Raw genomic sequence first — 71,160 nt, forward strand, 5'->3', positions numbered from 1 at the left:
ATGGCTCAGTAATGCAGACGTTGTTGCTTTAAAAATGCATCACAAACAGTGAAAGCGAAAGCTTCAGAGACTTGGTGGTGAGGAGAAGGGAATGCACGGGCTCAGTTGCCAGCTGACCGTGACAGGGAGAGACACTGCCCCCCTAGTCCAAACAGTGCCCCCACTACAGGTCCCCCCGCCAGCACCCCCCAGGTACCCTCTGCACACACACACTCCTCCGGCTGCCCCAGACACCCCTCCAGCACCCCTAAATACCCCTCCAGCACCCCCCGGGTACCTTCTCAGTACACGCACCTCTCCAGCTCCCCCACATACCCTGCTAGCACCCCCAGGTACCCTTCTCAGTACACACACACCCCTCCAGTACCCCCAAATGCCCCCTCCAGCACCCCCTTTCAGCAATATACACTCCCCTCCAGCACCCCCAAATACTCCAACAGCCCCCAGGTACCCCTCTCAGTACACAGACACCCCCACCAGCACCCCCAACTGTCCCGCCTCCCCCAACCCCACCCCCTTTTTGGGAATCTGAAATATGTCAACCCTAGGCGAGGTAGAGAGAGGTGGAACCAGAGCGATTGTGGGGTGCTGGCTAGGAAAGTGGGAGCCAGAGATGGGCTCTGGGGTGACGGGGGAAATGGAGCGTAAAGGAAGGGAGAGAGGTTCCAGGAGCCGACAGAGGAAGATCAGGGCCAGAGAGAGGCAGGATTGACTGATGCAGTTATTCCTCTATATGGATTTTAGGGTGGGGCTAACGTCAGGCTTATACCAGCGATTCACTTGCAACCTTCACTGCCGTGCACTGGCCACCACTCCATAATATCTAAACTAGTGGAGGTTTGGTAATTGCTAGCCCTTGTGGTTGCAAAGCTAATCTTACAGCCAGAACTACGTGCAAACTAGTCTGGTGTTGTCTTCAGCAGACAGCCTGAAATTACAGCTGGGAGGCTTTAACTCCCCTCCCTCCTGCGAACCATATCAGAGCGTTCAAATGTCATAGTTAAACTGTAGCATTAACATCAGCACTAATTAGTTCAGTGCTGAATTTTTGTGGCTGATGGGAAGCAGTGAAGCCGAGTTCTGAGGCTGCTTCTTTGTCAGCTCCTGTTGGCTTCAGTTTCTTTAGTCCCTGGGGTTGTCTCCCTCCAGCCTCCCACCCCAGGGATCATTATTGTTAACAATAAACCACCGCCATCTCCCTCATATTACCCTAACGTCTTCTGTAGTCAGGTTTCTTCCCTCCAGACCCCTTAGAATGATAGACTCATAGAAGATTATGTTGGAAAAGACCTCAGCAGGTCATCCAGTCCAACCCCCTGCTCAGAGAACCTGGCTTGCACAGACATTGATTGTTTCTCACATGTACATCTCTGTCTGTGTGATGCTTTTGCCAGGGACAGAACAGGAATGGAGTCTTAGAACTTAGTAAGTAATCTAGCTAGGTATGCGTTAGATTCTGATTCCTTTAAATGGCTGAGAAAAGAAGCTGTGCTGAATGGAATGGATATTCCTGTTTGTGTCTTTTTGTAACTTAAGGTTTTGCCTAGAGGGATTCTCTATGTTTTGAATCTAATTACCCTGTAGGGTATTTACCATCCTGATTTTACAGAGGTGATTCTTTTTTACTTTTTACTTCTATTAAAATTCTTCTTTTAAGAACCTGAATGCTTTTTCATTGTTCTTAAGATCCAAGGGTTTGGGTCTGTGTTCACCTATGCAAATTGGTGAGGAATTTTACCAAACCTTCCCCAGGAAGTGGGGTGCAAGCATTGGGAGGATTTTTGGGGGGAAAGACATTTCCAAACAACGCTTTCCTAATAAAATAAACCTGGATAAATGTTTGGTGGTGACAGTGGAAGTCCAAGGGCAAAAGGTAAAATAGTTTGTACCTTGGGGAAGTTTTAACCTAAGCTGGTAAAAGTAAGCTGAGGAGGTTTTCATGCAGGTCCCCACATCTGTACCCTAGAGTTCAGAGTGGGGAAGGAACCTTGACACCTCTGTAAACAGCTGGCCTGATGATTCCATAGTCTGGCACGACTCCCTCTGAAGCCTAGATTTTTAAAGCTCATGTGTGCCTGAAACACAACCTTTCCGAGACTGGTTTGTACTGCAATTTGAAAATGGATCGGCTGTGTGTGTAATGGTAACAGTGCCTCCCAGTGGACAGTCTGGTTAATTTCATATTAGATATTCCTATAGAAACAGCTCACACGTTAGACTGATGTTTTCCCTGCCACATTTTCTATACTTATCTGTAAAGAGGGAGCTGGCCTTCCCTCTGCCAAGAAGGCACACATCACTTTATCAATACCTTCCTTGCAACGGGGAGCACAAGGCAAGCTCCATGCCGCTCATGCAGGTGCCAGAATGCTGTAGAGACAAAGCAAGATATCCCTGGCTTTATTATAATCTGTTGAATTATGACAAAATCCACGTGACAGATTAGTTCTGGAGAAGGTTAAAAGAATGAAGAGACTGAACAGCAATTTAGAACTATCTTAGCATAGAGAATTCAGGACACTAAGGCCAGATTCAGTTATGAAGGACAAGATTAAGATGTAGCCATGATTTGTGAGAGTGTTCGGAGGGTGGGGAGGGGTGAGCATTACAGGAGTGCATGTCAGTTAGATAAGGAAATGGTGGTTGTGATTACAACCTAAATACATTTCATTCAGACTGTAAAAGGAAACCCTGGGCTGAATAGGAAGTGAATAAAGACCAGGAGCTGAGAACATTGAAGGATTTTTCAGTGATGGTCATTTTCCCAAGGGGAATCAAATTTGTCCTCCTGCCCTGCCCCAACACACAATCATCTGGCTAGGCTGAAAGCATGAGAGCAGTTTGGGTGCTCTAAAGCCCGTCCCATTGTCCTTTTGTACACTAAGTATTCCCTAAAATGTATCCCAAAAACCTCCAGCCCCAGACAGAACTTTGACTTAGGAAACTCACAAGGCTCTGTACTAGATGCACAAGGGAAGACTCATCAGCAGGTTGGGAAATGGGGGAGAGGGGCAGTTTCTAACACCCTTCTTGGGCTTCCTTTTTCATTCTACTAGTTCTAGAAAGAGAAGTCAAGAACAATCCCCTTGGACTAATACTAATGACCATTTACTATATGGAGCACTTTACGAATGCTTGTCACTGCCCTCCAAGGTCTTTGTTATGGTGCAAGGAGACCAGAGGCCAAGTGACCAGCTCAGCTTTACAGAGGGGGAAGCAGGGGTGTCGAGTGCGGCTGGAAGACTTGCTATTTAAAAAAACAAGAGCTGCTTTGAAAAAAATGTCTTGATATTTTATCATTAAAGAGGCACAAAATGAACCCACCAGCCCTCTACCAAGAGGATGGATGGGAATTTAGGAACTTTAATGAGATTAACTGGGAAACACACTTCTCTAGGACCTGAAAGCCCATAGTAGGCTTGAGGAATGACTGTGGGTGAGCATACACCATAGGCTGCTTAGATTAATTATGTCACGGCAGTGATGACATAGGCCTTATAGCACTGAAGTGCCTGAACTTCTTGTCTTTCCTGAGTGGCACAGACATTATGTCACACTGCTTAGTGGACACAGCATTCCGACAGCGGTCACGCCAGTGCCAAACACTGAGAGAATAGAACCCCTTTACTCCCATGTGAGAGTCCTGTTTACACATCTCTGGCATGCCAGGGTACAATCCAGGCTAATGAGCAGCTCTGTCACCCCCCAGCCCTGCAGCCTTGAGTGCCTTACAAAGTCTCGCCAAAATAATTCCCACCTGGGCCACTCACAAACAGCCTAAGAGCATGCAAGCCAGCCCTGAGTGTCAGTGTGTAACTGCAGCCTGCCAACCACACCTGGGTTACACTCTAGCTCTCACCAGCCTGGGTTATACAGCAGGGTGACCCCAATACACACCCAGTTTTAGATTTTCTCCCAGAAATCTATGTCCTGTACTGCCCAGCCCTCTCCTGGACACTACAAATTATATTAAGTCCATTATACCTGTAAGATTATTCCTGTGCACACTATTTACCACCCCAAAAGAGAGTTACCCAGATACTTCAATTCAAACACACTAGACTAGATAAAACAATAAAACAAGTTTATTAACTACAATGAGAGATTTTAAGTGAATCCAACTAATGAGGAATAAAAGTCAGAAATGGTTACAAAGAAAATAAAGATGAAACGTTTACTAGTGTCTAACTTAAATTATATCCTCTTCAAGCAAAGTTTCTCACCACATGCTTTCAGCTGCCTTCCAGATCAAACTGTGTACATCAGACCCTCTTCCTCAGCATCCAGTGAATGCTTCCTTTCTCTCTTCAGGTGTAGTGAATGCCATGGGCAGGAAAGGAGGGGTTGTCCCTCCTTTTTATAGTTTCAGTCCCACTCTTGAAAAACATTTCCAGCTGCGGACTAGGACACACAGAGTTTATGTGGAAGCTGGCTCTTCCTCACACCTTTGAGCTTCCTTTGTTTCCCTTCTTCTTGAAGACGATTTACTGATTAAATGCAAATTCAGGGAGGCACATTCCTTTCTCGAGACCACACCTGGTTGCCATCTTCTGCGTGAGCAAGGCTGTGGAGTTGGGAACACGGGTCAGTAATATCATACAGAGAAATCTTATAAAACTTTACATACAATGTTGAGACACATATCTTATCAGGACAATCAACAACTTGTGAGTTTTCGAATTATACCTCACAAGGCATACTTTGTACAAAGATTATTACAATAGTACGTAGGGTGTGAATACAGGAACGTATTTGGTCCCAGCCTCATTACTACATGTGGCAGGGAGTTCCTCAGGCTAAACCTGTGGGACAGAGACATTTATTTTTTCCTTTTCAATCAGTTTTAAAAGTGATTTCATTTCCTTGTGTGGTGTGGAAGCTTGGACAGCACAGCCCCTTTCACTCCCACAAACACACAGTATTGAGAGATTGTTTGAAGTGACCTGAGACTTCAGACAAGGCAGGCGAATGACTTTGAAAGCTTGGTTTTATTGGAAGTAACCTAGTAGCACCTCAAGGCCCCAACTGAGATCAGGGCCCCCGTTGTGCCAAGCGCAGCTCAGATGCTGGCCGAGGATGGGCCACCGTTGTGCCAAGCGTGGCTCTGATGCTGGCCAAAAGCAGGCCTCCTGCCCTAACCCACTAGACCCCACTCCCGTCCACAGCTCCTGGGATAGAATCCAGGAGTCCTGGCTCCCAGCCCTGCCAGGGATGCTCTGGGTGGGAGGTTTCAAGTTCAGCAAGGGGCATCAGGATATGGATCTGGAGCGTCCCACATAGTGTTGCCTCCTGCATGATTTTTAATTGGCCTGCCCGGTTTTTGTCCTGTCTTGCCTGTTGCCAGTGAAAAAAATTATCATATGGGGGTTTGATGTCCCTCTGCCAGACGTGAGTATGGACAGCCACCCGTGCAGTGAATTTGTATCTACCATGCAAGACATGTGGCTGGGAGTGCAGCTGGCCCTACTCAGCCTGCCGAACCACAGCAGCTCCTCTCAGCGCCAGGTAGTGAGCTTCACTCACAGCTCACCAACAGGGAGGGGTAGGTGCAGGGTGGGAGAGGCAGGATCTTCTGGGAGGGGATGCTGGGGGGAAGGCTCCCTCCCGGGCTGTAGCTCCTGTGAGGCGCCAGGTGTGGGGGCTCATGATGAGCAAGGCAAGGGCTCCCTGAGTTACGTGTCAGAAAGAACAGTTGTGGTCACAGCTGTGGGGAAAAGGGCCAGAGCCTCACCCCTGTTCACCACTGAACATCTCTTCTATTCCCCAAAGGGAAGCGCCATTCATCCTTTATGTATTTGTTAGTATCTCACCAGGGCAGGAGAATGCCACTCTGAGGATCTGTCATTCCCTAAGAGAGCATAGGAAAACCTATATAGAGGTTTGGGGGTCATTTTTGTTGCCCGCTTACTCCACGTTTTAGCTTGGGACAATGAGATTTTTAGTGATAATTGTCAGCAAATATCAGTTTTACCGCGCACCCCCCGAAACCAAGGGAAAAGGTTTCCGTCGATCACAATCAAAACATGCAGCTAGACAAAGAAAGAAAGCTGTTCCTGGAGAACTTTCTAGTGTCCCACCTTATTGTGTAGAAAATGTGTGGCCATGTGGGTGTCACTGGGGCTGCTTTCAGGATAATTACATTGTACAATTTGACATGTGATGTTGACAATTTGTGTTTTTAAATGTTATAAATAGGCTTGGCAGAATTCTTTTTTTAAAATAATTTCCATGGACAGTCCTGTTTATTTCTGAGCAAATTTTTTTAATTTTTATTCATTTAAATTTTCAGTTGTGGAAAATTACTGGGCGCGGTGGGGAATCAAACCCAAATTCTGTAAAGACAACAAATGTTGATTTTAAAAGGTCACATTTTATAACTATTCAAACACAAAATATTAACATCTTGTGACAAAATATATAGCCTTAAATCAAACCCTGATATGTTCTCAAGTGGAAATTTTTGATTATTCGTGATAGAAATATTTTGTCAGCAGTTTGCCTGTGTGTGATGAATTCAACATTTACAAATAAAAATCCAGTCCTTTCAAGCATCGATATAAAGCTTTACCTTTCTGAATCTCAACCTCTACTGACATTAAATAACAGTCTGACCATCACATATGGCCTGACTCCCGACACACACAAATTCCCACAACCGGGATAATTTAAATTGATAAAAATGGGGGTGGGAAGCTTAAACCCACAATTTTCCACATCAAAATGTAAATCAATAGAATTCTAAAAAAAATGCCTGTGAACGTATCCTCAGTGTGCTCCACTAAAATGATAAAAAGGTTTATAGAATTCTGCCCAGCCTAATTTGAGTTACAATTAGCTCGAGTTGGCACTCGGACCTCTTTTGTTGGTTGGGGATTGGCAGTGGCCGGTCTTTCTGCGTCTTGGAGGTGGCAAACATAAGGGGTTGGGGTTGGGTCTGGAGCAACCCAGAGGGAGGCAAAGCCGGGGGGGGGGGTGCTAAGATTGGCAACTCGTGCCTGTGGGGGAAGGGGGACAAGGAGGGGGGCAGAGTGAGGGTGCCCAGCTTCAGCAATTAAAATTTGGGGGTTCTGTGACCCATCTAGGGGAGCGCATGGGGGAGGGGCTATTGTTTTGGGGCATCGGAAGCAGGGGGGTTGCCAGCGGTTGCAATCTGGGTCAGGCGAGGCCCCTCGCCCTCCACAGCGTCCTCCATCATCTGCTTGTACTGGCGCTTGAAGAAGCTGAACTGGAAGGAGACAGCCGGGGGAAATGGTGAGAGCCAGACACACACAGGCCCATGGTCGAGGAGGAGGAGGGACAGGCTGTGGGAACCTCTGAAGGAAAGACCCTTGCCCCTTCTCCACCAGCTGGGAGAACCACAGGCCCCACCCCCAGGGTAATGGGCGGTGGGGGAGGGGTCCAAACCCTGCCCCCCTCACCTTGTAGAGGGCTGCGGTGATGAGAGCCAGCAGGATCAGGCCCCCCACGCTGCTGCCCACGATGATGGGCAGGTAGTTATAGACCTCGGAGCGCTCCACCAACGTCTGCACCTGGAGGAGAGTAGGTGTGAGATGGGGACCCAGGAGTCCTGGCACCATCATCCACCCCTGCTCTAAATCCCCAGACCTCACTTCCTCCCAGAGCAGGGACAGGACCCAGGAGTCCTGGCTCCCCCACTAGCCGATGCTCTCTCTATCCCGGGCGAGGTCACTCTGGTACCTGGCGCTGGACGAATCCCTCCTTCTGGGTGTATTTCTTCTCCTCGTATTCAATCCGGGCCTTGCTCACCAGACTCACTTTCTGCTGCTGAGTCTGGAACAGAGAAATTCTCCGTCCCTGACCAGAAATGGCACAAACCAGCCCGGAGCATTGTCCCAGTGGGACCCAGAGCAATTTACAGGCTGTTCACATCGGAGCAATCACTTGCCCAGCACTGAGATGCAGCCAGCTCTGGGGAGGGGCTCAGGGGCTGTTCACATGGGGGGGATCCCTCGCCTGTTGCTGAGAGGCAGAGGCAGCTCTCATACCTGGGAGACCCACTGGAAGCTGACGTTCCCTTTGATCACAAACTCCAGCGGTTGCCGCATTTCCAGGGAGGCGATTCTGCACCGGATCTTCTTACAGGTGGCCACGGAGCAGTCCTGGGGGCGGAAGGATATCACCGGGTAGGGCAGGGGGTGTGCAGGGGCTCAGCATAGCCATGCGGGTCTGGGTCTATCTATAGTACTTGCTGTCTGAGCTAGTGCAGAGGGAGAAGAGTGGCTGGGATCCGCACCGGTCCATACTCACCAGCAGGGGGCGCTCGCTCATCTGCTTCACAAAGTCCTTCGAACCCGGCATTTCAGCCTCACTGGTGCACTGAGCCAGCTCGGGCTGGGGAGGGAGACAGACACGGTGTTAATGGGGGTGGGAATGGGACATGGGGCCTTTCCCCTCTAGGGGGCACCAGCACCAATCTGGCACCAGGGCACAGGACTGGCTGGCTCAGGGGCTGGGGAAGGACCTGGGGAAGGTCGTTCTCCCCCAGGCAGCCTGTCCCAGCAGGGGACGCTGTAGGGCCGAGCAGGTGTCACTGGGCCCATCTCACACACACAAGGGCAGGGAGAGGCAGGTACCTTGGAGGGGACGACCTCAGAGGCGTCCCACACCCGGACCCCGCTCAGCTCCACGGGGAACTGGAACGTGACCGAGATGGGGACGCTTCGCTGCCGCAGGTTCTTGACCTGAAAGAAACAGACTCGCTACAGGGCACTGCAGGAAGAGAACCCAGGAGCTCTGATCCCCAGCCCCCGCTCTGACCCTCAGATCCCACTCCCCTGCCAGAGCTGGGGATAGAACCCAGGAGTCCTGGCTCCCTGCCCACCCCCACCTTCATCTCTCTGTGCTCTAAGCCACTAAATCTGACTCAGGCGGTTCCACTCCCTCCCTCTTGCCCGGTCTCCCCCCTCGCACTCTGTGCTGCCGGCCTCACCTCGTACCCATGTGTCACTGGCATACTTGTCCCTGCGTCCTCGGCGGAGAAGTTGACGTACTTGGTCGACTCCTCGAGGCTGGGGGAGGAAAAGGACGGAAAGAAGGAGAGAGACGGGAGTGTGCTGGATGGGGCTGGAGAGTGGCGGTGGGTGGGGACGCTGTGCTGCAGGGGGCGGGGATGGGGGCTCAGTAGGGGGCGCTCTCCCCTCTGTCTCTGCACGGACCTACCTGGTGAGGATGAGGAAGATGCCATACTTGACCGGCAGCTCCGCCCGGTGAATCATGCGCTCGGTGATGGGGCCGCCATTGTCACTGTGGGGAGGGGAGGGCAAAGGGGAGAGATGTGAGGAGATGGAGCCAGTTAACTGTGCAGGGAGGCTGCACCACAGGCCTCTGCATCGTCCTGCTCCATGCACGGCCCATTCCCACTGCCCCCCCACCCCACCCCTGGCCTGCACGGCCCCCTCACCTGCTGGCAGTGGCCGTGATCTGCAGCCTGTCCCCCAGGTCGGCCTCAGAGGAGACAGCGAAAGTGGCGACAAAGATGGCCTGGAAAACACACCGGGGTGGGGAGGTGAGAGAGCCAGTGGACTCAGGGCCTGGGGAACTGCCAGAGACTGCGGGGGCAGGGCAGGCACAGAGGACGGTGGGGGGCTTTTGTATGAACTTAGAACAAATGGTCCCAGAGCGGCAAATGGTGTTAACATGACCCTGTCCCTGTCCAACATTAAACAGCGTTAACCTGGTTTGGGGTCCAGAGATCTCAGCCGGCTCCATGCCATGGCAACACCCCATTCACCGTCATTTTAAGGACCCCAAATGAGGAAGGCAACAGCCCCTCCCTTTGTTTTTTTCTCCACCAGTGAAGCCTGATTTCCAGCCCCTCAAGTCTGGCCCTTGGCTTCCAGCCCCGGCAGGGCCGGACCCCAGCCCTGGAGTGATTTCAGGGCTCTATTTGCACTGATTCTCTGGGCTCCCCCGGGCACTTTCCCCAGCACATTGTTTGTCATGGGCTGGGCTGACTCCTGGGAACTGCCCCTCTCTGCTCCCAGCTGGGCTCACCCCTGGGGAGTCCACAGGCCAGGGCCCATCCCTACCTCAGCCCCGCTCCAGAAGATGGGGAGGTTGATGTGGCAGGTGCTGTTCCTTTGAGATTGTTCCTCTGAGCCCTCCGCCAAGCTGCACTTAATGGCCAGGGGCCTCCTGTTAGACTGAGCACAGGGGACCAGCCAGTGAGACAGAGGGCCACAGACCCCTGCTGAGTCCCCCATCTCCTCCCTGGAGCACAGAACCCCGTGCTGAGCCCCCTACCCGCTCCCTGCGGCACAGCGCCCCCTGCTGATGCCCTGACCACTCCCTGCAGCACAGTGCCCGCTGCTGAGCCCCCTGCCCTCTCCTTGCATCACGACACCACCTGCCAAGCCCTCACCCACTCCCTGCAGCACGACACTCCAGACTGAGTTCCCAGCCCACTCCCTCCTGCACGGTGCCCCCTGCGGAGCCCCCCACCTGCTCCCTGCAGAGCAGCATCCCCTGCCAAGTCCCCTGCCCACTCTCTGCAGCACGGCTCCCCACTGCAGAGCCTGCCCCTCATGCCTGGTGTGTTGGGGTACCTGGAGCAGCAGGACCCGGCGGTAGGACAGCGCGGCCGGGTAGAAGAACCGCACCGTGGTGCTGTAGGAATTCTCCCCGCGGTTCTCGATGGAGACGGTGATGTTGAGTTCAGGGCTAATGCCCACCACCAGGGTGCTCAAGCTAAGGGGGAGACAAAGGGGTGAGCTTCCTCAGGGCAGTGCCCTGGCTGCTCTGTGAACTTCCTCTAGCAGTGCCCAGCCAGGGACCGCAGTGCTGCGAGCTTCCTGAAACAGTGCCCAGCCAGGGACCCCAGTGCTGCAATCTTCGCCACAGCAGTGCCCCCCACCCAGGATCCATCAGCACTGGAAATCCAAACTGTGATCAAGCTGGACGGGTCCTCCCATGGCGGGTGTTTTTGTGGGGAGGATTCTGTGACTTACCCAGAGAAATTGAAGGAGACTCCTAACTGGTCATCGCAGCGGCCATCCGTGCCGCAGTCTTTCTGAAACAGGAGCTGGGGGGAGGCCAGGAGGGCAGGGGTCAATGGGGAGAGGGCTGCAGCACCATCTGCCAGAGCGACACTGCAGGGACCCAGTGGCCCTCCAGTTATCCCAGCACCTCCCAGTCCCCTGCACAGGGGACAGCTGAACCCATCATCAGCCCTGTCCTTGCTACCCACCCACTCACCCAAACCCCTCCTCCCCCTTCCCCTCCCGGCTCTGGCCAGAAAAAGTATCACAGTTCTAGGGGTGCCAGGGCAGGGGGCCTGCCTGGCTCACGGGGGGATGGGGAACAGAGCGTGGGGCCTTTCCCCTCTAAGGGGCTCTGGCCAAAATAAGTTTTGAAAAATTTTCAGCAAAAATCATGTTTTTAGCCAAAAATATTTTGGTTTTTGGACAGAAATTTTGGGAACTTTGAGGAGAAGTTGGAATGTTCCCACCCAGCGGAGACAGGTCCGTAGCCAAGGCAAACTCGGCCTCCGTCTCTGTCGCCCCCCAGTGCCTGCACTCTGGAAGGGGTTTAGGAAGCTGCTGCTGGCTCTGAACTTTGCAGTCTCTCGCTTTGGAATGCCAACGTCACTGGTTCGATCCCTGCAGCAGACCCACCGCGAGGCCCGGCTCTGGCACCTTACCAAGCCTGCAGACACCAGTGCAGAGTCCTCGCTCAGGATGGGTCTGAGGCGGCTGGCAGCAGTGATGGGATCCCCCGTCAGGGTGTAGTTGAGATGCAGGGTGATGGGGGTCAGGGTGTCCTCTGGGCAGAGCTGGGGAGACAGAGAGACATGTCGGGCCCCTGAAGGGTAATGGGGGGCTGGGCACTGGGTGGGACCCGGAGAGATTTTGTTCTCTGGGTGATTTGGGAGCGAGGGGCAGAGTTGGAGGGGCAGACACAGTGGGAGGGAAAGAAATTAGGACTCTCCCACACTCACAGGAAATGTTATCCGGTACGTCTCACATCTCGTCTCGATGCCGAGCTGCAGCTCCCTGCTCAGGACAGGGCTGGTGAAGTCGAAGGTGACTCGGATATTAGTCCTCCCGGGGTCCAGGGCCAGGCTGTACTGGATGGTGCTGGAGATCCTGTCACCTACGGGGGAGGGGAAATGAGGGACAGAGAGAGACAGAGTGGGAACCTCAAGGGGAAATGGGACACGGGGCCTTTCCCCTCTACGGGGCACTAGCTCCAGTCCAGCTCCAGGGCAGGGAACTGGCTGGCTCAGAGTGCAAGGGAATGGGGGGTGGGGGGGTATGGCCTGACCTAGGCTGTCCATGGTGCTCTTAGTGATGGTAAAGCAGACCTCCGCCTTGCTGGCCTCTGTGTTGAGCTGCTCCTGCCCCTGGCAGTCGAAGGCCGAGGTTGGGATCGTGGGGGGCTGGAAGCTGATGGAGACCCCGACTCTGAGCACCGGCCGGGACCTGCCATGGGGGGAACAGAACCATCACCCAGCTGCTCTCTGCAATGGGGCCAGGACCCCTCCCTCCCCTGAGCCTCCCACCCAGCCTGGAGGTGCTCACAGCACCCCATGGAGACAAGTTATGGATATAGAGCTCTACTAGAGGAGATGCCGGGGGGCAGAGAAGGGAGCAGCCAAGCAGGGGCAGCAGGTTTGTATAATTTTTGGTGGTGCCCAGAACAGGTCTAAGTCCTGTCCTCCCCCACCCCCACCCCGCCACACACACATACCGGCCTAAGGCTCTGGAAGGGAGTTTGGGTGCTGGGTGTGGGCTCTGGGCTGGGGCAGAGCGTATGGGTTCAGGAGGGGGTGCCAGTTCTGGGAGGGAGTTTGGGAGTAGGAGGGGGTTTGGGGTGCCACACAGCCCCCCACCACCACACTCCCTGGACACGTGATGTCCGGCACCCTCACGCACAAATCCACAGTGCCCTGAACACCACCACCCCTGCACCAGCACTCCCCTGCCCTCAGCCCCACCTCAGCCACCTCAGCCAAGAGGAGCAAGGGCGGGGGAGGAACCGGGGAGGTGTGTGGGGCCAGCGGTGGAACTCGGACCCAAACTTTGGTGGAGCCGGGCCCCCAGGCCCGGAATATTCCTGGAGCTCGAGCACCACGGGCTCATGCAACTCGCTGGCCCTGCAGCAAAGCGATCATTGTGCCTTTCTCCAGTACAGACAGACAGACAGACAGACAGACAGACACACAATGTATTGCTACTGTGTGCATCCTGGTCTACACTACAGATAACTGAGCTTAATGAAGCATGGCAGATTACTGGTTCTCATTCTCAAAATGTTGCCTCAAAGCCTCCCTGTTTCGAATAGCCCTCATTGTGCCCCTCCAGTAGCCATGGTTTCTGGCTGCTCAAAATCAGCCGCCGGGTGATCTGGCTCAGCACTCCACCCCAGGCAAGCTTTTCACCCTTAGCCCCACAGGCAGCTCTGACCATTGGAATGGTTTTCCTCACTAAGATCTAACCTTCCCTATAGGCATCGCCAGCCTGCTTTTAATGTGCCAAAGGCACATTCCACAGTCACTCTGCATCTACTCAGCCTGCTGTTGAAGAGCTCCTTGCTGCGGTCCAGGTTTCCCATTTAAAGCTCCATGAGCCATGGGAGTAAGGGATACGCTGGGTCTAGCAGGATCACGATGGGCATTTCAACATCCCCCACTGGAATCTTTTGGTCTGGAAAGAAAGTCCCTGCTTGCAGCTTTCTGTGCAGGCTGGTGCTCCTGAAGATGCGCACGTCATGCACCTTCGCAGACCACCCCATACTGATGTCAGCAAAACACTCACAGTTATCTACAAGTGCCTGAAATAACATGGAGAAGTACCCCTTTCTGTTGATGTACTCCATCACAAGATGGTCCAGGGCCAAAATTGGAATATGCATTCCATCTATTACCCTTCCGCAGTTATGGAATCCCATTTCTACAAAGCCATTCACTATTTCACGTACATTGCCAAGAGTCGTGGTCCTTCATAGCAAGATTCAATTATGGCCCTGCGTACTTGCATTAACGCAGCCCCTGCAATCGACTTCACGACTTCAAACTGATTCACAACCAACTGGTAGCAGTCCAGGGTCACCAGCTTCCACACTGCAATTGCCATGCACTTCTCCACCAAGAGGGCAGCTCTCACTTTGGTGTCCTTGCACTGCAGGGCTGGGGTGAGCTCCGTACACAGTCCCAGGAAGGTGGTTTTCTGCCTCCGAAAGTTCTGCACCCACTGCTCGTCATCTCAGAGCTGCATAACAGTGTGATCCCACCAATCAGTGCTTGTTTCCCAAGCTCAAAAGCGACAGTCCACTGTGTTCAGCTGCTCCATGAATGCCAAAAGTAATCTGTGTTGTTTCTTTCCATGGCACACAGCATGTCAGGCATCTCTAGTTCCTGTTCAGATTGGGAGCTCATGATATACTGCATGACCATCCACGATTTGTTCGCAGTAGTTATCACAACAGTACAGATCAGTGCAGGATCCATCTTTTCAGACGGAGATGGCAGGCTCACAGTAAACAAGAACCATTGAAAAATGCCACAGAATGCAGTCAAAAGCCCATAGACTGCTGTGACGGAAAGAACTGCATCATGGGACATTGATTCCATACCCATGATGCACTGTGATCCACTCCACCATCACATAACACCCAGCTGTGGAATGTGGCGAGTCGCACACTGAGATAGGTACCCGCAGTGCACTGCTCTCACTCTCAGTGCGACTGTACCAAGTGTGGATGCGCTCTGCTGACACGAGGACCGCAGTGTGGACATGGAATAGGGATGAAATTGTTACACTTTCAGATCGTTGGAATAATTTATATCAAAAATATGCTTTAGCGTAGACAAGGCCTGAGATTGTCGTTTGGAGCAGTGCAACGTTATTTACCTCAGCAGCAGGACCTGCCCTTGTGCCCCCACTGCGATGTCCGGCAGTCCATCCCCCGTCAGATCTGTCCCACCACTGACGGCCTGGCCAAAGTAGTGCAGCCTGCTGGGAAACCGTGACCCCTCGATGCGCTGTGGGGCAGAGAGAGCAATAAGGGATGCAGAAGGGGTGAGTACACTGTATAATGGGCACTAAGGGGCTGTGGGCCCCATGGTGTCCCTTCAGGGCTGTGTACTGACCCGTCCCCGCAGGAGCTGGGCTCACCTGTCTGTACTGGGGACTGAGACCTCCCTTTTCCCCATGGAAGATGTACAAGGCCCCATGATTGTCATTCTCCATGGGAGCCCCAATGGCCACATCTGTGTGTCCGTCCCCGCTGATGTCCCCGATTTCAGACATGCTGGCCCCGAAGCGCCCAGACACTTCCCCCATCTGCCCATGTAGTGTCTTGTTGCAGAACATCGTCGTCCCCTGCAGGCCCAATCCAAAAAGACACATGGAGAAAGGATCAGCACTTGCTGTCATCAGAGAGTGATCCCTAGCAAGCTCCTTTTCCTCTCTGCAGCACAGTGTGCCCTACCCCCAACTCTGGGGCACTGGGGCCAGAACTGACTGGGAGGGAAGAGTGCCCCCTACTGAGCCTCTACCCCGCTTCCTGAAGCACCATGCCCCCTACTGCAATACTAATTGTCACAGCATCACGGCAGTCCAGGCAAACAAGAACCCCAGGCCACCCATCTTCCCCAGTGCTGCGCTCCTCTTTCTTACCAGCAAGTCGATCGGGCAGATATAGACCCGTCCTCCATTCAGGGGTGTATGGTACATGGGGGCTCCAATTAGAACCAGGTCCGTGTTCCCATCTCTGTTGAGGTCCACAGTGCACAGTGTACACCCGAAATATGAGCCAATCTGGAGAGGCAGATAAGCCACCCCCTCAATTTAGTCAACTCCTGCTTCTTCTTCCACTGAAACCCTTCCCACCCTCTGGGGATAAGGATTCAGTCCCAATGTCCATTCCATCTTTAGCCTCACCCTCCCAAAGTGCAGCCGGTGGGGCTATCTCTGTAAGTGTTCTTGAACAGACAGGCAGCTAGATCTTGAAGGGATGGGGATGCTGAATGCTAACTGTGGTGCAATTCTTTTTAGAGGCTGGGCTATCACAAGTCAAGTCCCTCACTGACTGAGCCACTGTTGTAAGTTTTGTTTAGGTGGCACGAATAGGCAATTGGAGCTTAGAGAAATTCACTTTGTTAATGTAGTGTGATCTTTTTCAGACACTGTTAATATCACTAGTAATGTTATTTCCTTGCCTGAGTCTCTCTAGCCTAGATCCACAAAGGTACGTATGTGCTTAACCCCCCGGACTTAACTGCCTCTGTGAGCAGCAAAACCTCTGCCTGGCTGCTGCTGACCCCTGTCGGTGCCTAAACTGACTCGGTGCCTACGTTTTTGCAGCAGAAGCTCCTTTGTTGCTGTCCCAATGGCAGGGCTTGTGCCTTACTGTCTTACTCTAAACATGCAGTTGCCCAGTGCCCATTTCCCCCTCCCCCCGCCATCCCAGCATGGTCCACAAACTCGGGGAAGACAGGCACTCCTCCATCTAACTCCTCCTCTGGTAGGTGTCATCAGAGGAGAAGGAATTGAACAGGACCCTGCTGTTTCTCAGTTCAGTGCTCTAACCCCTAAGCTGTGGGATATTCTGATATGGACTCCCTCAGTCTCCCCTGTTAATTGAGTAATTAAGTGTCAGTTGGGCCACAGAACATATGCAAATCACAACCACCCTACAGCCTGAGAGAGGAAGCTACATGGTTAAATCCTTCTTCTTAAGAAGGCAAAGCAGGGATTTGAACCATGGGTCACCTGTGTCCTAGGTGAGGACTCTAACCCCTAGGCTGTAAGGGAATCCTCTCTTTGTCTCCTCCAGCTGGTTTGTGAATATCTTGGCAGCTCTGAGCATGCCTATTGGATGAGACTCAACATGTGGGGTAGGTGAAGAGTGCCCGTGTCTCTCTCTCCCCTCCCCCCATTCATCGATCACGGGCAGAGGCAGGTGCCTCCATGCAGCATCACAATGCCTAAGTCCCTTGGTGGGTCTGGGCCTCTGTCTGTATCCACCTTATGAGTTCCGTCTAGACTGTAAGTGAAGGTAACAGAAGTGGATTATGGGAGAGATGCTGAATGTAAGCTGTGGTGCAGTTCTCTAAACCAGTCAAGTTTACCCCTTCCTGAGGCTCTCTGACCGAATCGTTCCTGAAGGTGAAGCCAAACACAAATATTGCACCATGTCAAAAGCTTACAGGCTTCCTCCAGTGCTCTCCTTCTTTCACACCCACAATCCACATTACCTGTAACACTCCCCATACCTGCTCTCCCAACAGCTCTGATCTGGGTGTCCATTCCCCACCCCTGGTATCTTGGCTGAACAGGATGACTTTGCCAGTGCGTTGGCAGTGAGGGATCCCGACCATGTAGGTGCTCTGCCCACTGGCTGTGATGACCTGAGATGAATAACCTCAAAGGAAAAGAGAGACATGGGGAGGTGACATGGGAAACAGCCATACAACAGTTTGACGGGTTGGACCACCCCGTCTGGGATGCCACTTGATGTACTGGGTTTTCACTGAGCCTCTCCTGCTTCACCAGCCTGGATTCCGTCTCCCTGTTTTGCTGAATTAGGCTCTCCAGTCTTGTGCAGCACACACACACAAATAGGGCCACACCCAGCTGCAGACACAGACTGAAGTCAGCTCTATGTGAGAGGACTCACCTGGAACTCACGTACACACCCTTTTGGGCAATAAACTCAAAACAATACTGTCTTACACTGTACAGAGAGATCTGCACAGTGCAAGCTCCTAAAAATTCACCCTCTCCCTCAATGTGGAGAGAGATGTGCACAGCTACTTTTACCCCCACCCCTCACCCCCCGGTATGAATTGCACAAACTGGGTTATACTATAAACAAGAAATAACTTTATTCACTACAAAAGGTTAATTGTAAGTGATTATAAGGGAAAGCAAACAGAACAAAGCAGATTACTTGAATAAATAAATAAAACCTGCAAACTGATCATAACACACTAGATAGGTAGGATACAAATAAGTAGATTCTCACCCAAAGAGATAAACAGGCAGCACATTCTTAAGGCACAAGTTGCCTTGGCTTTCCCAGGTTTTCATACTCAGGCTAAAAATTCCTCTACCCTGGGACCATCACTTCCCACAGTTCAATCCTTGCCCCTCAGATATTTCCAGGTGTAATGTTGTAGGGAGAGTGATGTCCCCCATGATATCATTGTCCACTTTTTATATCTTCTTCCCACTCACTGGAAAGCTCTTTTTCTGTGACTTGGGACAAACAGTTCCCATTGTGTAGTGCTATCTCTGAGAGGTTTGTATTGTACCCAGTTCCTGGGGTAATCCATGTGCTTATGTGCATTTCCTCAATAAGCCATTAACACTCTTTGGCCTTCTTACTGTTGTACCTGAAAGGCTGCTTGTGGGTGTTGTGAACCTCGCCACATGTTTCAGTAGCACATATGTAGCCAAACTTCATAACTTCACATAGAAAGATAACACATACAATCCAATGAGATTAATCTTTAGCAGACCAAGACTTTTAGAATAATCCCTCACAAGACATACTTTGTACAAAAAATATCCTAATTACATGACAGTGGTGAATATTGGGGTGTCAGGGTGTCATAAACTGCTACACAGAGATCCCTTTCCCAGAACGAAGAGGCAGCCACCTCTGGGGTGAGGAACAGGGGCTGTTTAAATAGGTAAGGGGAAATCTTTGGGTTTGTTCTTACTGAGGGATGCATCATTCATGTCCCCAGAGGTTCTGGGTATGTTGATAAAACTCAGCTTCCCACTGCTCCCCTATAGGTATATCCCACTGTACTACTCAGAGGCTCTCACCACTCCCAGCTCTGGATTCCCAGCAGCTCCCTGTCCCACAGAATCATAGAAGATTAGAGTTGGAAGAGACCTCAGGAGGCCATCTAGTCCAACCCCCTGCTCAAAGCAGGACCAATACCAACTAAACCATCCCAGCCAGGGATTTGTCAAGCCGGGCCTTACAAACCTCTAAACATGGAGATTCCACCACCTCCCTAGGTAACCCATTCCAGTGCTTCACCTCCCTCCTAGTGAAAGAATGTTTCCTAATATCCAACCTAGACCTCCCGCACGGCAACTTGAGACCATTGCTCCTTGTTCTGTCATCTGCCAGCACTGAGAACAGCCGAGCTCCATCCTCTTTGGAACCCCCCTTCAGGTAGTTGAAGGCTGCTGTCAAATCCCTCCTCACTCATCTCTTCTGCAGACTAAATAACCCCATCCCCTCAGCCTCTGCTCGTAAGTCATGTGCCCCAGCCTCCTAACCATTTTTGTTGACCTCCGCTGGACTCTTTCCAATTTCCCCACGTCCTTTCTGTAGTGGGGGGCCCAAAACTGGACACAATACTCCAGATGTGGCCTCACAAGTGCCAAATAGAGGGGAATCATTAGTTCCTTTGATCTGCTGCCAATGCTCCTACTAATGCAACCCAATATGATGGCCATCTCGACCTTGAAAACCCATTCTAAAGCCCCAGGACCCCTGTGGCCCCTGCCCCACCTCTGTTACCTTTGCAGGTGAAGATCTTCTCCTGCAGCTGGTTCTGGATGCCCTGGAGGACATCGAAATTGTCTACCAGGAAGACATGCTCATTGGTGGGCTGAGAGGCGATCTCCTGGAGCTCCTGTTGGGCAGTATCACTGGAGAAGGCCTCACCGACCTTCATGGAGTAGAGGGAGGTACAGGGGAGACCAGGGCATTGGCATCAGCCACAGCCGAGAGCCCTGGACCAACACCCACCCGCCCCGAGCTCTGCTGGGCCCTCTAGAGGCATGGCTCAGCCAGCGCCATGTGCTCCTCCGGTGAGTGGGGGGCCGCTGGAGCCTGGAGTTATGGAGCCTGCCTCATTTCAGCACCGAGTTGTGTCAGTTGTACTAGCAGCAGGGCACAGGGGTCTCCTTGCCATGGGGATTGTCAGCTCTCTGGGGCCCAGCATGGCTCAATCTCCAGGGCGTAGTGAGGGGTGAGTTTAACGGGGGGGCTATATCTCAGAAACCCCTTGTTCAAATTTAGACCACTAATCTTAACCTGCATCGCCATGAGGCAAACCAAACTTTATGACAATCTGAGTCAGCACGTGAACCGCAGGGCAGTCAGAAAACCCAACCTTTAACTAGAAAGCTCTGCTCAACCTGAACAACAGAGGAGCTCCAGCTCTCCTATAACGTCACACGTTGACCCAATTACAACCCAGGGTCAGTTCTTCTCCCTTATCTGGTGGGAACCTAGACATGGACTCAGATCCCTACTAGTTCTCCGCGCAGCCACGGCTCACCCCGATGGCGTAGCGGATGATTCCAGCTCTCTCAGCCTCGGGGATGGCATCTGAATAAGAAAGCGGGTCGTTGTATTTCTGCCCATCTGTGATCACAATGAGAACCTTGGTGGCCTTATCCCGAGCGCCTTTCCCAGAGGTGAACAGCTCCTGCCTGGAAAAGGGGAGTGGGGAATGCATGGGAGGGTTATTGATATGTAATAAAATGTAGCGCTCGTCCACTGCTTTGGCATTACAGATCTCAAAGTCCTTTACAAGGAGGTCACCATCATGTCCCCATTTTACTGATGGGGAAACTGAGGCATAGGGCAGGGACGTGCCTTGCTTAAAGTCACAACACAACAGAGGCTCAGAGTTGGCAATCGAACCTCAAAGTCCTGGCTCCCAGCATCCCCACCCCACTTTAACCTACTAGTCCCCAGTCCCCTCCCACAGCTGGGGATAGAACCCAGGGGATATCCCTTAGCTTGCATGTCCTTGTAGCCCATTCCCTGTGGAGTCAGCACGGGGAGGAAGGCAATACCTACACGACTTTCCGGATGGCTGTGGCCATGTACGTCGTTCCATGAAGCCGCTCAATCCTCCAGACTAGGTGATCGGGGTCATGACTTCTCCTGTACTCCATGAAGTCGAAGTGCAATTGAAATTTATTGGAGTACTGCATGAGGGCGAACTGCAAGGGGAGGCAGGGGAGAAGAGAGAAAAACAACCCCGGGGTGGAGGGTAAGAAAAGCAGGAGTCGGACTCAGATAAGGGCTGAGGCAGTCGAGACGTAGTGGTTCTGTTGGAATTTTTTCCTGATTTTGGATGCAAAATCCTTTACTGCTCCCCCTGCAGCACAGCGCCCCCTAGCGCTGCACTGGGGCATTGAGGTCAGCACTGACTGTGCTGGGTACGTAGTCAGGGTTCAGCTTCTGCCCATTACCTGCGTGTCGATGCTGCGGAAACGCTTCATGATTTCAGCAAGAAAAGTCTTCATTTTTCCAAAGTCCTCAGGTACGATGCTTCCCGAACTGTCGACGAGGAGCGCTATGTCTGTGACATGTCTGGGGCACTCTGAGGGGGATAGGAATGAAGTACGTCCTGACTCAACTCCACAAACATGGGAAACCCAACAGAAAGAGCTAGACCAGACCAATGGGCGCATCTAACCGGATATCCCGCCCCCTGCTGGCTACCCCGATCAGACCCCTCAGCCCCTCTGTCACAATACCATCCTGCCCCTGCCATGGAGGGGTCCTGAGAGTAGACCATGACATGCACTGGGATGAAAAAAATACACCCCTCCCCCTCCCAGAGCTGGGACAGAACCCAGGAGTCCTGACTCCCAGCTCCTACTGACATCCTGAATCAAACCAATGGGCCCACCTAGCCTGGTATCCCAACCCATATCAGACCCTGGGCCTTTCTAGACCCATCTCCCCTCCACCTCCCCACGGCCCTTGTACCCACCCGGGAACCGAGGGTGTAAGTCCTCCCCATACACACCCCCGGGTCACCGCTTACCTGGCTGGGTGTCCAGGATGCGCTGGAGTTGCCAGAAGCTCTGCTGCAGAGGGAAGCAGCAGTGACTGATGTACATGTTCTCCCCGCAGGCCCGGTGCACCACGGGGCACGAAAAGGCAGCGGGTCAGTAGGTTCCCCTCTCAACAGAGCAGTGAGGGTGGGGAAGAGAGCCTGGGCCTGATCCCTTCCCCTCCGCCCCCGGGATATGCAGGGAAAGGCCCTGCCAGGGCAGGGACCCCCTTGGGGCAGACAGGACGTCGGGACCTAACTCCGAGAGGAGACAGAGGAGACGCACGGGGGCATCATCTGCTTACCACACTCCCTGCTATAGCAGTGTCCAGTCACTGTTGCCATGGCAATGTCAACCACTTGCCATGCTCCCTGCTATGTCCACGTACAGTCACTGTCGCCATGACAGAAACCCAGTTACAACGCTTTCTGCTACCTCAGCACACAGTCACTGTCACCATGGCAACATCAGCCAGTTGCCTCCATCCCTCATAACATCACCTCACGATCACTGTAGCCAAAGTGAGGATACCTGGCTACCACCATTCCCCACTGCATCGTTGTACCACCCCTCCAGTTACAGCAATTACCAACAGCCCTCACACAGTTATCATGTAGTCATGGGGACGTCACCCAGTTGTCACCTCTGCACCGTTGCTGCAGTCATGCTGACACCGCCCAGTTACTACCATCCATGAGTAGTGGGGTTTCGGGGGGGGGGGAACCTGTCCCCTGGAATGATGAGGGAGAAAATGTCGGACCCCACTCCCACCACCCATTTCCCCTAGGTGTGGTACCTACCAGGAACTGGGAGCCTTGGACAGCCAGAGACAAACTGAGGGACATGTTCATGGCATCCGGGGACCCTGACAGGGGAGAGATGCACACCAGGCTGAGCAAATAAACTCCATTCCTGTCCCAGAACGGAGGAAAGAACTGAGAATTCCTGACTCTCAGCTCTAACCACTAGACCCCGCCCCACATTTGGGGATAGAACCCAGGAGTCCTAGCTCCCAGCCCCCCTTATCCCCCGCTTTAACCCACTAGACCCCCCTTCCCTCTCAGAGCTGGGGACAGAACCCAGGAGTCCTGGCTCCCACCCCAATCCTATTGCTGCACCCCACAACACAGGGTGCCCCTACTCTGGATGGGGATCTCCTGGCAGCGTCCGGATCCAGGGTTGCACTTGTAGACTTTGCCGGTTTCGTTCACGTTTCCTGTCTGCAGCAGGCCCCCAACAATCAGCCTGCAGGGAAAAGGTATGGGGGGTCAGGGGATGCCCCACACACCCAGGGGACTGAGGCCCAGGGGAGGCAGCCCAGCCGGACATGCCCCTCAGTGTTGGGCACAAGTCACGTGGGGTCCCATGTCCAGCCCTTACCCCCCGGCACTGGCATTCCCGAACTGCACCACGCTCTGCCCAAACCCCTCAGCTGCCTCCTGGAAGGTGATGGGTCCCTCCACGTCCACGCTGAATCCATGGCTCGGGGCCAGCACTGCAGGGGTTAAACAGTCTCCAGTTACAGCTTCCCCGATGGAGACCAGGCCAGTGCCTGGGGCTTTCTGGCTATGGGACTGAATTCTAGCCCGCTACTCTAACCCACCAAATCCCACTCCTCTCCCAAAGCCAGGGATAGAACGCAGGCCTCCTGACTCCCAGCTCCTCACCACCTGCTCCCGGCTGTCTAGCCCTCAAGGGCTATTTTATGCAAATCATTCCCCACATTCATTGCATAGTGCCAGACACTCCCATTTAAATATAAATTTCATTAGTAGAGCGCTACCAAATTCAGAGTCCATTTTGGTCAATTTTATGGTCACAGGATTTTAAAAATCATAAATCTCATGATTTCAGTTCTTTAAATCTGAAATTTCACAGTGTTGTAATTGGAGGGGTCCTCACGCAAAAGGAGCCGTGGGAGTGGGGGATCAAAAGGTTATTGGGGGAGGGCTATGGCACTGTACCCTTACTCCTGCTCTGCTGCCGGCGGGGCACTGCCTTCAGAGCTGGGTGCTTGGCCAACAGCCATTCCTCTCTGGCTGCCCAGCTCTGAAGGCAGCACAGAAGTAAGGGTGGCACTACTGTGACTCCCCTAAAATAACCCTGTGACTCCCCTGCAACATCCTTTTGGGTCAGGACCCCCAGTTTGAGAAATACTGGTCTCCCCTGTGAAATCTGTATAGGATTAGGTAAAAGCACATAAAAGACCAGATTTCACAGTCTGTGATATGTTTTTCATGACGGTGAATTTGGCAGGGCCCTAATCATGAGTGGATTCAGCGCTGGCGAAGGAAGTCCTAGATTTATCTCCATCCGCTTTCCTGATGCTGATCCATAGCGGATGCACTTCCTGTAGGGACAGAAGGGACAGATCAGTCTTCATAGATTGATAGACTATATGGCCATGTAGCCAGTGGTTTTAGTTATTATTCATTTATTGTATGACATTGTGATTATGTTATATTATAGATATATTCATTAACTAGAGTTAATTTGTAGGATTATAAAAGTATAATTCCTCTTAATACCGAACCAAGTACTAGCTATGACTAAGACAAGCTGAAATGTAAGAACCTGTAGGTTAAAGCCTGAAAGACTTTAGTTTAGCTAGTTTAGGCCCTGGAGACAAGAAATGATGACATAAGTGACTGAAAAATAATCCAGTGCCATAAGATTATGGGAAAAGAGGCACCAAGTGACAGTATTTTGCAAAATTACCCAGAAGATTAATATTAGATCATAAAAATACCATAAAGGCGCATCTGTCTCAGACATGTGTCTTAACCATGGGATACAGCTTGTGCGCTAATGCTAATGAGAATAAAGGGAACTTACCCAGCCTATAGAAAATTGGGGTTCATTAAGTTTCCAGGGGAGACAGACCAATAAGGGAAAAGAGGGTGGACACTTTTATGGACACATGCAGAATGTAGGTGTAGACAGAATCACAGTATAAAAAGGGGATGCCCAGAATGAGAAAACTGAGCTCCCTCTGGGAGACTCCAGCAGGAACCATCCCTCTACTGATGATCAAGCCATGAGAGACCCATCAGACCCTAACACTATTGTCAAGGATGTGAGTATAACTATATTTGTAAATTGTGTGTAGGTCTGTATAGAATTTCTATATGCGTGGGTAATCATAACTAACTTTAATAAAACTTAAAAATAGACTAGACCTTGTACTGGTGAATTATACATGGTCATTACCTTCGGTCTCTATGTGTTCCTAGAGGCTCTCAGTTTGAAGCAAGTAACAGAGGTGACTGTCACTCTGCTAAGCTTAAAACTGTAGCCACCAGACCCTCCAGATTTGCAGGAGGAGCAAATGTGGGGCAAGGTCGGGTGCAGAATTGTGGGGCTGGTGTGTGGGGTTGGAAAATTGTGGGGCTGGCTGGACAAAAGGGGGTGCTGGGAGAGCGGGGGCAGGCTCCCCCAATTTCCCCTTCTTAGGCCTTGTCTCCCAGTGTGCCTCAAAACCCCAAGTCTGTCATCCTTATTCTCAATCACCACAAAGTCTGCCCTCCCCCATGCCCTGCGAGGTCCCAGCCTCACAGACAGAGCTGACGTGACTTTGAAGCAGGAGGAACCTCTGGTGACCTTATAGCAGGTCCGTGCCAACCACGTCCACTTCCTGTCCACCAACCCCATCCCTGGCCCACATCCTACCAAGCACACATGCTGCATGGAGAGGGAGAGTCATACATACCCCAGTGCCCTCCCAAAGAGACCCAACAAATGGCCACATCTCAGTGCCAGGTGAGCGAATCACTGTACAAACAGCTCCTATGCCCCACCCCAGAAGTGACTGTATTTTCTAATAAACAACCTCCAGTGAATGAGAATTATAATCCAGTGTCAAAACATAGTCTTCACCTGTGTATGCAAATAGATCCACACCAACTTTAGACCATGTCCTGAACTGGTCATCGCTTATCAATATAGCCTCTTTTACTCCGTTTAGGTTGGCACTGGGGGCCTGTTTCACACATTTTAACAATTTCTCTCTCTCATTGTTCATTTCTGGCTAGTACCGTATCTCTCCGGCTCTGCACTTACATTTCCCCATGTCCAAGTGTCCTTCATGTCCTCTTGTGAGCATGTCAGCTTGGAACATCTTGATATGTAATGTCTTGGCCATCCAACATTAATAGCCTCGAATACCCTCTGTAAACTCCCGTAATTAGCTGTAGCCTCAGCAAATTTACTCCAAAACCTTTCTGAGACTGAGCACCAGACTCCACATCCCTCTCAGAGCTGGGGATAGAGCCCAGGAGTCTTGACTCTCAGATCCTTCAAGCTTCCCTTTTCTCTAGTCCTTGAGGGCCATTTTACATGCATCATACCATGCATTCATTTGCATAGCCGCAGAAACTCCCAAGTGAAGACTAACTATCATGAACGGATTTAGCACTGGTGAATGAAGCCCTTGATTTATCTCTTGCTGACCCAGATTCATAAGAGGAGGCGGGGAACACTTTCTGTAGGGTAGCAGGGGCAGAGCAGCCTTCATAGAATTACAGACCATAACTCCAGAAGGAACTGCTTTGAGCATCTAGTCTGACTTCCTATGTAACACAAGCCAGAGAGTGTCTCTGAATGAATGCCTGTTTGAACCAGACTGGAACATTTAGGGAAAGATCCAGTCTTGATTTAAAATTTCCAGTTCAGGGTGTTAGACCCTCAGCAGGGGCCTTTTTACAGGATGGGGGAGCAGGCAGACAGTGTTGCTATATATGAATACTTTTTATGCCTTACAAAATGGATCTTGTGGCACCTTAGAGACTAACCAATTTATTTGAGCATAACCTTTCATGAGCTACAGCTCACTTCATCGGTTAGTCTCTAAGGTGCCACAAGTACTCCTTTTCTTTTTGCGAATACAGACTCACACGGCTGTTACTCTGAAACCTGTCAAAATGGATCTTATTTACTTTACATTTATACCCCAAACATACTATACCATAGCCCAGTAGTTAGACATTTTGATGGTTAGTTAGGGTTTAGTTTAGTTACAAGGTGCGAGGAGTTTACAAGTACCACACCATATATAAACTGGGCTTTGGATTATTGAAAGACTATAAATTGCAGATGTGTGAAGCTTTTATTTATAATTTACTTTGTGACATTATTAGATTTTTGTTTTTGTTGTTTTGGGCCTTTACCCTTTGTTTTAAAGGGACAATTTTGGGCAGGCTGACACAATCCAAGGTATTTATACATTTTTATAGCAGTTCCACTGGTGTTATTTCCTTATCTGCTGATTCTTCATTTTTTTCAAGGACATAACAAAGTTGTTTGGTATCATAGAATCTCAGGATTGGAAGGGACCTCAGGAGGTCATCTAGTCCAACCCCCTGCTCAAAGCAGGACTAATCCCCAATTTTTGCCCCAGATCCCTAAATAGCCCCCTTGAGGATTGAACTCACAACCCTGAGTTTAGCAGGCCAATGCTCAAACCACTGACCTATCCCTCCCCCTCAAATAGGTTTTGACTGCTTGACCTTTAAGTTCTTGCTTTGGTTCCCAAAGTGCAGGACATGCACTCCAGTTTCAAACACACAACAGTCACACTCGGCCCCATAGCATATATCATCTTACATATTATATCCCAACAAGGGAATCCACCACAAACCTTGGTAAATTGTTGCAGTGGTTAATTACTCTCGCTGTTAAAAATGTTACGTCTTATTTCCAGTCTGAATTTGTCAAGCTTCAACTTCCAAGGCATTGGATTGTGTTAGTCCTTTGTCTGCTAGACCAGGGGTTCTCAACCTTTTTCTCTCTGAGGCCCCCCTCGACACGCTATAAAAATTGCAGGGCCCAGGGGGACAGAGGTGTAGTTTGGGCATAGGTGTAGTTTGACTTCTATTTGGGGGGGACAGGGGACAGTGGGGTTCAAGCCCCACATAGCAGTTTCCAGGAAGGGAGTGATACCTCCACCTTCTGACTCACCTCAGCAGGCCACCCAGTCTGTCTGGGTTGGGGGGGCAACCAAAAATTACAACTCAAAGCTGGGGGGCTTAGCTCAAAAAGTTTGAAAACAGCTTAGGGTGCAGGGAGAGGGTAAGTAGGGTCCGTATGTGGGCAGGGGGGTGGGTAGCTCAGGGTGAAGGGAGGGGGTAGCTGGGGCTGTGTGTGGGCAGGGGGGGTAGCTCAGGATTCAGGGAGGACATAGCTCAGGGTGTAAGGAGAGGGGTATTAGGGACTGTGCTGGGAGGACTCCCCTGTGGTCCCTGTTCCCGGAGGGGTCCGCCAGCCACGGAGCTGGGGGGCTCTTACCGGCTGCCACTGCGGGAGCAGAGGAGGCTGGGAGCTTCAATCTAGGGCAGCAGCAGGAGAGGCAGGACAGCTGCTGCTGCCTGCTCCATGCACCAGCCAGAGCAGCAGTTATCCCACATTGCCGGGCTCTGGCTTCCCGCCTCTGACCTGGCCAGGCGGCGGGGACCGGGGAGGGATCGCGCCTCCCCCAGCTTCAACCCCACAGTGGGGCACCGGGGATTGGGGCTTCTGCCGCAGGGCCCAGCAGCCTCCTTGAAAGGGCTCGCGGACGCCCTGTGGGCCGTGGACCCCTAGTTGAGAACCGCTGGGCTACACTGTCCATCATCAAACATTTTTCCCCAGGTAGGTATTTAGAGACGGAGATAAGCACTCCTTAGTCTTCACTTCGTTAATCTAAATAGTGATAGATTGAGCTCCTTGAGTCTATCGGGCAGGTTTTCTAATGTTTCAGTCATTCTCATGGCTGTTCTCTGAACCCTCTCGAATTTATCAACATCCTTCTTGAAGTGTGGGCTCCAGAACTGGCCACAGGAGTCCAGCAGTGGTCGCACCAGGACCAAATACAGAGGGAAAATAACCTCTCTAGTCCTTCCCGAGATTCCCCTGCTTATGTATCCAAGGATTGGCCACAGCATTGCACCGGTAGCAACTTGGCCCAGGCAGATCTTGGTCTCTGCCGAGTCTGTCAATTAGTGCAGGGTGGCCTGGCAAGCTTGTGCCATGGGAGCCACAGCTGAGACCCACCAAACTCTTGTCACACAAGAAACATCAAACAGCCAATCAGTGGCAAAAGTGAATCCCTAATGCAGAGCTCTCCTCCCTTCTGCCCTCACCCTCCCTGCAAGGCCAGGCCTGGGAAGGAGAATCCCCTTGGAGTTGCCCCCTCCAGGCCTGGGAGGTGGTAAAGGCCCTCCAGCGCTATAGGAGGAGCAGATACGGGGCAAAGTGGGGCTGGGTGGGTGGGGTCTGGGGGCAAAGGAGCTGAGGGTGGGGGAGGAGCTGAGGTGGCCTCCCCCATTCTTCCCTTCCTCCCTTTTCAAGCCCCATCTCCCAGTCTTTCCCCACTTCCCAACCCATCCCCCTCATCCTCAGCCACCCCAAAGTCTGCCCCCCTCCATTCCCCTGATGGGTCCAGGCCTCACAGACAGCAGAGATGTGACCTTGAAGCAGGGGGAAGCGACTGTGGTTTTACACAAGGACTGAGCCGTTGCAAACACTGCATCCACTACAGACCTGCTGAACTCTCCCCAAACCTGCCTCCCCCACACCCCCCACATCCTACCGAGCACACATGTCCCACAGAGAAAGGGAGTCGCACCTGTGACCCACTCCCATCCCAGAGAGTCTGGGGGGAACAGAACAGAGAGGAAAGTGAACCCAGGAGTCCTGATTACCAGCCCTCCCCCACACAAGTCACGAGAGCCCCATTCCCCTCCCAGAGCTGAGGAGAGAACCCAGGAGTCCTGATGCACAGGCCTCCTGCTGTAACCCACCGACCCCACTCCTCTCCCAGAGCCAGCCAGGGATAGGACCCAGGAGTCCCGACCGTCCAGCTGCTCCCATCCCCCTGCCAGAGGGGTACTCGCTGGGCACCCATGTGGAGGAGCCCAGCGTTTCCCAGGCCCTCTGGCTGGCACTTACCTGTGCACAGGTAGAGGAGCAGAGCCAAGGGGTCCATCCTGTGCTGGGTGAGGGCTGTCTGTGGAACAGGGATGCTCCTGTAGGAGGTGTGAGGTTCAAGGGCAGTGCCTGGAGAGGAGGCAGCAGAATGCAGAGGAAAGAGAAGTCCTAGCTGAAAAGAGAGAAAAACTGTCAGGGTGGAGGGGGGACTCAGGGTGTTATAGGGAGGGAGCAGAATGGAGAAGACGGGGGAAAAGTCAGTGACACTTGAACACTCAACTCGTCAGACACACAGACAGCTGTATGGAGGCAGATGTAAAACAAATAAAATGGCCAAACTCCGCCCCCCTGAACTCTCCCCTCCTGCTTCCCCTCCATGCTAGTGGTCAGCTAGTCATTTTCCACCCTCCCCTCCCTCTCTGCCCTTTGTAAATTCAAACCCCCCTAGTTTCAAAACTTGGGGAAAACACTGCACACACACACCTATCCTGAAACAAACACACACGCAACCATCAGACAGACAACTGGTCAGACACACAGCTACACTGAGACAGAAAACAGATACACAATTAGAAAACCAACTGCAGTGAGACATTCACACAGCTAAACAGACACACTCACAAACTCAGGGCCGTCCTTGGGCACACACAGAATATTCAGCTGTATAGGGCGGGGCACCTGAAAATTTGGAGCACCCCGGGTCTTAATATCCACCCATCCGCCTCCTCCTATGCCTGTTTTATGGATGCTGCAGCCTGGTGAGTTTTCCTCTGGAGAGGATCTAGGTCTTGTCTACACTAGCAAGTTGGAGCTCATTAAATCGTCCCCGGGCGCCATAACGCCTGAGGTGTCCACACTGGCAAGGCACGTAGCGCGCTCGCACCCCGCGGCTGGAGCGCCCTGGGAATCCACCTGCCCAAGAGGCATAGAGCTTGCTGCACCCGGGCTGGAGCACTGCGATGCCAGTGTGGACGCCCTGGTCTATTACTGTGCTCTGACTGACCTCCGGGAGACGTCCCACAATGCCTGTTCTAGCCACTCTGGTCATCACTTTGAACTCTACTGCCCTGGCCTCAGGTGACCAACCAGCTCTGGGAAATTTGAAAGTCCCCTTCCGTGGAGTGCTCTCAGCGAATCTTTCCAGGTGACCATGTCTCCACCCGGCAGGCGATTCCTGGCATGGAGCGATGCCAAGGTGCTGGACCTCATCAGCATTTGGGGAGAGGAGGCTGTCCAGTCCCAGCTGTGCTCCAGCCACAGGAATTACGTTACCTATGGGCAGATATCAAGGGCCATGACCGAAAGGGGCCATGACCGGGACGCAGTGCAGGGCAGGGTTAAAGTGAAGGAGCTGCGGAACGCCTACCACAAGGTGCAGGAGGCAAACCGCCGCTCCGGTGCACCCCCACGACCTGCCGGTTCTACAAAGAGCTGGTCGCGATACTTGGGGGCGACCCCACCTCCATTCCGAAAAGCACCATGGACACTTCAGAGGCTGTTCCAGTCCAGAGTGCAATGAGCCAGGATGAGGAGGAAAGTGGGAGCGAGGGTGCTGAGGAAGAGAGGTGCCCAGAGCCAGAGGACGACTCACCATCCCTAGATGCATGCAGCCAGGAGCTGTTTTCAAGCCAGGAGGAAGGTAGCCAGTGGCAGCATCCAGTGCTTGGGGAAGAGGAAACTGCAGAGGAGGTGCCCGGTAAGCGGCTTTGATTTTGTGAAGGGAGTTGTTGGGTGTGGGTTGTTGGCGCAGAGGCTTGGCTGTGTGCATGCCTAGATGTGGAATAGGGCATGGATGTACTCTCTCACATCGCGGTAATCGGCCTCAGTGACTTCATCGAAGGTCTCATGCAGAAGCTGGGCAATCCATTTACACAGGTTCCTTGGCAGAGTTACTTGTGCTCCTTGTCCCAGTAAGGGTAACATACCCATGCCACTGTGCCATGAAGGGTGGGGGGACCATTTCCGCACACAGGCAAGCCACATAAGGGCCAGGGTGGAAGCCGCATTGTAGCAGAAGACCCTCCCTTGCTTCCCAGGTCACCCTCAACAGCAAGATATCTTCCGGGATGAACCAAGCCTGTGGAAAATTTGGGGACAGTGTTGGGTATAGGGGCCCCCTGCACCTGTTGGCTCTCCCCAAGACAAAGGACCCCAGAGGACAGTATTGCCTGGAACAATCAGTTTCCCCTGCCCTTGTGGTTACTCACCATTTTGGGGCTCTTGTGGGTTATGTGCGCTCATCTTGGGACAGGCAGTTTGTGCTATTGTGTGAACTGTGCTTGTCTTTAAGATCAGCCAAATTATTGCCCTGTCTAGTGTGAACAATGCTGCCTCTGTAAAATGTCGCATTTTGGCCTCACAGATGCAACCTTGAGATCCCAGGCCATCCTTGTTATCAATGGCCAAATGGCTACACAGCCTCAGGAAATGGCCATGAAGAAGCAAGGAGGACCTTCTGCATGAAGTCATGCCGCAGTCCCTTGCTGAAAATCAAAAATTCCAGGAGTGGCGGGAGAGCGAAAGGAGGCTCCGCCAGGAGAATGCGGACCGCCGGCAAGAAACCACGGAGCGGCTCCTAAGCATTATGGAGTGCCAAGCAGACTCGATGCAGGCGTTCATAGCACTGCAGACAGAGCAGATCTGTGCCCACTCACCCTGCAGTCCTTGTCCCAAAACTCTTTCCCTTGCGCCCCCATGTCACCGCCAACTTGCTTTACCCAACTTCCAGTTTCTTATTGTCACCAGCTGCCTCCATCACCTTTACCTTCACCGTCCACCCCTGCAAACTCCAACCCCTACCCACTGCACTCAACCCCCATCCCCATGCAGTTTAGCCAGCCTGAAGAGCAGCACCCATTGCAGGGCACTCCAGACAGGAAGGCTGAATACAATACCAGGACATACGCAAATCTTTTCTTTAGTGGGGGGACCAAAACTGGATGCAATACTCTCGGTGTGGCCTCAGAGAGGGGAAATTTTGCCAAAGAGAGGGGAATAATCAATTCCCTCCATCTGCTGGCAATGCTCCTGCTAATACAGCCCAATATGCTGTTGGCCTTCTTGGCAACAAGAGCACACTGCTGACTCATATCCAGCTTCTCATCCACTATAATCCCCAGGTCCTTTTCTGCAGAAAAATATCTCAGTCTGTTTGGAAAGAGCCCAGCACTCCAGCGATCACTGCTGCTGATACTGTTCTTAAGGCTGTTAACAAGTTCTGCTATCTTGGAAGTGTACTCTCCTCCAGTATAAACACTGATGACGTTGTAACGGCTCGACTAGCCAAAGCCAGCAATGCCTCTGGAAGATTGACTAAACGCCTATGGAATGATCCTGGTGTTAAACTTCATAGGAAGGTCATTTGTCAGGCAGTTGGACAGTCAGCAGTTGTCTAGACTGTCCTGTTGTATGGATCGGAGTCATGGACCATATATCGCCGCCACGTTTCGAAATTTGATCAGCTCCATGTGCGCTGCCTCAGGAAGATCGCCCATATGAACTGGTGGGACAGAATTCCAAACACGGAGGCCCTTATGCTGTGTGGTATCAAGGGCACGGAAGCAATGCTTATGAACAAACAGTTTTGTTGGATTGGTCATGTTATGAAAATGGATGACACGTGGATACCGAAGATGGTCTTCTCCTGCCGTGTTGTTTGTGGAAAACGCTCCATTGGTGGTCAGTATAAGCGCTGTAAAGATGTCTTAAAGGTCACCGTGAAGTCATGCAGCATATTTCCCAATGATCTGGAAATGATAGCTCGGGACAGATGGTTCTGGCAGCAAACTATTACACAGGCTTTCAAACACTTCTATAGTCAGTGTATCCAGACATTACAAGAAAAGCATAGGGTTCCAAAAGGGTGCATGGCACCCACAGGAGGCGGGTTTTTATGTGACATCTGCGATCGGATTTGCCGATTGAGGATTGGCCTAGTCGCTCACCAGCAGTGTCATAGAAGATGGCTCAGTCCATATATAAACAGCCACCACCCCCTGCTACAGAGCCAGCTGATGCCCATTCACTCTGGTCCAGAGGAAAGCAGACAGGAGAGTTGGTCAGTTCAGAAAAAAGGGGGAATTAGAGATGCTGCTACTATCTCCAATTCTTGTCTGCGGGGCCAGCCTTGTGGTTGGATCTGGGGATGGGAGGGAAGGTGCGTCATGGCTGTGCCTGGCCTGCAGCTCCTCTAGGCAGGTGCGGCATACTCAGGGCTTCAGCCAGCCCAGGGCTCCTCCGGCTGATGGGAGGTCATTCAGGGTATGTCTGGGTGGGGGGATTCTGGCTCTGGCCATGGGCGGGGGGAGGGGTCTCTGGGTTCTGGTCGTGGTGGGGGGAGGTGGATGGGGCAGAGACAGGGGCTAACCTCCCCAGAGGGGGGCTCCACCCACCATCCATGGTGTTATCCCTTTTGTATTGAGTGGTTAGTCAGTATTCAAGGTCATGGGGTTTTTTTCTGTTAGAAGGCTAAATTGATGATGGAGTCAGGTATTTCTTTGACACTGTCCTGTTTGTTTACAACAAACATGGAAAGTCCTGTTTCCCTGAACACAGCAAGAATCAAATAGCCAGAGGCGGCAGGTTTCTACAGTTTTTGGTGGTGCCCAGAATGGGTCCAAGTCCTGCCCCCAAGACACACACACACCTGCTTTGTAAGGGTTGGGGATGAGGACTCTGGCTCTGGTGTGGGGCTGGGGATGAGGGGTTTGGGATGTGGAGGGGCTCAGGGCTGGGACAGAGGGTTGGGGTGCGGGCTCTGCTGGGGATGCGGGCTCTGCAGTGGGGCAGAGCAGGGGATACGTTGGTCGGTTGTGCATGTGTATGGAGATCCTTCCTGGTAGAGTAATTAAGAACCTGTGAATGTCCCCAGGTGGGAGGTGAAATGACTTGGCCCCAGGGGAGCAAGCGGCAAATGCCACTGCAGCACCCAGATCGGTTTCAACTGGCAGGAAAACACATTGCAAAGCCCTGGTTTGGTTGCCCCTTGCCTCTCTATTCTCTCTCTATTCCCGCACAGGTCTCATCTCTGCTTGCAAGCAGCTCCCCGGGGGCGATTGCTGTGTGTATGTGAGAGGGCTGATGAGGACAATGGGGTCCCCTCGGCCGAGGGAATGCACCGCAGAGCAAGCAGCGGGCAGGGGAGATCTGAGGAGCTGCTGGGGAAGTGCTGTGCGTTAATACCAATGGGCGCAGATCTAAGTTTAGAACAACCTGAGGTTTTAAAAATAGACTGACAGACGCTGTCAACTGCGCCAGCGATTTATAAACGAGGCATTAAATGGTCAACTCCAATCTTGTCACAGCGACAGGAGCTCAAACTTTGTACAGTTTGACTTGAGCAGCAGGCTGCCCTGGGGCTGGGGCCAGAGAGGAGGACTCCCGCTCTCCCTGCTAGCACTCAGCCAAGCCAAGAGTCCACTCTGAGTCGCCGGCCGGGTGTGGGGGGCTGCCATGCTCCTCCCCTCCCAGACACAGCGGTCAGCCGGCCCTGCTCCCTTACAGCCAGGCTGCAGCAGCCGGCGACAACAATTATCCCGTAAAAGTGGGGATAGGGACATGCTGAATCAGAGTATCTGAGGATGGCAGCTTGGAAGTGCTGCTCAAACCAGCGTAATGAGTCCAGGGACATATAAGGGGTCAGCTTGGGAGTGTTGATCAACACGGTCCTCTCAGATGCGTTCTGTTAATGCGTGTGTGTGTGCTCATCTGATTCTGGGGTGGGAAGAACCCAGCCCTGGGGAACCTAAGTCCTGCAGGACAGCTCCATTGGGAAGGGACTTGCAGCAGGGAGAAGTAGAGCTCCGAATGAGAACACAAGTGACACAACCAGTATATTGATAGAATTACCAAACCCTAATAAATGAGCATACCCCAAAGTAACGGGCAAATCCGGTAACATTGGAGCAGCAGCTCCTATGGTTTCCGCTAGCCATTGCATAAAGGAGCTTGATGGTTTGTTTCTGACATGTATCCTGAACAAAGGGCAGGTTGAATTAGGGTTTATCCAACCTGTAACAAAACCCTCCCCTCTCAGAAAGGAAATAATTTAACAAATTACCATTGATACAGTCTTCAGTATCTACATATTGACATAGCACCTTTCTGTCAGGATGGTTTTCACACCAACTCCAATTTGATCTTACAAAACATTGCATAGGAGATGGGAGTTTTCCGGCCATGAGCAGAAAGCATCCCCTCCCCATACTACAGCAAAAGCTGTCTTCCAAGATGGCTGTGTTTGCCAATGATTTTCCAGTCATACCCTATGCTGATATCTAGGTCTGCTATTTGGGAAGCTTTTTGTTGTTCTGGAGTCCACTCCTGCAAACCCCCCATTCACTGATCCAACAGATGAGCCAGGAACATTTGCATTTCTGCAAGTTATGGGGAGACAGAGGAGACAGCCATTTCCTTCCTAATCACACCTGTTCTCCTTCGACACCAATTCCTTGCTCTCGGCTTGGGGCAGTGTTTGCCGATCACATCTCAACAAGGCCATCTAGCCATGGACTGTGCGGGATTGTGCTGAGATAAGCATGTGAAGGGGCATGGATACAGGAGGGCTAATGGGAGGTGGTTGATTACAGCAGGGAAACCACACTTGGGCAAATATCTCAGTTTTGATTGAGAGAAATGCAGTTTATTTGGTGTGATCAGTGGAGGGGTGTTTGATATTGAAAAGGTACAAAGGCAAGCGTGAGGTATGCTTACTATAGGGGACATGTGGATTTTAAATCTCAATACAAGCCCGTGGGTATTCTGAAGGAAAGGTTTGTTACTGTGTGGTTACTTTGTACAAATGAACCCTGCATAGCCCTGATGACTCAGAGCCCACAGAAAACACCCTGAGCATCACAGAAAGCATAACCTTGGGCTGGATAATTGCATTTGTGGACCTCTGCCCTTGGGGCTGTGTCTAATACATCTAATACTCTTTACAAGCAAGTCCAAAAGTCTGTGTTTGTTTTTGGTGGCACTGTTCTGATGAACAGCTCTTAATTCCTGGAAACCCTGCCCCAACCAGGAAGTAAAATGAAACTTAACACTTCCTTCCATTTTTCTCTTTTTCTATTCGTAGATTAGATCTCCCTCTCCACGGGGGAGCAAACCAGAGCTGCATCAAGAAAAAAGCAGCTGGCTCTAGTCAATCACAGTCGCCTGTAGCCCTGTTGCAATTAGATTTTTTTCAATGACCTTTTATTCTCTAGGCCACTTTAGCAAGATCATGGCAAAGCTCCTCGGAAACCAATAGGGTTTTTGCCTGAATATGGAGTGTAGAATTTGTCTCTAAGTGAGAAAGACTTGGCAGGGACAACAGTCACATTCAAAACTGATTGTCTTACTTTTATTTGTAGGGGCTTAGGGCACCGGTTTCTAAAGACTGATGGGTAGCTGGGACAGCAGAGGATGGAAAGACATCCGAGTCTCAGGCTATTGCACTGAGAATATTATAGCAACAGGTGCCTAGAAGATTGACACTTTGGGCCCAGCTTCCAGTATCTAATCACCTGGAACGTTAGACACTCCCCCACTGCCTTGGGTAAGTAAAGACTTAACCCAGATTAAGGTGCAAAACAAACCATGATTTATGAAGGGAAGTGTACAGAAAGTAGGGAAACCCAGGGGAAAAGATAAACAGACAACAAACACCTCAGTGGTTTAACCATACAGGCATGAAGCCTGGCTCCCAACTACCCTTGGCGACACTGTGGGTTTTATACTTGCAGGTCCTGATGGCAGAGGCAAGCAGAAGACGGACAGCAGCTGCTGACCCCTGGAACCAGTCACCAGGCAATCCATGGGCCCCACTTCTACTGTCCCAAAGTAGCTTGAGCAGAAGGAACACGGAACCAGAGCAGATGTTGTTGCTCAGGACCACTCTTCAGTCTTCTCCAGGCAAGTGATGCGGTTGTTGACAGTCCTCGACTTTGTGAATGAAGGGCTGCTAGTGTGGATGCGCTCTACCGACACAAGGAGCACAGTGTGGACATGCAAAGGTGGTTTAATTAAAGCGGCATAACTTCTGTCAACAAAACTCTGTAGTGTAGACATAGCCTCAGCCTGTTCCTGCCTTTCCCCAGGGAGAAAAATTCATTGGCTTGAACATTGTTCCGATGCTGGAGTTTTCCTTTTTGTAGCTTTCCCACAGACCCTGTTGCATATACATATGTCCCTACATAGACAGATCTCCTTACCCTTTTCCTTACTGAACATTATATCAGAGAAGCTGCAGTAGATATCTCCTGTCACTCAGGCCCTCTCTATACTGTATCCTCTTGCCCTAAACTATTTCCACCCTTTATACCATGGGTCACAGCCAGTGAGAGGAGTATCTCTGAGAGCTCTAGAGTGGACAAAGCTCCAGGGACTCCAGGTGTTGTTACCACCACATTATCTGAATCATCTCACAGCAGGATCAAGCTCAGCTACCTCTTCCACCAGAGCTGCTGTTGTGGCAGCCACACCAGGGCTAGATCAATTCTCAGTCCAGGCACTGGGACCGCTTTTGAGTGTGGGCCTGGTGCTACGGTGCCAATTGAAACCCAATATTGGTGGCAGTTCAATCATGGGAAGTTCCCCACCAATTGCCAGGGTAGGTGCTGCAGACAGGAGCTCTCAGATCACTCCCTACTAATTCTGATGACAAGTTTAGCTCTTTACTTACTCAGCCACTTTTACTGAAAATTTCGACACCAACATCTTGGTGCGTCATCATGAGGTGTTCCAGCAAATGGGCAGGGGTCAGTGAATTCATTACCTGCGCTGATTTGCGTTACACAATGCTTGCAGAGCATGCTGGAAAGATTTTTTTTAAAAGCAATCAGTTGACCAGATTTTAAGCTATAGCTATTAACAGTTCTGTCTGTTAGATGCAGAAGTGATCATTCCCACTAGAGAGCTAGTCCAAAATGCTCACTGTGGGCCAATTCTACCACCTCTCTACCCCCACATTCTGTAGTTCTCTTCCTCTGCAGGTAGATCCATTGGAATGATTTTTTTTCTTTTCTTTTTTATTTATTTTATTTTATTTATTTTTTTTATTTTTTATTTTTAATCTGACAGGATTTCATTAAATGTTTTGTTTGTCATGGGTGCACAGGCTTGGTGCTCTGGAATGGCTCTGAATGAAGTTCAGACAGGACCCTCTTGCAGCATGACAACTCCTCAGGGCACACTCTCACTTGGCTTCAGCACCTCCTTGGATCTCTTCCAACCTTGGAGCATTCAGCACCCCTGTTTGTGCCATGAGCTTCCCACACTGGGGAAGTCTTACATGCCCCCAAAAGGGCCATGTACCCCAACTTCACAGTCAGCAGTGACTCTCGGCCAGCTAGGTAAAACAGAAGGGTTTATAGTCATCTGGAACACAGCGTAGAACAGATCTTGTTAGCACAGAAAGCAGGAAGATTCAGCAAAGTCCATCCATTAAATCGTCAGCTTCAGACTTGTCATAGCCACAGGAGCTCAAACTTTGTACAGTTTGACTTGTGCAGCAGGCAGGCTGCCCTGGGGTTCTGGCCAGAGAGAAGGACTCCCCCACCCGGCACTCACCCAAGCCCAGACTCCACTCATCCCACCTGCAGAACCAGATTGCAGTATCCAGCCTGACTCATAAAAGACCTCCCCCGTCAGCCTCTGCTTGAACCAAAGCCCATCAGAAGAAAGACTTACAAAAAGCAATAAAATGGCAGTAGGAGGCAAACCTAAGCCCCTCCAGACAAGGTTGACAGGATTAAGGAAAGTCCCCTAACCTCATTTGCATCAAAGATGGGACAGGGAGGCATCTCCGTTAGCATACAGCATGGAGAACAGAGATTCCAAGGCAAGAACCGCACTGAACTCTGGGACCAGGAAAGCAGGGAAGCACTGCAACCTGGGGATCTCTGCTCCAGATGTGAATGAATCCATGCCTGCACACACCCGCTTATCAGACCAATTCTAGCAATAAATCCTCTATTGGTATCCAAAATATTGAAACTGCCTAATTGCATTATGAGCTCCCTGGAAGGAGCACCACCAACAGCCTGGAACAATCAGTTCCTATTGTCTAGCCTGAACAAAACAACTTTGGTATACTCCCTTGAATCATCAGTTTACCCAGACAAATCTAGTGTTATTTCCCTGCAAAAACCCAGACTCACTCTCAAGTATGGGCTCTGATGCCTGGATCCAAATTTTGTATCAGTTCCATTCGGACTTCATCTTCTCCTGACTGGTTGTGCTGGGGGCTCTGCCTGTCTCCAGCACTCCGGACACCACCTGGGAACCCTGATTGAGTCACGCTTCACGGAATGGTGAGAACCCACCCCTCTCTTTCTCTCGGTACAGCCTTCTGACCATGACTTGTGGGATCAGTTATAGTTTGCTAAACCTAACTTTCCGGATCAAATTTAAGTTAGATTCAATATTATAACTGTTTTGCTTGGCTCCCCTTGTATGGTTACAATGCAGTAGTAGGATTTTATGTTTATATTTTGTATAATGAAGGATAATAAATGTAGTATGTATTAAAGTATAGTATGATTTGATTGTATTCTGCCAGCCACCCTTTCTGAAAGCAGAAAGGAATGGCCTCTGAGCCATTGGTAAAGATGCATCAGCCAGAATCTTGTGTCTGAAGCAGATTTCAAGGCAGTAATAGACTTTTAGGGTCTCCACTTGTTAAAGAATGCAAGAATTCTTTTCTCCTGCATTTCAATTAGATGTTCCTGTACAATTATTCAAATATGCTGTCTTGTTTTGTGGCTGAATGAGGAATGTGTGTGTAGGAAAATAAGTGTGAAAGCCATCACCAAACTAGATGTTCTAGGGAGGAACCGAGGACAGACTAAAGGCACTAGGAGATTGCAACACGCCCCTATTGAAATGTCAGAGGAGGGCAGATTGAGGACTCTAAAGATGAGGCAGGCACCTATCAATCGGGACAAGATAGCTGTGATCAAAACCAGCATGGGGTAACTCCCCAAGAGACTGATGAAAGAACAAGATAAAGGATGAAAACAACAACTTGAGAAAACAAACACTGATTAAAGCATGACGATGCAAAACTCATTGGTCCCAATTAAGGAAAATCACTATATAAATCGGGTGCTTTGCCATTGAAATTTGGATTCATCCTGCCAAGACTTCCCCCAGAGCATTGTGTCGCAACCAACAGAACCCGGCTCCTCCCTGCCAGAGATCAATCTAGCTGGCCACTAGATTGCTTCAGACCCTGGACTGGTAACTATAACATCGACTGGCAGGACTGTGTGCATGTGTCTGTGTGATTGAATGCATATGCTAATGGTTGTATTTTTAATAAACGCAGCATATTGCCTTTTCCCCTGAAAAAGATCCCATGTGCTTCTTAGAAGTATAACAACTACCCAGAAATAACTAATTTTCATGGTTAAGTTGGTTGCTTCCCCCCGTAGTGAAACGATGAGTCACCGGTGCGGCATCTCCTGCTGGTTGTCTGGGAATTAGCTCTTTTCCAGCATTGGAGTGCCCTCTGCAGGCCGATGTCTTGCTTGCCTCAGGCCCCTGTGTTCCTCCCAGACCCTGGTGCCCTTTACCCTGGGGTTCTGCCCCCAGCAGTAACACACAGTCTGGGTCTCCCTTCCCAGGGGAACCCTCAACCCTAAACCCACCTTGCCTCAGTGGCTACTGCCAGTCATCATCTAGCCCCCACTCACTGGGGCAGACTGCAGTCTAATGGCCACTCATCATTGGCAAGGAGGTTGGACCAGCTGCCTCTGCCTAACCCCAGGCTGTACCTCTGCAAACCCAGTACCTGTGTAGGCCTTCACCAAGGCCTGCAGCCTGGGGTTTACCAGGCTAGAGCTCTCCAGCTGCCTTGCCCTATTCCCCAGCACTGCTCCCATCCAGGTACCTTGCTCCCAGGCAGCTAGCCCTTCCCACTCCAGGGCTAGAGTGAGACTCCCCAGCTCCTGGCCCCCAGCCCTCTTATAAGGGCCAGCTGGGCGCTGATTGAGCTGGCCACAGATGTGGCTGCTGCTCCAGTCAGCCTAGCTTGGCTGTTTTAACTCATTTTCCCCAGCTGCAGCCCTCTCCAGGGCTGCTTTAACCCCTTCAGGGCCAGAGCGGGGCGACCACCCCGCCACACACCCCCCCCTCTCCCTTGTGGGTGTTTTTGGCTTCCCCATTCACTCTGCAGCAACACTCCTCATACCTGAGCTAAAGATACCTGCAGTGCCCCCAAAAAAATCCCGTGGGGTTTGCCCCTCAAGAGGGTTACTGCCAGAACAATTGTAACATGAAAGTGGGGGTAGGGACGTGCTGAATCAGAGCATCTGAGGGTGGCAGCTTGGAAGTGCTGCTCGACCTAGCCTGCTGAGTCCAGGGACATAGAAGGGGTCAGCTTGGGAGCGCTGATCAACGCGGTCCTCTCAGATGCGTTCTGTTAATGCGTGTGTGTGTGCTCATCTGATTCTGGGGCTGGAAGAACCCAGCCCTGGGGAACCTAGGTCCTGCAGGACAGCTCCATTGGGAGGGGACTGACAGAAAAGGGAGAAGTAGAGCTCCCTATGAGAACACAAGTGACACAACCAGGACATTGATAGAATTTCCAAACACCCCCGCCCCCTCAGAAGAGTAACCCTAATAAATGAGCATACCGAAAAGTAACGGGCAAATCTGGTAACATTTGAGCAGCAGCTTCTATTAGGGTGACCAGACGTCCCAATTTTATAGGTACAGTCCCAATATTTGGGGCTTTTTCTTATATAGACTTCTATTACCCCCGACCCTCTGTCCCGATTTTTCACACTTCCTATATGGTCACTCTAGCTTCTATGGTTTCCGCTAGCCATTGCATAAAGGAGCTTGATGGTTTGTTTCTGACATGTATCCTGAACAAAGGGCAGGTTGAATTAGGGTTTATCCAACCTGTAACAAAACCCTCCCCTCACAGAAAGGAAATAATTTAACAAATTACCATTGATACAGTCTTCGATATCTACATATTGACATAGCACCTTTCTGTCAGGATGGTTTTCACACCAACTCCAATTTGATCTTACAAAACATTGCATAGGAGATGGGAGTTTTCCGGCCATGAGCAGAAAGCATCCCCTCCCCATACTACAGTAAAAGCTGTCTTCCAAGATGGCTGTGTTTGCCAATGATTTTCCAGTCATACCCTATGCTGATATCTAGGTCTGCTATTTGGGAAGCTTTTTGTTGTTCTGGAGTCCACTCCTGCAAACCCCCCATTCACTGATCCAACAGATGAGCCAGGAACATTTGCATTTCTGCAAGTTATGGGGAGACAGAGGAGACAGCCATTTCCTTCCTAATCACACCTGTTCCCCTTCGACACCAATTCCTTGCTCTCGGCTCGGGGCAGCGTTTCCTGATCACATCTCAACAAGGCCATCTAGCCATGGACTGCGCGGGATTGTGCTGAGATAAGCATATGAAGGAGTGAAGGAGCATGGATACAGGAGGGCTAATGGGAGGTGGTTGATTACAGCAGGGAAACCACACTTGGGCAAATATCTCAGTTTTGATTGAGAGAAATGCAGTTTATTTGGTGTGATCAGTGGAGGGGTGTTTGATATTGAAAAGGTACAAAGGCAAGTGTGAGGTATGTGTACTATAGGGGACACTTGGATTTTAAATCTCAATACAAGCCCGTGGGTATTCTGAAGGAAAGGTTTGTTACTGTGTGGTTACTTTGTACAAATGAACCCTGCATAGCCCTGATGACTCAGAGCCCACAGAAAACACCCTAAGCATCCCAGGAAGCATAACCTTGGGCTGGATAATTGCATTTGTGGACCTCTGCCCTTGGGGCTGTGTCTAATACATCCAGGGGGATTCCAGATTTTGTCCTAACTCTTTACAAGCAAGTCCAAAAATCTGTGTTTGTTTTTGGTGGCACTGTTCTGATGAACAGCTCTTAATTCCTGGAAACCCTGCCCCAACCAGGAAGTAAAATGAAACTTAACACTTCCTTCCATTTTTCTCTTTTTTTATTCGTAGATTAGATCTCCTTCTCCACGGGGGAGCCAACCAGAGCTGCATCAAGAAAAAAGCATCTGGCTCTAGTCAATCACAGTTGCCTGTAGCCCTGTTGCAATTAGGTTTTTTTCAATGACCTTTTATTCTCTAGGCCACTTTAGCAAGATCATGGCAAAGCTCCTCGGAAACCAATAGGGTTTTTGCCTAAATACGGAGTGTCGGATTTGTCCCTGAGTGGGAAAGACTTGGCAGGGACAACAGTCACATTCAAAACTGATTGTCTTACTTTTATTTGTAGGGGCTTAGGGCACCGGTTTCTAAAGACTGATGGGCAGCTGGGACAGCAGAGGATGGAAAGACACCCAAGTCTCAGGCTATTGCACTGAGAATATTATAGTAACAGGTGCCTAGAAGATTGTCACTTTGGGCCCAGCTTCCAGTATCTAATCACCTGGAACGTTAGACACTCCCCCACTGCCTTGGGTAAGTAAAGACTTAACCCAGATTAAGGTGCAAAACAAACCATGATTTATGAAGGGAAGTGTACAGAAAGTAAGGAAACCCAGGGGAAAAGATAAACAGACAACAAACACCTCAGTGGTTTAACCATACAGGCATGAAGCCTGGCTCCCAACTATCCTTGGCAACACTATGGGTTTTATACTTGCAGGTCCTGATGGCAGAGGCAAGCAGAAGACAGACAGCAGCTGATGACAACTGGAACCAGTCACCAGGCAATCCATGGGCCCCACTTCTACTGTCCCAAAGTAGCTTGAGCAGAAGGAACACGGAACCAGAGCAGATGTTGTCACTCAGGATCACTCTTCGATCTTCTCCAGGCAAGTGATGCGGGTGTTGACGGTCCTTGACTTTGTCAATGAAGGGCTGCTAGTGTGGATGCGCTCTGCTGACACAAGGAGCACAGTGTGGACATGCAAAGGTGGTTTAATTAAAGCGGCGTAACTTCTGTCAACAAAACTCTGTAGTGTAGACATAGCCTCAGCCTGTTCCTGCCTTTCCCCAGGGAGAAAAATTCATTGGCTTGAAAGTTGTTCCGATGCTGGAGTTTTCCTTTTTGTAGCTTTTTCACAGACCCTGTTGCATATGCGTATGTCCCTACACAGACACATCTCCTTACCCTTTTGCTTTCATTTATTTTTCAATTCCACATTTAGTCAGACTGCTAGGGCCAGATTTTCATAGAACTCAAGCATATTACTACAATTACACAGCCTTAAGAACAAATGCCACTGCAGCACCCAGATCGGTTTCAACTGGTGGAAAAACACATTGCAAAGCCCCAGTTTAGTTGCCCCTTGCCTCTTTATTCTCTCTCTATTCCCGCGCAGGTGTCATCTCTGCTGGCAAGCAGCTCCCTGGGGGCAATCACTGTGTGTATGTGTCAAGGTTCCTTCCCCACTCTGAACTCTAGGGTACAGATGTGGGGACCTGCATGAAAACCTCCTAGGCTGACTTTTACCAGCTTAGGTTAAAACTTCCCCAAGGTACAAACTATTTTACCCTTGGACTTTCGCTGCCACCACCAAACGTCTAACTGGGTTCATTATTGGGAAAGAGCCATTTAGAAATGTCTTTCCTGCCAAAATCCTCACCCAAAACCTTGCACCCCCCTTCCTGGGGAAGGTTTGATAAAAATCCTCACCAATTTGCATAGGAGATCTAAGACTCCATTCCTGTTCTGCCCCTGGAAAAGCATCACATAGACAGACACAGACCCTTGGTTTCTCCCTCCCTCTAGCTTTGAAAGTATCTTGTCTCCTCATTGGTCGTTTTGGTCAGGTGCCAGGGAGTTTATCCTAGCTTCTTAACCCTTTACAGGTGAAAGGGTTTTTCCTCTGGCCAGGAGGGATTTTAAAGGTGTTTACCCTTCCCTTTACATTTATGACACACCCCCCAAATCACAGTTAGGGTGAAACGCTGGCTGGGATTTCTTCCTGGAGCTCTAGGAAAAAACAGAGTTAATAAGACACATGCACCTCTAAATATACTACCAAGTACATAAAGACTAACAATATTTTCCACATCTCAAGGACGATTTTAACCAGTTGATTCTGGGAAACTTTCATGGGAGAGTGCATCAGCCATTTTGTTAGAAGCTCCTGAGATGTGTTGGATGTCGAAATCAAAATCTTGGAGAGCTAAACTCCACCTAATAAGTTTTTTGCTATTTCCCGTGGTGGTATGAAGCCACCGTAGCATAGCATGGTCGGTTTGCAGGTGGAAACGCCGTCCCCACACATATGGGCGTTGCTTTTCTAGAGCGTAGACAATGGCGTAACATTCTTTTTCACTGACCGACCAGTTGCTTTCCCTCTCAGACTGTTTTTTGCTGAGAAACACTACAGGGTGGAATTCTTGATCCGGTCCTTCCTCCATTAAAACTGCTCCCACACCACGCTAGGACGCATTTGTGGTTACTAGGAACGGTTCGTCAAAGTCTGGGGCCTTTAGTACAGGGTCAGACATGAGTGTCACTTTAAGCTGGTTAAAGGCCTTCTGACACTCTTCGGTCCACTGAATGGCATTTGGCTGCTTCTTTTTGGTTAGGCTGCTTCTTTTTGGTTAGGTCTGTCAGTGGGGTGGTGATTTGGCTGTATCGCGGTACAGATCGTCTGTAATAACTGGCCAAGCCTAAGAAGGATTGAACCTGTTTCTTTGACTTTGGGACAGGCCACTTTTGGATAGCATCCACTTTGGCCTGTAGGGAGTTGATAGTTCCTTGACCCACCTGGTGTCCAAGGGAAGTCACTCTGTTTAGGCCTATTTGACACTTCTTAGCCTTAACAGTTAGTCCTGCCTCCCTTATGCACTCAAAGACTTTTTGTAGATGTTCCAGATGTTCTGCCCAGGAATCCGAAAATATGGCCACATTGTCAAGGAAGGCGACTGCATATTCTCCTAATCCCGCTAGGAGACCATCGAGAAGTCTTTGGAAGGTGGAGGGTGCATTCTGCAGCCTGAAAGAGAGCACATTAAATTCATACAGCCCGACATGTGTGATGAAGGCTGACCTTTTCTTGGCGGATTTATTTAGCGGTACCTGCCAGTACCCCTGGGTTAAGTCCAAGATAGGGATGAACTGGGCCCGTCCCAGTTTCTTCACTAGTTTATTTGTTTGTGGCATTGGATAGTTGTTTGGGAGCATTACAGCATTTAGCTTATGGTAGTCCACGCAAAAATGTATTTCCCCATTTGGGTTGGGAACTAGAACCACTGGAGATGCCCATGCACTGCCAGAGGGGTGGATTACTCCCATTTGTAGCATATCCTGGATCTTCCATTCTATAGCAGTTTTAGCTTGAGGAGACACCCGGTAAGGTTGGACTTTAATTGGGTGAGCATTACCTGTGTCAATGGAGTGATATGCCCGTTCAGTCAGTCCTGGGGTGGCTGAGAACGTCGGCACGTAGCTAGTGCACAGCTCCTTGATCTGCTGTCGCTGCATACGCCCAACGGTCATGGAGAGGTTCACCTCTTCCACACCACCAGCATTTTTCCCTTCGCAGTAGACACCTTCAGGCCACTCAGCGTCATCTCCTCCCTGGGCTGTAAACTGACAAACCTTTAATTCTCTGGAATAAAAGGGCTTTAGAGAATTAATATGGTACACCTTAGGCTTTCGGTTGGAGGTGGGGAATGCAATGAGATAATTAACAGCTCCCAGGCACTCCTGGACCGTGAATGGCCCTTCCCACGATGCTTTCATTTTATGGGCCTGGAGCGCCTTTAAGACCATGATGTGGTCCCCTACTTTGAAGGAACGCTTTCTGGCATGTTTATCATACCAGGCTTTTTGCTCTTTTTGAGCATCCTGTAGGTTTTCCTTAGCAATGGCTACAGAGGTTCGGAGGGTGTTTTGTAGGTTGGTTACAAAGTCCAGAATGTTAGTTCCTGGAAAAGGTGTAAATCCCTCCCATTGCTGCTTCACCAACTGTAACGGCCCCATAACCTCGTGGCCATATACAAGTTCAAATGGTGAAAACCCTAAACGGGGATGTGGTACAGCTCTGTAGGCAAAGAGCAACTGCTGCAACACTAGGTCCCAATCATTGGAGTGCTCATTTATGAATTTACGTATCATGGCCCCCAAAGTTCCATTAAACTTCTCCACCAGGCCATTTGTTTGATGGTGGTAAGGAGTGGCAACCAAGTGATTTACCCCATAAGCTTTCCAAAGGCTTTCCATAGTTCCTGCCAGGAAATTAGTCCCTGTATCTGTGAGGATGTCGGAGGGCCAACCTACCCTGGAAAAAATGTCTGCTAGTGCCTGGCACACACTTTTAGCCCTGGTGTTGCTTAGAGCTACAGCTTGTTTAGCCTGGCTGCGGATGACCATTCCCACCCTCTTGGCTCACTTCACATGATTGGCCAAGTCTTCCCCCAACAGCATGGGGATGGCATAATCATCATAGACTGCAAAAGTCCACATTCCTTACCAGCCCTTGTACTGGACAGGCAACTTGGTTGTAGGCAAATTGAAAGAGTTTGACCTGAAGGGTTGAATCATCACTTGGATCTCTGGGTTGATTAAATTGGGGTCCACTAAGGAAGCTTCGCAAGGTAGATCGTGCCAAACCAACCTGGTCTCCTTCTTTGAGAAAATAACAGATTTTTTAGACAAAGGAAACACAGTGGATCTAATTTACCTAGATTTCAGTAAGGCGTTTGATACCATGCCACATGGGGAATTATTAGTTAAATTGGATAAGATGGGGATCAATAGGAAAATTGAAAGGTGGATAAGGAATTGGTTAAAGGGGAGACTACAGCGGGTCCTACTGAAAGGAGAACTGTCAGGCTGGAGGGAGGTTACCAGTGGACTTCCTCAAGGATCGGTTTTGGGACCCATCTTATTTAGTCTTTTTATTACTGAACTCGGCACAAAAAATGGGAATGTGCTAATAAAGTTTGCGAATGATACAAAGCTGGGAGGTATTGCCAATTTAGAGAAGGACAGGGATATCCTACAGAAGGATCTGGATGACCTTGTAAACTGGAGTAATAATAATAGGATGAAATTTAATAGTGAGAAGTGGGATTAATTTAGGGATTAATAACAAGAATTTTAGTTATAAGCTGGGGACACATCAATTAGAAGTAACGGAGGAGGAGAAGGATCTTGGAGTATTGGTTGATCATAGAATGACTATGAGCCGCCAATGTGATGTGGCCGTGAAAAAAGTTAATGCGGTCTTGGGATGCATCAGGAGAGGTATTTCCAGTAGGGATAAAGAGGTTTTAGTACCATTATACAAGGCACTGGTGAGACCTCACCTGGAATACTGTGTGCAGTTCTGGTCTCCCATGTTTAAGAAGGATGAATTCAAACTGGAACAAGTACAGAGAAGGGCTACTAGGATGATCCGAGGAATAGAAAACCTGTCTTATGAAAGGAGACTCAAGGAGTTTGGCTTGTTTAGCCTAAGTAAAAGAAGGTTGAGGGGAGATATGATTGCTCTCTATAAATATATCAGAGGGATAAATACCGGAGAGGGAGAGGAATTATTTAAGCTCAGTACCAAAGTGGACACAAGAACAAATGGTTATAAACTGGCCACCAGGAAATTTAGACTAGAAATTAGACAAAGATTTCTAACCATCAGAGGAGTCAAGTTTTGGAACAGCCTTCCAAGGGAAGCAGTGGGGGCAAAAGATCTATCTGGCTTTAAGATTAAACTCGATAAGTTTATGGAGGAGATGGTATGATGGGATAACATGGTTTTGGTAATTAAATATTCATGGTAAATAGGCCCAATGGCCTGTGATGGGATATTAGATGGGGTGGGATCTGAGTTACCCAGGAAAGAATTTTCTGTAGTATCTGGCTGATGAATCTTGCCCATATGCTCAGGATTTAGCTGATCACCATATTTGGGGTTGGGAAGGAATTTTCCTCCAGGGCAGATTGGAAGAGGCCCTGGAGGTTTTTCGCCTTCCTCTGTAGCATGGGGCACGGGTCACTTGCTGGAGGATTCTCTGCTCCTTGAAGTCTTTAAACCACAATTTGAGGACTTCAATAGCACAGACATAGGTGAGAGGTTTTTTGCAGGAGTGGTGGGTAAAATTCTGTGGCCTGTGTTGTGCAGGAGGTCAGACTAGATGATCATAATGGTCCCTTCTTACCTAAATATCTATGAATCTATGAAGCATAGATAGCTGACACTTGTGCTCCAGTGTCTCTCCACACGGTGACCTTCTTCCCGCCCACACTAACAGTTTCCCTCTGCTCCGAGGGTATCTGGGAGGTATCTGGGCCTGAGGACCTCTGGGGTGATTCTGATGCAATGAACTGTAATCTGTTGGGGTTCTTGGGGCAGTTGGCCTTTACATGCCCCAGCTCATTACATTTAAAACATCGTCTAGCTGTCGGGTCACTGGGGCGAGGTGGGTTGCTAGAGAAGGGTGTGGCTGGATGATAAGGTGTCTGGAGGGTTCCCTGGGGGGTAGGTGGGGCCTTGGGCTGCCCCCGGTAGTAGTGTGTGGTCTGAGGTTGCCCCTTCTGGTATCTGCTCCAACTGCAACCAGTTTTTTTCTTCTCCGCCACCTCCACCCATTTGGCTCCAATCTCCCCCCGCCTCGATTACAGTTTTGGCCTTCCCATCTAGGATGTATCTTTCTATTTCTGCAGGAACACCCTCTAAGAACTGTTCCATTTGCATTAAGAAGGGCAAATCTGCTGGAGATTTAACACTTGCTCCTGATATTCAGGCATCCCAAAGTTTCACAATATGGTAGGCATGTCGGGTAAATGACACGTCTGGTTTCCACCTTAGGGCTCTGAAATTGCCAATGGGAATGCTCGGGTGTTAGCCCCATTCTGACTCTCGCCTTGGTTTTAAACAGTTCATACTGGTTCATGTGTTCCTTCGGCATTTCAGCCACCACCTCAGCTAAGGGTCCACTGAGCTGCGGCCTCAGCTCTACCATGTATTGGTCTGTAGAGATGCTGTACCCAAGGCAGGCCCTTTCGAAGTTTTCTAAGAAGGCCTCGATATTATCGCCTGCCTTGTAGATGGGGAACTTTCTGGGATAGAAAGTGGTACCTGGAGAAGGATTGCTAGGGTTTGTTGGTATAATCTGCTGACCCTTTCCCTTCTCCATCTCCAGTGCGTGCTTCCTCTTTTTCCTTCTCCTCCATTTCTTTTTCCTTTGCCTCCATTGCTCTCCTGTTGGCAGCCTCTTGGTTTTTTTCTACCTCCATAGCTCTCCTGTGAGCAGCTTCTTGGTATTGTTCTGCCTCTTTCGCTGCCTCCCTTTCTTTGTCCTTTGCCTCTATTTCTCTCCTGTGGGCAGCTACTAGGGCTTTTTCTGCCTCTTTCACTGCCTCTAGTCTGGCTAACTCCAATTTGTGTTGTGTCTTGGTTTCTGTCATCTTTTCCTCTCTGTTTTTAACTAACTTTACACCCTAGAATTAGAAATAAAACAAACAAACAAAAACTTGGCTTGTAAAATTTTGCTGTGCTGTAATATGATGCCTATATTCTCTGATAGTGATAGTCAGCCTACAGAAAAATCCAAAAAAGAAAACCAACAACAACAACAAAATCCAAAAAAACCCAAAACCCTAACACATTTGTCTCCAGGCAAATAGACAGAAAACCCCTCTAGTTGCTCTTCGGTTAAAAAAAAAAATCTTCTTCAGGTCTGTGAAGACTGGTGAATTTCCCTGCAGGAGGTTAACTACCCTGCCTTTAGGTAGAGAAAACTCCAGCTCACCAAAGACAATTCCCTTTTGTCTCTGCTCTGGCCCCAAAGCAGAAAAAAAACCTAACTGCTTTCAGCCAAAACGCTGCTTTTCAGCAGCCCAAAGGAAAAAAAATCCCTTTTAAAATCTGTGTTTCTGGTTCAAAAAAATCTCAAATTGATCTCAAAATGATTTCAAATTAATCCCACCGCTCTGCCACCATGTCAAGGTTCCTTCCCCACTCTGAACTCTAGGGTACAGATGTGGGGACCTGCACAAAAACCTCCTAAGCTTACTTTTACCAGCTTAGGTTAAAACTTCCCCAAGGTACAAAATTATTTTACCCTTGGATTTCCACTTGTCAAGGTTCCTTCCCCACTCTGAACTCTAGGGTAAAGATGTGGGGACCTGCATGAAAACTTCCTAAGCTTACTTTTACCAGCTTAGGTTGAAACTTCCCCAAGGTACAAAATTATTTTACCCTTGGATTTCCACTGCCACTTCCAAACTTCATCTGGGTTTACTGAGAAAATGTAGTTTGGACACGTCTTTCCCCCCAAAATCCTCCCAACCCTTGTACCCCACCTCCTGGGGAAGGTTTGGTAAAAACCCTCACCAATTTGCATAGGTGACCACAGACCCAAACTCTTGGATCTTAGAACAATGAAAAAGCATTCAGTTTTCTTACAAGACGACTTTTAATAGAAGTAAAGGAATCACCTCTGTAAAATCAGGATGGTAGAAACCTTGAAGGGTAATTAGATTCAAAACATAGAGAATCCCTTTAGGCAAAACCTTGAGTTACAAAAAAGACACACAGACAGGAATAGTCATTCTATTCAGCACAGCTCTTTTCTCAGCCATTTCAAGAAATCATAATCTAACGCATACCTAGCTAGATTACTTACTAAAAGTTCTAAGACTCCATTCCTGTTCTGTCCCCGGCAAAAGCAGCACACAGACAGACACAGACCCTTTGTTTTTCTCCCTCCTTCCAGCTTTTGAAAGTATCTTGTCTCCTCATTGGTTATTTTGGTCAGGTGCCAGCGAGGTTACCTTTAGCTTCTTCACCCTTTACAGGTGAGAGGATTATTCCTCTGGCCAGGAGGGATTTTAAAGGGGTTTACCCTTCCCTTTATATTTATGACAACTATTCATTGAAAGAAAGAAAGAAATTAGTAGTCCTTACATATCCTGCTTTCTTTGTATGTGTCCGTCTTCCTTAGATCATAAGGTCTTTGTATTGTTAAGGAAAAGTTAGCACATGTGACTCCATTTTGGTTTGGGGCCCACCATTGTCTAAAAGCAAGCCCATCATGCACCAGGAGGAGTGTTCCTTAGACACTGCATCCCTGTGAAAATCCTCCTCCTTGTCTCCAGCCTGCCTTGACTCCCAGTATCTGTTTTTTGTCAGTCTCTAACTCCCTATCTCCTGGCCTGTGATGTGAGGCCTCCCATCCTGATAAAAAAATTCCTGATGCATGGCTTTCGGACCATGCTGTGTAATTAACATACTGGTTTAGCACGAGGAATGCACCAAGCAGGGATAGGTGGTAGATAAGAAAAGGGTTTGTTTATTGGCTAAGGTTTCTGATGCACGAGGGCAATATGCTTTGCTAAAAAGTATATAACCTTTGTATAATCTGTATTCGGGGTCCCCTCCTGGCTAGCAGGGGGTCACCACGCTCGAGCGTAATAAACTTGGTGTTTTGTGGGAACTCTGCAGTTGTGGACTTTGTTTATGTGCCTCAGCCTAGATTCGAACTGTGCGTGACCTATCAGGTATAATTCGTAACAGCATTTGTGTGCGTGTCCTACCAGGTGTAATTCGCAGCAGTTGTGTGCGTGTCCTATCAGGTATAATTCGTAACAGTTTTAAGGAGTGTCCTTACTCTTTCTGTTTTGTAAAGCACACACGATTGGTACTGAACAGATAAATAATGGATACATCACGAAAAAACAAACAAAAAACAAAACAAAACCCACCTTTGTCATAAAGGTTGGTCTCCTCAGTAAAGTAAGCCATAAAAATTAGGACCAAGGCTACGAAGTCAAGTACTCTCAAGTTAGGAAATACCAGAATGAGTATTGCCCATGAAACATTAACTCTGCAATAAATGAGGCAGGGATCCTGCAGACAACAGACTCCTTCAATACACAGCCCCAGAGCAAAGAATTCTGTGCACTGAATAAGGCAGGGGTCGTGAGGGAAAAAAATAACATGGGATCATGTAATTAATGTCTGCATCATCGGGCAAAGGCACAAGAGGACTGAATTAAGGGTGCCACGGCAACACTTATTTGGACATTTGCTAACCTGAGAATGCTAAACTTCTTAACCTTTTAATCCTTTTTAAAACCTTGACTTTGTATTTCCTAATTATTTGATGGTTTAATTTATTGATGAAAGCTAACCTAAGAAGCGTTAAATGAAGGGGTTTTGGTTTCTTAATTTCCTTCGTTTTTGAATAGAAAGAACATCTATTATATATGTGCTGTTTAAACAATGAAGCTCTTACTCATCTGTTGTTTTCAGTATATATTTTATTGCCATTCTTATCTTTGTGAAGGTCCCTTTTCACTACTCAGTGCTGTGTTGATCAGAGTATAGAAAGTAATTAAATTAAACTGTATTAAAATAAAACTCATTTTATGCAACTTCAGTTTCAGTGAAAGTTCTAAGCTCTAATCCTCAATTTATAAGAAGCAGATAAACAATATCCAAGTAAAAGAGCAGGAATTTTGCCTCTTATTTTCACTGAGCCTTTACTAAGGAAAGTAGCAAACAATTTCTCTTTGAAAAGAAACACTGTACAGTACCACAGTACAAACCCAAATGAGCCCAGCAGGAGACTGCCCTGCTTATCCAAATCTGGTCCTGTTTCATTACAAACTTCCTTTCTGTGATGATGTTCTGATAAGAAGGGGGCAATCAGTTGTCAAAGGTAGCTGTTGCCATGGTAGCCAGGGGCTAGTCATTCTCCCCAGGTGTGACAAGGAGCTGGAGGCAGGGAGCGCTGAGTGGTGGATTATCTCTGATGTCACAATGCTACTGCTCAGGCAGCACCAGTGGGCAGCAAATGTGCACTGTGTGTGTGTGTGGGGGGGGAAATAGGCTTTCCCAGTGCTCCCGTTTCCCCAGATTTCCTAAAGAAACCTACAACATAACACCGAATGCACATTAGTGATTGTTCCACACACATGCTAATTAGTAGCTGAAATTTGATTCAAATTCCCCATGGCGTGTTTAGAAACCAGTGTTCCAAAACAAGGAGAGACCTTGTAAAACAGAAAATTTGGAGGCTCTGGTGTATTTGTGGTTGTGTTAAAATTGAATACTGCGACTTTAAATTTTGGGCACGGTTCCTGGACCTACTTGCATGCTAAGCAGCTCAGTGGGGGTGTAGCAGCAGTCAGTCAGCAGGTACCCAGTAAATTGTGCCTCTCTGTTATAGGCAGAAGCTTACATTCTCTCCTTCTGATTTTGGGGTTCTTATGTGTTTTTGTTCTGGTCTTAAGAAACAAATTAGCGAGACATTGCAAACTTCCAGCAAGAATCATTTATGTTTTTCTCTAACTTCTCTGCTTGTGTGCCAGAAAACCTAAAAGACACAATCTCATAAAAAAATGAACTAAAATTCTGCAGCCAAAAGTCCTAACTTCCCCCATACTAATTTCCCCCTACTCTTACTGACACCTTCTGGTCAACTGTTTGAAATGGGCCACCCCCATTGCCACGACAAAAGTGAATTTTCCTCCTCTGGTATCCTACTCTTAACTGAATTGTCTCGTTGGAACATGTCCATCTCAATGATATTTCGTTTGCTGGGAGTCCTAATGAAAATGGGATCGTGGGGGAGTTCAGAGGTTGTTGTAGGGGGGTTACAGCATTGCCACGCTCACTTCTGTGCTGCCTTCAGACCTGGGCTCTGAGGGCAGCAGCCAAGAATCTTTCTGAAGTGAGAGGAGGTTCTAAGATGTGCGGATGGGTCCCTGCTGCTGAGAGCACCTCAGCTGGGGGCTCCTACCTACTAGTTCCCTGGCAAATTAATGCAAGGACCAATTTGGGGGCATCCTTAAAAATAGACCCCTGAGCCCCAGAAGGAACTGCAAGGGATGCCCTGAGCCCCAGCTGCAGATGCCGGGCAGACACCCAGAGTGCTGAGAGCAGTGGGGAGGGGCATGAAAGTCCTGAGCTCAGCACCCCAGCCTTGGCTGCAGCCACGGGGGTCAGAAGCCCCTAGCCCAGACACCCAGAGACGTGGCTGGAGCAGAAGTTGCCAAGGCCAAACCCCTGAGCCCAACGCCGGGCTGATGCAGTGCACTCACTTCTGCATGCCTCTGGTGCACCTGACATCCCCAGCCCAGCAGAAAAACAGCTAGGAGGCCCCTACTGGGTTCTCCTGGCTGGAGGGATCCCAGCAGGACAGGGAGATCGGATTTCATGGGGCAGGGCTAATTTGATCTTGCCAAGAAAGGCAAAACAAGAACCAACAGCTGTCAGTTGAAGCCAGAGAAATTCAGATGAGAAGTAAGGCACACATTTTTGACAGTGAGGAAGACTAACCACTGGAACAAACAGAAAAGGAGGACTTGTGGCACCTTAGAGACTAACACATTTATTTGAGCATAAGCATTCGTGAACTACAGCTCACTTCATCAGATGCATGCAGTGGAAAATACAGTGGGGAGATTTCATATACACAGAGAACATGAAACAATGGGTGTTAGCATACACACTGTAATGAGAGTGATCAGGTAAGGTGAGCTATTACCAGCAGGAGAGAGGGAAAAAAACAAAAAATAAAAAACCTTTTGTAGTGATAATCAAGGTGGGCCATTTCCAGCGGTTGACAAGACCATCTGAGGAACAGCGGGTGGTGGCGGGGGGATAAACATGGGGAAATAGTTTTACTTTGTGTAATGACCCATCCACTCCCAGGCTATATTCAAGCCTAAATTAATTGTATCCAGTTTGCAAATTAATTCCAATTCAGCAGTCTCTCACTGGAGTCTGTTTTTGAAGTTTTTTTGTTGAAGACTTGCCACTTTTAGGTCTGTAATCGAGTGACCAAAGAGACTGAAGTGTTCTTCAACCAGTTTTTGAATGTTATAATTCTTGACATCTGATTTGTGTCCATTTATTCTTTTACATAGAGACTGTCCAGTTTGGCCAATGTACATGTCAGAGGGGCATTGCTGGCACATGATGGCATATATCACGTTGGTAGATGTGCAGGTGAACGAGCCTCTGATAGTGTGGCTGATGTGATTAGGCCCTATGATCGTGTCCCCTAGATAGATATGTGGACACAGTTGGCAACGGGCTTTGTTGCAAGGATAGGTTCCTGGGTTAGTGGTTCTGTGGTGTGGTGTGTAGTTGCTGGTGAATATTTGCTTCAGGTTGGGGGCCTGTCTGTAAGCAAGGACTGGCCTGTCTCCCAAGATCTGTGAGAGTGATGGGTCATTCTTAAAGATAGGTTGTAGATCCTTGATGATGCGTTGGAGAGGTTTTAGTTGGGGGCTGAAGGTGATGGCTAGTGGCGTTCTGTTATTTTCTTTGTTGGGCCTGTCCTGTAGTAGGTAACTTCTGGGTACTCTTCTGGCTCTGTCAATCTGTTTCTTCACTTCAGCAGGTGGGTACTGTAGTTGTAAGAATGCTTGATAGAGATCTTGTAGGTGTTTGCCTCTGTGTGAGGGGTTGGAGCAAATGCAGTTGTATCGTAGAGCTTGGCTGTAGACAATGGATTGTGTGGTGTGGTCTGGATGAAAGCTGGAGGCATGTAGGTAAGCATGGCAGTCAGTAGGTTTCCGGTATAGGGTGGTGTTTATGTGACCATCCCTTCTTAGCACCGTAGTGTCCAGGAAGTAGATCTATTGTGCAGACTGGTCCAGGCTGAGGTTGATGGTGGGATGGAAATTGTTGAAATCATGGTGGAATTCCTAAAGGGCTTCTTTTCCATGGGTCCAGATGATGAAGATGTCATTAGTGTAGCGCAAGTAGAGTAGGGGCATTAGGGGACGAGAGCTGAGGAAGCATTGTTCTAAGTCAGCCATAAAAATGTTGGCATACTGTCGGGCCATGCGGATACCCATGGCAGTGCCGCTGATTTGAAGGTATACATTGTCCCAAATGTGAAACAGTTATAGGTGAGGACAAAGTCACAAAGTTCAGCCACCAGGTTTGCCATGACATTATCGGTGATACTGTTCCTGATGGCTTGTAGTCCATCTTTGTGTGGAATGTTGGTGTAGAGGGCTTCTACATCCATGGTGGCCAGGATGGCCTTTTCTGGAAGATCACCGATGGATTGTAGTTTCCCCAGGATGTCGGTGGTGTCTCGAAGATAGCTGGGAGTGCTGGTAGCGTAGGGCCTGGGGAAGAGGTGGATTCTCTGTTTCCTGGTATCCTCCCATCACAACTGGTTATCATTCTGGAAGGTGCCATGGCACCTTTTTGTGAATGACAAGCAATTGGGCTGAATATGGTGGTAAGCGTGTGAAATGTCATAGCCAGTGAAATAGAGGCCGGATTAGGAGATCAAATAGTTTCACAATCTATGTCTGTGTGGAAAACCCAGTGTGGGGTGAGGAATAGACTCTGCTGTTTTACTGGGTGGCCTGCTCGCTCCCCAGAATCAATAATGAGCAAGTGGGGAGATCCAGGGTGCAGCTCAAACATCCAGCTGGGCTGGCCAGGGGCAGACATCAGGCCTGCAAGGGAAAGGTGAGTGTGGCAGTGACTTCACAAAGGCCTTTGGCAGGAACTCAGCCTATTGGGCAAAGATGATGAGGCGGGTGTGACCCCACAGAGCTCCCTTGACAACAGCCCGGCAGGACAGGGGTGCGGGGCAGGGGGAACCTCGGAGACCCCTGTAGCCTTGCTGCAGCAAGCCTCCATCTCGCGGTCTCTCAGTGGGGACCAAGAGACGGTTGGTGTGGAGGAGATTCTCGGGATTATTTTTATGACTGTATTGATTGTGTGGAAAGAAATCGTCATCTGTGTAGAAGGTAAGAAAAAATATAGGCTCTAAGTAGAAGATGGGGGACCCTATCCTAGCAGATTCAAAGGCATCCCCACCCTCCCAGTGAAAAAGTTTTTCCTAATATCCAAGCCTTCCACACTGCAACTTGAGATCATTGCTCCTTGTTCTGTCGTCTGCCAGCTCTATGAATGTCATGAGAATCAATCTTTCATTAGGAAAATAATTCAAAAATACAAAGACAAAACACGTGAAGTGAAATCAATCCATCCTGATCTTCAGTGTCTGGGGGGTGTGGGCCTCGGAGGCCAGACTGAGACCCTCATTGGCTAGGGACACCCAGGAAGCCAGTAAAAAAATTCTAGTCCTCTTTGCAACCAAGCCTCCATAATCCAAGGAACACCTGAGGGCTGCGGGAGATAAAGGAGTGCTGAGAATGTCTAACTCATGATTGAAAATACAGAGATGTGTTATTGGCTTTGGATGGGGGACAAGTATCAAATCCGTTGGGGTTCTTGCCCCAAACAACAATCACCCATTGTCCTTTAGAGCACAAGGGCTCTAACACGCCTGACGTGCTCAAATCTCTTGCCTGCTAGGACTTAGAGAATTTTCTCCATCTCCATGATAGAGAGGGAAAGAGAAAAGAAGTGACCTCTCTTTGGTCACAAACCACGGTCATGCTGGAGCTAGAAAAAGAAGCATAAGAAAAACGTTGTATGAAAATGTTTTGCATTTAAAACTGATTTCTTCAACAAAGGAAATTTGAAGTGTGGTTAGTGAACTAAAATGATACGTTCTGGTTTTCACGTGTTTCTAGATTTATGAACTAGTATATCCATCCCCTCACACCTAGTTTTTATCCATAGATTGAGGGAGGAGGAGAAGTTTGCCTGTTTTGTGAACTCTCAATGGCTTTCTTGAATTTCAATGAACGAGTCATTGAACTGAACTCTTTGAATAAACTTAAAAGAAGACAATAGTTTCTGCACCTTCCAAGGAAGCTATTGCTGTCCAAAGCTGGCTTAGCATTTCAGCTAACTTTGCTTCTAGGGCTTTAGCTATCACGTCAGTGGTGTGACTCTCTCAAAAACTTGGCAGTGAACATGTTCGATTTCATGTTATTTTTTCCTCTTCTATTTAAATTATTGAAGAGATTTTCATAAATTTTGCCCTTAATTTAAAATAGATGATTTTTTTGTCAAGCTGGGCCTTACAAATCTCTAAGGATGAAGATTCCACCACCTCCATAGGTCACACTCAGGGCCAGGGAGGCTGGGAATAGAAGAAAATCACCAGTGAAAGCCAGGAGTCCAGATTCCCACCCCCCTGCCTCAGTCACAACAACAAGTCACACTCAGAGCCAGGGAGACTGGGAATCGAGTCCCGCTGGCACTTCCCCGCTCTGGAAGGGACTGTTCCTCTAGTGTTTAGTGCGGGAGCCTGGACAAAGGCTCCATCCCCGGCTCTATTCCTGACTCCCTCAACGACCCTGAGGCAGTGGCTTCTCCTGCCCAGGCCTCTGTTTCCCTCACTGGGGCTGGGGACACTCCCCTACAGCCCTTGGGTCATCACGCTTCAGGAATGTGCTTGAGATACGAGGAGACCTGGAGATGGGAGGTGTGCTGCTGGCCATAGGTCAGTGTTGTAAACCCCGGGTTGCTAGGCTGAGTTTATCCATCCCCTGACAATAAAACGTCATCTTGTTTTCACAGCCACTTTCGACCTGCAGGCTTCTACTCCCTGCTCTGCTGGCAGGGCATTGGGCAGCACCCTTTCCAGCCCACCTGGGTGCAGGAGATCAAGGAGGAGGGCAAGAGACTAGGCCTCGGTGAGTATCTGCCATCCAGTGCTTTCCCATCTAGAGCAAGTGAGTGGAGTTCTCCAGAGCCATCCCCAGTGTGGTGGGAATGGGCCAGCAAGAGGGCTCCCAGCCCTTCCCTTGCAGGAGATTGTTCCCCATGTCGAGAGTCTTTGGGGAGGGCAGAACCTGCCAGGTGCTGAACACCCACAACCGCAATCAGTGAAATCAGTGGGAACTGAGGGCGACTCCTCCCTCCCAGCATTGGCACCTTGTGAACTTTCGCTGGGGACTGTCCGGGTGCTGCTCTTTCCCTGGCCTGGGAGGGAGCGGGACCTTCTGGGGTGGAGGGAGCTGCTTGTCCAAACTAACAGAGAGCCCCACTGCTCTGAAAGGACGAGACTCCCCTGGTGTCACAGGGCCCCAGGGGTGAGGGGGAACGTTGGGAGCAGCCTGTGCTGTGAGCTGCTGCCAGTGGGTGTGGACGGCAGCCCCCATGCTCTGGGGTGGGGTTTGTGGTGAGGAGAAATTGCCTCAGCGGAGGGGAGGTGGATGGAGGAACAGGCAGGCACATTAATGAGAGGCTGCCTTGAACCCAGACTCATGGCTGCTCCCCACTCATTCCCAGGATGCAGCGGCTGAGGCGGATGCTGAGGAGGAAGGCTGGGCTGGTGGCTCCGGAGCCGGTAGGGAGCAGCGGCCGGCTTTCCCAGGAGGAGAGCGGCCCCTCTGTCCCCGCGGGCGGGGAAGAGGCCAGTGGCCAGGAGAGGAGGAGGAGCTCCCTGGCTTTCTGGAGGAGGAGGAAGACACCAGCTCCCTTAGCATGCCCTGAGGCCCCTTCTGCTCCCAAATGGAGGTGGCCCAGGGTGATGCTATGTAGGAGGGACCCAAGAGAGGGTGGGAGCCTGGGAAGGTGGCTCTGCAGCTTCCTTCACAGGAAGCGGAGGAGCCAGGAGCCGCACCCCAGTGCCCAACCGGAGCCATCCACCAGCCTGGCCACCGAGGAGCCCCCAGCCAGCCCAGAGCAGGAGCTGGGCGACTCTGGCACGGGGACCAGCAGCTCCTCCTTCTCCCGAGGGGCCAGCAGCCCCTCCGTGGGGTCTGAGAGCCCTGAGGCTGAAGGCTCCCTCTGTGCAGGTGAGGGGACACCCACGGGATAGGGGGGAGGACAGGGGCAGCGGGGTACTAGTAACACCCTGTCAAGGTTTCTTCCCTACTCTGAACTTTACGGTACAGAGGTAGGGACCTGCATGAAAGACCCCTAAGCTTATTTTTACCAGCTTAGGTTAAAAAAACTTTCCCAAGGTATAAACTTTGCCTTGTCCTTGAACAGTCTGCTGCCACCACGAAGCATTTTAAACAAAGAACAGGGAAAGAGACCACTTGGAGACGTTTTCCCCCAAAATATTTCCCCCAGCCCTACACCCCCTTTCCTGGGGAAGGCTCCATAATAATTTTTACCAATTGGTAAAGGTGAACACAGACCCAAAGTCTTGGATTTTAAGAACAATGAAAAATTAATTAGGTGTTTAAAAGACGAATTTTAATTAAAGAAAAGAGAAAAGAATTACCTATATAAAGTTAGGATGGTAAATACCTTACAGGGTAATTAGATTTAAAACAGAGAATTTCTTGAGGCAAAACCTTAAGTTACAAAAAGACACAAAAACAGGAATATACATTTCCTTCAAAGTTAGTAACAGCCCGTTTGTTGAGCCATTTATGAAACAGATTTGTTATTTGGTTTACATAAGCCACATTAGTTCAGGCCTTTTTTAAGGGTTTGAAATTTTACTTTGTAAGTTTTAGGTGTAACTTGAAATTGGCGATTTGGCTGTATTGCGCAAAAATGGCCTGTAATATCTGGCCAAGCCTAAGAAGGATTGGACCAGTTTTTTTTTTTTTTTTTTACTTTGGGACAGGCCACTTTTGGATAGCATTCACTTTGGCCTGTAGGGGGTTGATAGTTTCTTGACCCTCCTGATGTTCAAGGTAAGCTACTCTGTTTAGGCCTATTTGACACTTTTTAGTCTTAACAGTTAGTTTTGCCTCCCTTATGCGCTTGAAGACTTTTTGTAGATGTTCCAGGTGTTTTGCCCAGGATTCCAAAAATATGGCCACATCATCAAGGTCTGTGACTGCACATTTTTCCAATTCCGCTAGGAGACCATCTACAAGTTTTTGGAAGGTGGCGGGTGCATTCTGCAGCCTGAAAGAGAGCACATTAAATTCATACAGCCCGACATGTGTGATGAAGGCTGACCTTTTCTTGGCGGATTTATTTAGCGGTACCTGCCAGTACCCCTGGGTTAAGTCCAAGATAGGGATGAACTGGGCCCGTCCCAGTTTCTTCACTAGTTTATTTGTTCGTGGCATTGGATAGTTGTTTGGGAGCGTTACAGCATTCAGCTTATGGTAGTCCATGCAAAAACGTATTTCCCCATTTGGGTTGGGAACTAGAACCACTGGAGATGCCCATGCACTGCCAGAGGGGCAGATTACACCCATTTGTAGCATATCCTGGATCTTCCATTCTATAGCAGTTTTAGCTTGAGGAGACACCCGGTAAGGTCGGGCTCTAATTGGGTGAGCATTACCTGTGTCAATGGAGTGGTATGCCCGTTCAGTCAGTCCTGGGTGGCTGAGAACGTCGGCGTGTAGCTAGTGCTCAGCTGCTTGATTTGCTGTCGCTGCATATGCCCAAGGGTCATGGAGAGGTTTACCTTTTCCACACCACCATCACTTTTTCCTTTGTAGTAGACACCTTTAAGCAACTCAGCGTTATCTCCCCCCTGGGCTGTAAACTGACAAATCTTTAATTCTTTGGAATAAAAGGGCTTTAGAGAATTAATATGGTACACCTTAGGCTTTCGGTTGGAGGTGGGGAATGCTATGAGATAATTAACAGCTCCCAGGAGCTCCTGGACCATTAATGGCCCTTCCCACAACGCTTTTATTCTGTGGGCCTAGAGTGCCTTCAAGACCATGACCTGGTCCCCTACATTGAAGGAACGCTTTCTGGCATGTTTATCATACCAGACTTTTTGCTCTTTTTGAGCATCCTGTAGGTTTTCTTTAGCAAGGGCTAAAGAGGTTCCGCAGGTGATTTGTAGGTTGGTTACAAAGTTCAGAATGTTAGTTCCTGGAGAAGGTGTAAACCCCTCCCATTGCTGCTTTACCAACTGTAATGGCCCCTTAACCTCGTGGCCATATACAAGTTCAAATGGTGAAAACCCTAAACTGGGATGTGGTACAGCTTTGTAGTCAAAAAGCAACTGCTGCAACACTAGGTCCCAATTATTGGAGTGCTTATTTACAAATGTACGTATTATGGCTTCCAAAGTTTCATTAAACTTCTCCACCATGGCATTTGTTTGATGGTGGTAAGGAGTGGCAACCAAGTGTTTCACCCCATGAGCTTCCCAAAGGCATTCCATAGTTCCTGCCAGGAAATTAGTTCCTGCATCTGTAAAGATGTTGGAGGGCCAACTTACCCTGGCAAAAATGTCTGCTGGTGCCTGGCACACACTTTTAGCCCTGGTGTTGCTTAGAGCTACTGTTTCTGGCCATCGGGTGGCAAAATCCATGAAAGTCAGTATGTACTGCTTTCCTCTGGCTGTCATTTTTGGAAAAGGAGCCAGAATATTTACAGCTACTTGCTGAAATGGAACCTCAATGATGGGGAGTGGCTGGAGAGGGGCTTTGACCTGGTCTTGGGGTTTTCCCACTCTGTGGCACACCTCACAAGACCGGACATAGGTAGAAACATTCTTGCCCATTCCCTCCCAGTGGAACGACTTTCCCAAATGGTTTTTGGTTCTGTTCACCCCAGCATGGCCACTAGGATGATCATGGCCTAAGCTTAATAGCATTACCCGGTACTCAGTTGGAACTACCAACTGTCTCTGAGGATGCCAGTTTTCTTCGTATCCACCAGAAAGAGTTTGCTTGTATAAAAGTCCCTTTTTTACAACAAACCTGGATTGATTCGAAGGCTGAGAGGCGGTGGGTTGTTCCGTGCCGCCGTCCAAGCTCTCTGGAGGCTTTGATCTGCTTTCTGTTCGGTCTGGAACTGTTCCCTTGATGCTGGAGACATCAATTCCTGATTGGATTGTGGACCTGGGCTTGGTCCCTCTGGAAGCGATGCAGGTGATGGGGCTGTTTTAGTTGACTGTGAACCGCTCTTGGCTGGTGCACTATGTTGGGGTTTAGGCTCTGGCTGAGCCTCTTGTGTAGGGTTATCTGCTGCTGCCAGTGCAGGTTGGGTGGGGCCCTCTGGTGCTGGGGTTGCAAGTACTGGATTCAGTGCTGGCAATGGTTCTGATGCTGGTTTTTTTGCCGGTTCCAGTTCTGGGACTGGCTCTGTCTGGGTCTCTGTGACTGGATTCACTACTGCTGTTGCAGACGTTGGTATGGGGTCTGGTTCCAACATCTTTGAGTGCGTCCTGGTAGAAGTCTCCAGAACAGAGCTAGGTGTGATAGCTTGCTTAGCCTGTCTGTGGGTGACCATTCCCACCTTCTTGGCTAGCTTCACATGATTGGCCAAGTCTTCCCTCAACAGCATGGGGATGGGATAATTATCATAGACTGCAAAAGTCCACGTTCCTGACAAGCCCTTGTAGCGAACAGACAACTTGTCTGTAGGCAAGTCAAAAGAGTTGGACTTGAAGGCTTGAATCATTGCTTGGACCTCTGGGTCGATTAAATTGGGGTCCACTAAGGAAGCCTGGATAGCCAACACTCCGGTGTCCCTCCATTTTGTGACCTTCTTCCTGCCCACACTCACAGTTTCCCTCTGCTCTGAGGGTGTCTGGGAGGCATCTGGGCCTGAGGACCTCTGGTGTGATTTCGGTGCAATGAACTGTAATTTCCAGGGGTTCTTGGGGCAGTTGGCCTTTACATGTCCCGGCTTGTTACATTTAAAACTTTGCCCAGCTAACTGGTTACCGGGGCGAGGTGGGTTGCTGGAGAACGGTGTAGTGGGACAACAAGGTGTCTGGAGTGTTCCTTGGAGAATAGTTGGGGTCTTGGGCTGCCCCGGGTAGTAGGGTGTGGTCTGAGGGTGTCCCTTCTGGTATCCGCTCCAACTGTGATCAGGGTTGTTCCTCTCTCCTCCCTCCACCCGTTTTGTTCCGGTTTGCCCCGCCTCTCTGGCAGTCTTGGACTGCTTGTATTGATCAGCATAAAAAGCAAGACTTCCTGCTGAGTCCATTTTTTTATCCCATAAACACTGCTTTCTATCATCCTTGGACATATTCAGGAATTGCTCCTGTATTATCAAATCCTGTATTCCTCCAAAGCTAGTTACATCCTGTCCATTGAGCCATTTCTCAAACAGATCTGTTCTCTGGTTTACATAAGCCACATTACTTAGTCCAGGTCCTCTCTTAAGGGCTTTCACTTTTACTCTGTAAGTTGCAGGTGTAACTTGAAATTGTTTTAAATCCAAACCCTTGGATTTATTATAGTTCGAAGCCTCCTCAATCACCATCTTATTGAATATGTCCAGAGCTCTTCCAGGCAATTTTGCGGCCGACCTGGTCATCTTGTGAGCTTCAGGGATTTGATGGAGTGTGCACAGTCTCTCAAAGGTGAGAAAATAATCAGCAATATCACTGGATTCATTATACTGTGGACATAGTGTAATGGATTGTTGGGGAAGGATTGTTAGGGTTATTTGGTATATTCTGCCGAGCCTTTGCCTTCTCCATCTCCAGTGTATGCTTCCTCTCTTTTTCCTTCTCCTCCTCTGCATGCTTCCTTTCTTTTTTCCTTTGCCTCCATTTCTTTTTCCTTTGCCTTCATTTTCTCTGTCTGAGTTCGACCCATCTTTTATGTTCCTTTTGTTTTTCCTCAGCCTCAAATCTGGCTAATTGCAGCTTCTGTTGAACATGGCATTCTGTCCTCCTAACCTCTCTGTTTTTAACTCACTTTACACCCAGGAGTTAGAAATAAAGCAAAAAAACCCAAAAACCCTGACTTGTAAAATTTTGCTGTGCTGTAACCTGATACCTTTCTTCTTTGATAGCTGTTCTCAGCCTACAGAAAACTCCTACAGAAAAATTAATTAGGTTTTTAAAAGAATTTTAATTAAAGTAAAGGTAAAAGAATTACCTCTGTAAAATCAGGATGGTAAATACCTTACAGGGTAATCCGATTTAAAACATAGAGAATCCTTCTAGGCAAAACCTTAAGTTACAAAAAGACACAAAAACAGGAATATACATTCCCTCCAACACAGCTTATTTTACCAGCCATTAAACAAAAGAAAATCTAACACATTTGCTAGTTAGATTACTTACTAACTTAGCAGGAGTTGGAAGGCTTGCATTTCTGATTTGTCCCCAGCAAAAGCATTACACAGACAGACAGACCCCTTTATTTATTTAGCCCTCCGCCCCCCTCCAGATTTGAAAGTATTTTGTTCCCTCATTGGTCATTTTGGGTTAGGTGCCAGCGAGGTTATCTTAGCTTCTTAACCCTTTAGAGGTGAAAGGGTTTTGCCTCTGGCCAGGAGGGATTTTATAGCACTGTATACACAAAGGTGGTTACCCTTCCCTTGATCTTTATGACACACCCTGTGCCCATTGGCTCACCAAGGCGCCAGGACTGAGCCACGGGAGCCCCACTGACACCAGTGGGAGTGGCCCAGCCACACTCCATGGCAGGAGATGCTGGGCAGAGTTGGGGGAGCTCCAGCCTCCCCTGATAATATTGGGCGGGGGCTGATGGCCACGGGGCCCTGAGGCTGATGGGGCTGAGGTCATCTCTGGGAAGGGCAGGGTGGGGACCTCGATGCCATGGGGTTCCTTGTTGAGGATGGGGGACATTGAGCCATTTCTCTACCCTGCATTCTCACAGCAGTAGCATAAATGATGCTTTTCTCCTTCTCTCCCTGGTGCAGAGACCCTCAGTGCCCAGCTGGAGGATGAGGATGAGGAGGAGGATGTGTCCCCTGAACAAGACACCATCAGGGTCATCCAGCAGCACCTCCAGGGCAGAGTTGAGGTACAAAAATCTTCCAGCTGCACTGCCCCCAAGTCTGTCCTGCCCCTTGTTCCACCCCCACCCACATTCGGGGTCTTGTCCCAGAGAATCCATCACCCGCAATGGGGGGCACTTCTCCCCTGTTACCTGGCACCCCAAAGTGGGGGTGTTCATCTCATGCAGGCCAAGGTGTCCGCTCCCCGCCGACACTGCCAAGTTACAATCCCAGTCTGTGCAGGGTGACACTGGTTTTGGGAAGAGGGGCAGCTTTCCCTGTCCAACTCCAGGGAGGTCCTGAGACCTGGAGCTTTTGTAGGTGGGGTGGGGAGGTCCCTACCTGACCATCTCTCTCTCTCTCTCTCTCCCCCAACCCCACTCTTAGTGGGTGGAGGACAGGGCCAAACAGCTCCGCTTCCTCCATGCTGTCCCACGTCTGTGCTTCTCGGCACAGCAGCAGGGGTGGGACACTCTGGAGCCGCACTTCTCCAAAGCGGCCCTTGTGGAGAGCATTGCGGTAAGTGGGACCCCGTGCCCGGCTCCTGGGGTGAGGGAGCCCAACATGGGAGGAAGAGTTAGTGGGGCTGGAGGGGGAAGCAGAGGACAGGGCTTCCTGGGGCTGAGGAGCAGGGAAAGAGGAAATTCTGATATTGATGGGGAACTGGCAGTGGGGAAATTGTAAGGCCGGAGGGGCAGCTGAGGCTGAGGGGAGGGAAGAATTGGTGGGAGAGGGGGAAGGAAAGAGTAAGTTTGATGGATGGGAGGAATGGGGAGGCCAGCTGGTTGGGGGTGGGGGTGACACTGACTGTTTCTGCAGAGCACTTTGGCCTCCTCCCTGGGAAGCACCTGTGGGTCTACAGGGCCTGAATCTCACATGCAATTTTATCTCCTTGGGGTCTCTCAGGAGCTGATTGAAGATCTGCCCATGGTGTCTGAGCCGAGCTCCATCATCTCCAGCTCCATGGCCGCGGTTTGCAGCCTCAGGTACCAGGACCCTCCCATCCAGCTGCCCTAACCCTGGTGCAGATCCTCTTGGGCCTAGATTAAGCCCAGCCGTGGCTGTTTGCATCCCCCAGCCGAGGAGCTGGGAACATCCCCTCTTTCCTGGCTGGGGGTGATTTCACTCCTGTAACGTTACAGTGGCCATAGGGAGGGATCATTGCAGGGGAGGAGGGTCATGTGCATGACACTGCCAGCGCCACTCCGGTGCTGCCAAGCATAACACAGGCTCCTCTTTCCCTCCAGCAAACTGAAGCCACCACTTGCCCTGGAGCTGGAGTCACGCCTCCTGCGGGCTCTACAATACACCATTTTCACCATGGGCACGGGGCAGGACACCACCCACTTCCGGGTAGGTCATGATCCTACTTCTCTGTCCCAGGAGCAGGAGCGGCCTCTGGTCCCTGCTCCCTCGGTTTGATGGAGCTGCTGAGAATAGGGGAGGGGTGAGCAGAGCGGGGGGCAAGCCCGGGCAGGGTGTGTGGGGTGGGGGGGGATGACACAAACTGCAAGGGAGGGCCCCTTCCCTCCAGTGAGGATTGCGTTACCCCTCTGTGGCTGATCCCAGCCTTCCCTCTTCTCCTCATTCTGTGCTCTGCTGCCTGGACTTTCCCAGGGATCCTACCTCCCACCCATTGCTGTTTGGTTTTTCCATATTCTGCTGGGTACCAGGCCCTGCGCAGAGAACTGCTAAGGGCAAGGATTGAAGAGCCAGCAGGCATCCAGCCATGAACTCCTGCTAAGTGTCCCTGCAGTGATGTGAATGGCAGAGGCCAGGATGTACCTTTTGGGTCTGTCCAGGGCTCCCCAGAGAACCCTCCTGGTCCCCTGAGAGGGGTAGCCCCATGTCCCATGACTGACGGGTGCTCCCTCTTCTTGCAGGCTGTCAAGGTTCCTTCCCCACTCTGAACTCTAGGGTACAGTTGTGGGGACCTGCATGAAAACCTCCTAAGCTTACTTTTACCAGCTTAGGTTAAAACTTCCCCAAGGTACAAAGTATTTTACCCTTTGCCCTTGGATTTCCACTACTACCACCAAACTTTATCTGGGTTTACTGGGAAAACGTAGTTTGGACACACCTTTCCCCCCAAAATCCTCCCAACCCTTGCACCCCACTTCCTGGGGAAGGTTTGGTAAAAATCCTCACCAATGTGCATAGGTGACCACAGACCCAAGCCCTTGGATCTTAGAAGAATGAAAAAGCATTCAGTTTCCTTACAAGAAGACTTTTAATAGAAGTAAAAAGAAAAGAATTACCTCTGTAAAATCAGGATGGTAAATACCTTACAGGGTAATTAGATTCAAAACATAGAGAATCCCTCCAGGTAAAACCTTAAGTTACAAAAAAGACACACAGACAGGAATATTCATTCTATTCAGCACAGCTCTTTTCTCAGCCATTTCAAGAAATCATAATCGAACACATACCTAGCTAGATTACTTACTAAGTTCTAAGACTCCATTCCTGTTCTGTCTCCGGCAAAAGCATCACACAGACAGACACAGACCCTTTGTTTTTCTCCCTCCTCCCAGCTTTTGAAAGTATCTTGTCTCCTCATTGGTCATTTTGGTCAGGTGCCAGCGAGGTTACCTTTAGCTTCTTAACCCTTTACAGGTGAAAGGATTTTTCCTCTGGCCAGGAGGGATTTTAAAGGGGTTTACCCTTGCCTTTATGTTTATGACACAGGCTCTGCACAACACCTACTTAGAGAGCCTGGACACCATGCTCGGGGGCCTGCTGGCAGAGACCCCCACCACGGACAAGCTGCAGCACCTCTTGGAGGTGAGCAGAATGGGAGGGTCTGGGGGGGAATTTCCCATGAACCCCGTGGGAGGGCTGCAAAGGAGAGACTAGAAGAACCATGTTTCCATTGTGTCCTCCCAGCTTGGACCCAGATGGCCACGCTTTCCCAGAGCCATCAGTGCAGTTGAATGTTGGGACCCTTCCGCCATCCGGGGTAGCGGTGGCGGGGAAGGGGCGGGGGCAGAGGGAAGGAGCTGGGACTGTCAGCCAGAGCTCTGCATGGTTCCATTGAGCACTAACAGTGAGCACCAGGCCTGGCTGGGGACTGAGAGACTGAAACCCCTGTGCGATCTGGGACACAGGCCTCTGAGAAAAGTTACTGGCTCCTTTCTAGGGAGACCCTGAGATACAGGAGAAGACTGAGGGAATCAGCTCTTCTGTCCTAGGGACACGGCAGTTCCTGGAGTGATTGTCCCCACGGCCTGTCCATCCATCCTACCAAGGCCTGTGGAGCTGGGGTCTGGGGGCCTAGGGCATGTGCCTCGATCCTGATGGGCTGTTCATGGATCAGGGGTTCAGAGCAAATAGACCAGCCCCAAGGCTGAGCTTTGTCCCAGGCTGGAGAGACAGTGACAACTTGTGCCCAGCAAGATGTGGGCAGTGTCATGAACCCCCACATGAGGAGTCAGATATTCCACCCTGAGCACAAGTTCTCTGCCCCATGTGGAGCGGGAGAGGCTCGTTTGTAGAGCATGTAAGCCTGCCGGCTGACCCTCCCCTGCCTTCTTCTCCCGCAGCACCTCCATTTCTGGCTCGACTCCAGAAACACCCAGGAGAGAGCTAGGGCCATACGGAGCAGCGCTGCCCTGCTCCGATTTGCCACCTCCCTCTCCGGATTTGACGTAAGTGACCTTTGACCCCAGCATCCTGCAGCGCCAGGGCTTGAGTCAAATTCCTCATCCCCTGGTTAAGTGGTCCCCCCTGGCTCCGTAAGGGACTGCGACATTCCATAGGCCACTGGCTGGCAGGGTCGTGCCTGGCCTCAGTGACCTTGTTACTCTGGAGAAGCCTGGCAGCTAGTGCTCATAGAGGGCCCAGGCCCTGGGTCCCTTTGCTCCAAGCTCCCTTGGGGGCAGAGAGAAAGAGGGCTCTAGTTCCTCTCCCCCAGTGCCTCCTACAGATGGATGGGAGCAGAGCTCAAGCCCAGGGGAGCTGGGGAGCTGAAGGCAGAATTTTGATGGATTCCCCCCTTCTCCTCCTCCACCAGACCTCCTCCGATTTCCCCA

General features: G+C 49.9%; 1 protein-coding gene across 1 annotated transcript; it reads right to left on the reverse strand.

The window, feature by feature from the left end:
* Positions 1–4,188: 4,188 nt before the first annotated feature.
* Positions 4,189–29,754, reverse strand: LOC311522660 (integrin alpha-D-like). Its single transcript, XM_084632119.1, has 28 exons — positions 29,712–29,754; positions 23,169–23,283; positions 22,930–23,033; positions 22,589–22,653; positions 21,779–21,821; positions 21,198–21,328; positions 20,800–20,945; positions 20,273–20,426; positions 19,507–19,657; positions 17,237–17,385; positions 15,639–15,779; positions 15,135–15,341; positions 14,871–15,001; positions 12,283–12,440; positions 11,957–12,111; positions 11,660–11,791; positions 10,968–11,041; positions 10,566–10,707; positions 10,050–10,163; positions 9,422–9,501; positions 9,181–9,264; positions 8,951–9,029; positions 8,595–8,702; positions 8,269–8,352; positions 8,007–8,120; positions 7,699–7,791; positions 7,419–7,529; positions 4,189–4,564 (listed from the first exon to the last, which is right to left on the reverse strand). Exons 1-28 carry the CDS (start codon positions 29,746–29,748, stop codon positions 4,418–4,420), a joined length of 3,249 nt encoding a protein of 1,082 aa, XP_084488245.1. The 5' UTR covers positions 29,749–29,754; the 3' UTR covers positions 4,189–4,417.
* Positions 29,755–71,160: the final 41,406 nt, after the last annotated feature.

Source organism: Lepidochelys olivacea (genome assembly GCF_965140295.1).
Source record: "Lepidochelys olivacea isolate rLepOli2 genome assembly, chromosome: 6".
NCBI lineage: Eukaryota > Metazoa > Chordata > Testudines > Cheloniidae > Lepidochelys > Lepidochelys olivacea.

Bases quoted from the DNA above. Each gene is read 5' to 3' on its own strand.
- LOC311522660 (XM_084632119.1), bottom strand. From the start codon at position 29,748: ATGGACCCCTTGGCTCTGCTCCTCTACCTGTGCACAG. The intron at 15,002-15,134 runs GTGAGCCCAGCT...TCTGCCCCACAG, and splicing joins TCAGTCCCCAGTACAGACAG to CGCATCGAGGGGTCACGGTT. The intron at 10,164-10,565 runs GTACCCCAACAC...CCCTGTGCTCAG, and splicing joins GCCGGGTCCTGCTGCTCCAG to TCTAACAGGAGGCCCCTGGC.